Source organism: Desmodus rotundus, chromosome 1 (genome assembly GCF_022682495.2).
Source record: "Desmodus rotundus isolate HL8 chromosome 1, HLdesRot8A.1, whole genome shotgun sequence".
NCBI lineage: Eukaryota > Metazoa > Chordata > Mammalia > Chiroptera > Phyllostomidae > Desmodus > Desmodus rotundus.
Window position 1 is genome coordinate 33,290,264 of NC_071387.1, and position 71,552 is coordinate 33,361,815.

The window sequence follows — 71,552 nt, forward strand, 5'->3', positions numbered from 1 at the left end:
TAATACAACTATACAAACTAACACTTCTCTATAAATTAAGTTTTTTGTCCGACTGCCAGTTAAATACAGAATTTTAACTTCTGAGCTTAACAAGGAAGGGTCATACACCAAAGTAATACATATAACCTAGCAGTTCAGTCTATGCTATTCCATGTACATAGCTGAAATTAATTACAAAGTATGGCCTAACGAATGCTAGGGGGAAAATTTTTCTTAAATAGTTTTTACAGGTATTAAACTTATCTTGCACACTTAAGTCATCATACATACAGGGCAAAGTCAGAGCTTTTATATTTTGAGTTTATTCTTCATTTAACTTTTAAAACACTACTATAGTTGAATATTAAAACAGAAACAATAGCAAGTAGTGAGCGTATTATGATTACAGTCCTTCACTCACTCACTACTGTGTATGAAATGCCAGCAGTGAGCGCCATTCCCTGGCCGCACTAAGAGGTCTGACACTGAACACCGCCCCTGGGATGGTGTTCGTCATCCTCATATGCTTCTCCATTGTAATGGCGCCGTCTTTCTTGATTTGGATCAAAGTCCACCAGTTCTACCTGGTCCATTTCATCAGTCTCTTCTACTTCCTTCCTTTCAGGTAGGAGTTTTTCCAGCAAAGAGAGTTTATCAGGAGAGAGAAAGCCATTCTCAGGAAAGTTTACCTATTGAAAGAAATTTCTACTTTAAGTTCAATTTGATTTACTTTGTGATTAGCTCCTTAAATTACCGTCAACCCATTTCCCCCAGAAAAACACATGTAACCACACAACTTTTCAGTGAATTTGCCAATCTCCGAACACATGTTCTAAAAGGCACAGCATCTAGTGCTCTGAACTATTTTCAGTTTAAGACATATGGCACAAGTTAAGCCTTTTAAAAAAATAATGATCCCAGTAAAACTGTTCTGTAATAATCATTGTTCTATTCAGCAAATATATTATACAAGAATCCTTCCTAAAATATCTTTTATGAACCACCCTATTATTAAACCAAGCACTATAGTATTCTGCCAAAAATTCACAACAGTTATCCTAAGTCCTTTCACTGAAACTTTAAGATCCCAGTCACAGCCCTGGCTGGTGTGGCTCAGTAGATTGAGAGCTGGTCTGCAAACCAAATGGTCATCCATCCAATTCCCAGTCAGGGCATATACCTAGGTTGTGGGCCAGGTCCCCAATAAGGGGCGCATGAGAAGCAACCACACGCTGATGTTTCTCTCCCTATCTTCCCCTTTTTCTAAAAATAAAAACAAAATCTTGCCCTGGCTGGTGTAGCTCACTGGATTGAGCACTGGCCTGTGAACCAAAGGATTGATGGTTAAATTCCTAGTCAGGGCACATGCCTGGATTGCGGGCCAGGTCTCCAGTATGGGGCACACGAGGCAACCACACATTAATGTTTCCCTCTCTTCCTCCCTCCCTTCCCCTCTGTAAAAAAAATAATAAAAAATAAAAACAAAATCTTAAAAAATTCCACTTACAGCCTTATCATTAATAAAATACCTACTTGCCACACACTGTCCGCCCACTAACCAATCTTTAAACAGCCAAATAATGAGGTAAACCAAACCCAACCCCAACTTGTTAACAATGACCAACACAACAGTAGTAGTATTAGATCAATGTTATTTCTTCCTGGGCAAGTGAGAAGATAAATTTGAAGTTTCTTTCCATTGAGAAAATGTGAATGTTATCAGATTTTAGTAAGTAATCACTTACATATTCCTAGAATATGTTACAGCTTACCTTAAATTCGATGATTAGGCGACCCTTTTCATATGGTCTACGATAAATTGGCATGCCTTCATTTAGCACACACTTGATATCTCCATGCTTGACAATCTGGCCTAAAAACATTGAAGCCAAGTTCTTCCTTAAATACAGCCACATTTTAATGAGTAGGGAAAACAAAGAACAGAGGAACGTCCTAGCTCATTGACAGCAGGTAAAGTTATGAACCAATATTTTACTTTTCATTTATGGATTTTCCAGGGGCTTCCAAAAAAGAGCCAAGACCATACAATTTTAACTCAGCTCATAAGGAGGACATATAACTGAGCAAGTAAAATATGTTTCCTTAGTGTCTATACTAGCTATGTGCAGAGAATGAAAAGAAATTACCAAATAGAAAGAGAAGCTCATCTACTGTTACTATACCTGGATGAGAGGTGATGACTATGGTTCGGTTGTCAAGAGTAGCTATTGGCTTTTGGAAGCCACACAATGCTTCAACCAGTTGTATGTCCATACACATGAAAAGGTCTTCTCCTCGCCTGTATTAACATAAATATAGCTCATACTTAGATCTTTCAAATCACCAATGATTGTAAGTACCACAGTAGGCAAGTATTTTCTTAACAGCAGCAAGGTTATCTTTCACAAAGATGTCCTTTCTTCTCCATTCTAAAAACAGCTGAGAACTGGGAACAGCAAATATACGGAATCTGCCAGCCCCATTTCCTGGACAAGGCTTCAGAATCCTTCCACACACTCTAGGCAGCATGTACCATCTCTGACTTATTTCATTACCTAATTTTAAATTTAGTTTCTCAAAGAAGAAGAAAGTCTCACAAGAGTGAGGCTGAAAGAAAGCAAACATATATTAGGAAAAAGACATTACAGTGTAAGTTGGGACGGACCTCAGCTGGGTACTGGATTGTGGGGCCCCCCCTATGAAATTTACTGATGCACATAAATTAAGTAACAGTGCCTGGCACATTATAAACACAATCTTTTATATTTAATAACAGGCCATATCATCCCCCTCAGACTTTCTTCCTTTTCCAATCCACATTATGAAAACATCAGGCAGTATACCCTCTAGAAAACCTGAAGATTTATCTCAAACGACAGCATTAAAATCCTGGCCTTGATAGTATTTTCCATTGTTGGCACAGTTGTGGAATGTTCTTTTATAATTAATTTAACACCAGTTCCTTCAGCCCTGACCCATGTGGCTCAGTTGGTTGGACATTGTCCTGCAAAGTGAAAGGTTGCTGATTCAATTCCTGGTCAGGGAACATGCCTGAGTTGTGGGTTCAATCCCCAGTTGGGGTGCATATGAAAAGCAACAATGTTTCTCTCCCTCTCTTTCTCCCTCCTTTCCCTCTAAAAAATCTTAAAAAAAAAAAAAAATAAAATAAAAATCACAGCAATAGACCCGAATTTACAGTTTTTAATAGAGATGGTTGTAGACACTTACTTACAATTAAAAGCAACCTATCGTGAACTAAGGATTGAAATAGGTGAAATTTTCAGGGCAAAATTTTGTCTAAGGAGGTGTCCCCTAATCCATCTGTTTATTATATTCATTTAAATCATCATCTAATTGAAATATATACCTTTTAAATTCCAGACTAGGTAACAACTTACCTAAATTTAGGCAAAAAGCTAATATCTGATTTTTTTAGTGTCTTTAAAAAACGGAAATACTAATGATTAACAACCTGTTAGAGAAGACATTACCCATAGCCCCCAAACTCTCCCAATATATTTTTCCAGGGTATTTCTAAGAAATATGTCCTCAGAGTAATGAAAAGCTCACTTAAATTTTTTAAAAAATATTCCAACTATGAAAGACATCCGTTTGAGTAGATGGTTAAAGTTCTTACCGAGTGAAAACAGTATGGTCCTTCTGATCTAAAACAATGATAATATCTCCTGGCTCTAGTCCTGGTTCTTGGTCTCCTTCACCATGGAATGTTATCTTCTGGCCATCTTTCATGCCTAAAAACAAAAGGTTAATTTTATACTCTTTTTTAACATCCAACTAAGATCAGATTCTCAATCTATGAAGAAATACAGATGCATATTTGTGTGTGCATAAAAAAGAAAGTTCGTTCAAGTTTTTGTGGATGATAAAGTATATAGAGATGACTAAGAATGCCCATCATTTGATCAGTCCAATTTCTTACTGAAGAAAGCTATCACAGTGGAGAACACAAACTCTAGAGCCAACAGATAAGGCCCCAGGCCTCAAGACTCAGAGCTATTTACTACCAGCTGGATTACCCCAGGGAAGCAAGTTGCATAACTTTCTTAACCATCAACTGTCCCACAGAGACCTACCTCATCAGGCCTATTGTGAGGATGAAATAAAAAGGTCTATGCTGGCAACAAATCAATGACCGGCCAACACTATAACCATGAATGTTAACTATTTTAATTTCATGGAACGCATATCAAATTATTTCTATTAACACTAATAGAAACATAAATCAAAACTGTCTTCTATTGTATTAGCAGTATTTACATATAGGAAATCTATATCTACAACCTAAGGAACTGAAAAATCCGTATCATTTTGTTGAAGAAATGATTCAGTTTAGCACTCTTAAAAAAGTATAAACATGAGACACTCCCTCCAGTCTATGTGGTTAGTCAAAAGTACAAGTATTTCCAACAAAAACTTAAACCCCAAGATCCATCAGTATTACACACTGGTAAAACTAACATACCCTGGTTTTAATCATTGTGAGGTAATGCAACTGTCTCGTTACACTAGTGTAACAAACTCAGCCATGTTTTCCTGGTTGTCTCATTACTGTAAAGAGCACGGGTACAGGCAAAATGAATGCCCTCCCTTAAGAACATATATTGGTAGTAGGGGGTGCAGGGGTGCCATGCACTGTACTGGAGGGAAAAAAAACCGAACTACAAAATGCAGGCCAAGTAAGGGGGGAAATGTGAAGGAGGGTAGTCTCATGAATCACAGGGGAAACTACTATTTCAGGTCTTAAGTAATGTAGTTGTATGCATTAATGAGATGATGTTCATAACAATAGTTCTAAATCAGTATATACAGTATAATACTAGTTGCAAAGTCTCAAGATTACCACATTTATTATTTCAGAATAGCAAAAACAGATTTTAATTTACTCTGGAGTTATAAACATTTCTATGATTTCTACAACAAATGTGTATTGCTGTAATACATTTAAAAATATTTTTATAAATTCTGAAATTAAGGAATTGGCTAAATAAAAAAATATAGTTAGTTACATGTTATAACCTAAAGCCCAAGCATCAGAAACCAACAGACCGGTTTACATAGTGTATAAAAAACATTTTAAAAAGCAGTATTCTTAATATTAAGTTCTCATAAATCAATTAAAAAAATAAGACATTTCATTAGTTTGGGAAATTTTCAAGGAAATACTAGTTTTAGTGAGGACCCCTCCAATCCTTGGAAGTATGCTATCACTTAACCTAGCAGTTCCTGAGGAACTTAATGTGTGCAAAAGCTAATTAATTACAATTTAAAATGAGGTAGAACCAGTAATTTATCACACTATTCAATCATTTACTGGTGTCTGTTGTATTACCTGAGGAGATTCCTAATGTACTCCCTACAATGTGCAAAAATGTCTGCATGGAAAAACATTCTTTACTATGTAGCTAAGCTATGTCTGGGTGGGTGACAAGATCATACATATAACCCTACTGAGAATCATTTTTAACTATGAAATGTAAATATTCTTGCCACAGCATTAAAGAATTAAGAAATGGCTAGAACTCACCTTTGTCAATGTGAACTTCTAGAATCTTCTTCTCTCGAACTATCTTCCTTCCATTGCAGCTTTTGCACCTATCTTTAGGACTGATCCGTTCGCCGTGGCCCTGGCACTCCATGCACACAGACTGAATTTGCTGAACCATTCCAGGTCCGATCTGATGAATTCGTATTTGCATCCCAGTGCCTCGGCAATTGGGACAGCACTCTACTGCTCCTTTCTTACCACCTCGGCCTAAATAGTTTAGAAAGAAATTAAATTCTGTTTAAACTCAGCGTTTGACATGGTAATGAACGTTTAGTAAGAGAGTTCCTAAACACTTCACTTTTAACATTTGCAAGGTGTGATGGAGTGCTGCCTTAAGAACCTACAATTCAGCCTTTCTATTTGATTACGGACAGCTGCAGTCAGCTTCAGTTGTCTATAAACACGTAAACACTGACTGCTGTTTTCCCAAGGAGCCATTTTGGAATTGTGAATTTTCAATGTGCTCCCAAATGACAATTCATAGAACGTACTTTATCTGTGAGATAAGAATGTTTTAATCTAAAAAAAGAGGACATTGTTTAAATCATACTACAGATTATGAAGCCACTGGAATGATTACGTTTTAGAGATAATAAGTACTCTTTGAACAATGTTGAGAAAAAAGGACACTAACTTAGAGTGATCACAACTACATTTAAAATATATGTATACACATATATATGTAAAAGTGCTGACATTTTGCTAATATTTCTCTAGATTGTAGGTTTATATAGTTTTCTTTTCATTTGCACTCTCCAATCTGTAGAGTGCAACAGCATATTTTTGTCAGTTTATCTCCAGAAAGGCTTCAGTTATACTTAAGATGTTAAAAGACCATACCTTCACATTTGTCACAAATCACATTCTTTTGCAGAGCTAGTTTTCTTGTCGCACCATTATATAAATCTTCTAAGGTTACCGAGAGCTGATGCACAACATTTTTACCTAGAATAAAATATTGCTCATTAAAAATCTGAGATGGTGCATCTTATTTGTATTCAATGCACCATAAAAATGGTAAAGAATAATGAAAGGTGAGGCTCATAGGGTATATCTGTTGACTTATATGCATAGAATGTTGGCCACATTATCCACACATGATCCTCAAACTGTAATGTAATTTCAGATAAGGAAAATTGGGTGAGATTAAATAATGTGCCTGAGAATGTAGTTGTAGCCATCTTACAGATTATGGCAATAAAAACATTAACTACAGAATCATTTGGGAGAACCAATGTCATTTAAATAAAGGCACATTTCACAATAATTACTCCAAATTGCACTTCTGTCCTCCTATGTTCTTTGAGACTTTCACTTACTAGGATATTGAGCAACATGGCGCGTTACTTCATCCCCAAACTCTTTAGCACACTAAGTTCCATGCTACAACCACCACGACTGACCAGGGAAGCTGATGCATTTATTCAGTCTCCATAAAGTATCAATTCCTATTTCTCCCAGAAGTAGGAATAGCACATTCACTGCTTGGCCAGCACTAGTTTAAAGAGTGATTTCTGCTCTGGCTGGTGTGGCTCAGTGGACTGAGTGTCACCCTGCGAACCAAAGGGTCGCTTGCTTGTTCAATTCCCAGTCAGGGCAACTGCCTGTGTTGCGGGCCAGGTCCTCAGTAGGGGGCGTGGGAGAGGTATCCACGCACTGATGTTTCTTCCCCTCTTTCTCCTTTCCCTCTCTCTAGAAATAAATAAAATCTTAAAAAAAAAAAGTTTTGTATCTATGCTATTCAACACAGTAGCCACTAGTCACATGCGGCTTTTGAGCACATCAGTGTGGCTATGGAAGACCAAAAACTGAATTTTTGTCTGATCAATCTAAACTTATTGTGGCCACTGGCTACCAAGGAGTGCCATATCTCATTTCAGAACTGGAAGTGGAAGGTGGAGATCCTATGAGGACACCAGCCAATGGTTAATAAGTCCCTAGCCAGTGATTCTTCCACAAGGACTTTACTCACCACAAAACAGTACTGCCTTATGCCTACGTGAAAAGAAGTTCTCAAACTCTTATCTGCACAACCTGCCTATTATGTACATTTCTAGTTTCCAATGAAGTGTGAAGTACCATTAACTGTATTCTTCTGCTCCTAGCTCCATCTTTGGATTCTGTAATATATAGTCCCACATAGTTGGCTCCAGCATGCTGAAAGCTGCCCTTCTTACTTTAGCTTTGTGGATTTGAGAGTATAAAGAGAAAAGCTTAAGTTTGATTAAGGAAGTATACTCTGGAAGTATCACACAGACCCTTCGTTGATCTAAACACACAGAGGAGTTTGCCAGTCAATTCAGTATTAAAAAGATAATTCAAACAAACAAAACAAAACACCGCTACTTTGCTCTGGGACAAACCATCCTAAGTGACAGACTTTGATTGTGAATTGTTTTAAGACAATAAATACATACCCCCTTTCAAGAAAAACTGAGTGAACAATTTCCAGTCTTTCTGAATTTTAAATAGCTCAAAGTGAAATTTAATGGCTTCCCTATTCCTTCCAAAATGGGTTCTAACCATTAGCCCTTATTTGTGGAAACTGTAGTGGGAACAAAGTGAGATCAACTCTGACCCTAACACTGTTTTCCTATGATGAGTATCTCTACAGTCAGGAATTGAATTTCTGATAAAGGCGAAGGGCACATATCTTCATATAATAAAAATGAAACAATGTTAAACAGATGGCAGGCTATTTGGAGGTAGTGAACCTGCTTTCCAATCCCAACTACTAATGCCTTGCTATATGACCTCTAACTTTAACTCTCTTTCAACTGAGTACCTCCCGCTGGGTTGGGGATGTAGCGTAAGATCTGTAAAAAGGCTTTGAAAATTTGGTCCCTATACTTTGTTCCTTTAACTAATGCTTGACAACCTTATTGAAGTTTGTGTCCTGCAATGCTAGTCACTTGTTAGCACTCGAATGGTCTAGATAATTTTAGTTACATCAAATCTCATTTAAAAAAACTATACCATAATCAAAATGGCAGTTCACAGTTTGCAACATTATACCAACATGTAAACCAACATTTAAAATAGGTGAATTCTCAAAAATTTGCTTTGACCAACAGGCTACTTTGAATTGCTGCATGGGAACTAGATTATATTTCTTACCTCTCCTTTCCCTCTGCATCCTTCCTCCTCCTCCAAAAAACATATCAAAGATGTCCATGGGGGAGCCAAAACCACCACCTGCTCCACCTTCTTTAATTGCCTGTTCTCCTCCTTTATCATATAATTCCCTTTTCTTTGCATCAGAGAGCACTTCATAAGCTTGAGAAATCTGTTTAAACTGTTTGAGAAAAGAATCAATCTCACTTTGAAAGAAATGTTACAAAGCATAACCACTACATATGGCATACTAAATTTCACGTTGTAATGGAATTACCACACCCCTGGCAGACAACTATTCAAGCTATGTTTACGAGTGTAAATATACAACTTGCCTTCTCTCCTTCATTTGGATTCTTATCAGGGTGGTACTTCAAGGCCAGCTTCCTGTAAGCCTTTTTCAATTCTTCCTGGGTGGCATTGGGTTTGACCCCCAAAACATCATAGTAAGTGGTTTCTTTCACCATTTTTGACAGCCTGAAATTAAAAAAAAAATTCAATTTTAACCAACTTTTAATTAGTAGTTGTAATTAGTTAAATCAAATTTAAAATAGAAAAATCTCCTCTTTGCCAAATCTGGTTGTAAGACCCCAACTTCCCAGAATTTCACAGATGAAGTAGCAATTCCTGAGATAATCCAGCCGTCAGTTTTAACCGACTAAATACAAGCTAATAATTATCAGGGGATAATTCAAAAGCTTCCTTCTTACAGCAGCTGGTTCCCAGTCTCCCACACGAAAGCCTCCATACTAACACCACTATTATCTTAATTCTTCCGGTTTCCCTTCTCTATCAGAGACAGAAGGAAGCAAAAGGAGCACAAACAGATTCAGTCCACTGCTTATTCCATTATCATCGTCTTTGGTAAATCCCGTAACTCATCATACACTCCCCAGGAAAAAATACATCTGGGTACAAAGCGGGGGGGGGGGGGGCGGCAAGGAGTGGTTTATGAAACTGACAATCCTAAGTATGTTTCTCAATCACAGGACTCATAGCGCCTCCACAAAGACCGCAGAACCCCTCAAGCCAGCGTTAGCTTACACGACGTTAAGTTTTCCCCCTGCACTAGGAGCTGATCGTTAAAATTTTCTTCCTTTCCCCCTCTCACCACCGAGCGAAAGGGTAGGAGAAGCTCAGCTAGCAACAAAGAGAGACGCGAGAAGCGAAACCACAGCCTCCACCCGGCTCCTCCCGCAGCCCCTCGCCCTAGGCTTCTTTTGCGCTTGCGCGCGGGGTCGCCCACCCCAAGGGAGCGCGAGGGGAGGGGGCGCGCGAGGAGGAAAAGCTTTAGGCAGCAAGTCCTTGGAGACCTCAGGCTGGAGAATAAGGGAAGCTATTTGAAAGATCTCGGGCCTACTCACTACGTGCCGGAGATGGCTTGCCAGGGTACCACGCCAGCCCTCCAAAAAGAGAATCGTGGATCCCAGAACCGATCTCTCTCCCGCCCACGCGGAGCCAACCGCCTTCCCAACGCGGCTCCAACCAGCTTCATGGCGCCGTTAATGGCGCCGGCCTTGGGTCCGCGGGAAGCACGAGGGCTGAAACTCACCGGTGAGCGGGCCGAGGCAGGTGTGGAGGAGCGGAAAAGAGCGCGTTACTGCGCGCAGCCCCGAAAGCCGCCGCTCCTCCGCTTCTCACGGAGTGTTCTGGAAAGTTCCGCCCGGCGCGCCGCAGCCGTCGTCTTTTGTATCCGAGCCCAGACGCGTCACCCACAGGAAGTCCCGCCCTTCCCGCCGCTGCCACCGCCCCCGGTTACCCAGGCAACAGCGCGGGGGTGCTCGAGCTGAACTGGGCTTTGCGGAGAGGCCTAGTGGGGGTGGGTCTAAGCTTGGGTTTGTGGCGCTCCTGGAACTTTCTGGAGCCCATACTTCCACAGAGTATGAGGCGAGAGCCGGGATTGCACAGGGCCGTTGCAATTCAGAGCGTACTCGGAATTTTCAAATCAGTGGGGCGGCCGACGAGGCCTGCGAGGGCGCGGTGGCGCGGGACCGCGGGCTGGTGCTTTGTGCCGAACGAGTATTTCGCAGAACAAAGCTCTGCAGCACCTCCGCCCTGCTGGCTCTTCGTTTGCCTCTTTCGGCTTCTCTTACCAGCTTAGTTCTTTAGTCCTGAGGTTCTGGGAACCCACTGAGCAAGAAATGCCGAGCAAGATGGATCTGGGCACCAGAACAGTCTTATACAGGCCTTAGATCTTGCTCCTTTTCACACGCAGTCCCTGACCTCGTAATTCAAACTGCGAAATTGGAAGAGCTCTGCAAGTCCGCACTCCTATACACAAGTTATCTATCTTGGGCCTTGCCGGCTCCTACACGCTAGGCTCAGGGCAGCACTAAACAGGGAAACGTTTGCAATCCCTTTGTGCACACTGAGGGCGATGAACTCTCTCCTGGCCCGGCGTTCACCTGGCTTGGCTAGCCGGTGACGCGGAATAACACCAAGAGTGACTGACAGATTGTTTTATTTGATTTTCTAAGTTCCACCTGTCTAAACTTGGATCTACCGTCTGCAAAGTGAGTCTCTGGGATTTCAAATGCTGGGAGGGGGGGGCATGTTGGAAAAAGAGGTCTGTTTTCCTTATTCATTAACAAAAAATTTAGGAGCACCATCTAGCTCCAAGGAAGCGGAAACTGGAAAGTTGAAAAAATTCGGTTCGCATCGCTTAGACTTTAGTAGGGACTCAAACGAGTCAAAGAACTAGTAAGTGAGCCAAACGGTCAACAGGGGAGAAGCTCCTATATTATTAATCTGAATGGAACAGGGAAAGCTTCCCTGGGAAAGTGGCAGTTGAGCTGAGTTTTCAAAAAGGGAGAAGAGTTTTGGCAGCAAAGGACAAAGCACAAGGGAAGGCTACGGTGTGGGATAATGCAGCGTTCTTAGCAAGTTGCAAGTAATTGGATATAGCCAGACCTAAGGGAGCTGGAGTGGCAGGAGTTAAAGCTTCAGAGCTGTTGGGTTACACCTCTTGTTTATATCTTGCTAAACGAAGGAATCTGAACTTTACCCTGGAGGCATCCCCATGTGTATCTCTCCAGCCTTATCTCTTTTATTTAAATTGTGTACACCAGTGACCTGGAACTATTTGGAGTTTCTCAAATGCACTTTTTCACCTTTCTGTGCTTTTGCTCTGGCTGATGAACACCTCATTTTCCCAATCTTAGATGTTACCTTCTCAAACAGTACCTCTGCTATAGACTGTTTTTCTACCCGTCAGCAGTTACTGAAACTCTAATACTGCCAGGAAGGGCACTGGCTCTCGATAATATAAAAGTTATGTAAGTCATGGTCCCTGTCCTCAAGGAGTTCGCCACACAAAGAAGGAGGAGTTGTGTGATAAACGCCAATAAACAAAGAATGTATTGGGGTGCTTAGTAGGGAAACCTTGCACCATTTAAGTAAATATCCCAGGATGACAGACCAGCAATTGTGAAAACATGAACAATTAAGAGATGAGCAAGCACACAATAACTAAATTAATACCGTTCGTGTGTTACGTAGGCATTGTCGTTCTAAAGTTCCTACTTTGCTGTAACAAACTCTCATCTGTGAATCTAACACTGGTTCAACATGTGAGATAAGCATCAGTACAGCAACACAGTTCAACCAGGAGTCTCCACAGTATGTATTACCAATTGATAACAGACATAAAGATTGCTTCTAGAGACGGCCAACATAAGGCTATAAAATATCATTTTGAAAATACTTTTAAAATTTGCAAGCTATGTGAGCTTAATTTTTTTTATTAAGATTAAAAATAAGGGGCATATAAGTTGAGAAAAAAAAGGAAAACTATGTATTTGTTTGCTTGTATGTGCATAGGATATTTCAGGATTCCCCAAAACTTGTAATATTGTTGCCTGTGGGGAGAGCTGGGTGTGGGGGAGAGGCAGATGGGAGGGAGACATTTCACTAAGTACCCTTTTGTAACTGGAATATTTAACCCATCTGAGTGTAGTACTTATTTAAAAATTTAAAAACATTATTACATATGTTCTGTTTGATATTGTTTTCCTTCATGAAAATTCATCTCGATGCTGAAAGTATGTTCTGATGAGTATTCTGGCTTTTCACTAATAGAAGTTAACACTTAAGAAGCATTCTTATTTACATAAAGTAGAACAAGATTAACAATAATTAAGTATATGATTTTTGGTAAAGAAATGGGATTATATTAAATATGTTTTTCGCCCCTTACCCTTTTTATTTAATTTATTGTCGTGTTCGGATAATAAACCTACCGTATTTTAAATGACTTTGTGGTATGTAGGATGCAGGCATTATAATTTAACCATTGTCCTATTGATGAACATTTTTGTGATTGCCAGTGTTTTACAAACAATGTTAAATAATGAATATTGTTTATTGTTGAGAAATTCTCAAATACAGGTTCAGGCACTCATGCAAGTTTTTCTGTAAGTGAACATCTAGAATTAAACTTGTTGGGCTCCGTGAATGCAGTTTTAAAATTGTGACAGCCCTCTCTGTTGTGGCTCAGTGGATTGAGTGCCGGCCCACCAACCAAAGGGTCGCTGGTTTGATTCCCAGTCAGGGCACATGCCTGGGTGCGGGTCTCGTCTCCTGTTGGGGGCGTGCAAGAGGCAACTGCACGTGGATGTTTCTCTCTCTTTCTTTCTCTCTATCCCTTCCCCTCTCTCTGGAAATGGATAAATAAAATCTTTAAAAAATATAAAATTAAAATTGTGATAAATAATTTTTCATACCAGTTTGTATTGCCACCAACACTGTGTGAGTGGGCCTTGCCAATATGGGGAATTCTTTTTTTCTTTTTAGCCTTTGCTAACTATATGTTATCGTTTTAATTTGAGTTTCTTTCAGAGTGTGGTGGTTAAGCATCCTCTATCAGGGGTGTCCAACCTTTTGGTGTCTCTGGGCCACATTGGAAGAAGTAGAGTTGTCTTGGGCCACAGATTAAATACACAAACACTAACAAAAACAAGAAAAATCATGTTTCAAGTAAATTCACAATTTTGTGTTGGGCCGCATTCATAGCCATCCGGGACCGCATGCGGCCTGCAGGTTGGACACCCCTGTATCTAAATAGTATTTATCAGCTCTTCTACAGTAGTGGTCCTTCTTGTTAACTTGACCATTTTTCTATGGTGTAACTCCACTATTTTAATGTGGTATAATAGCACTTTTATATTAGAGATAGTGTGTGTGCATGTGTGTATATATGTGCAATATAAAGGTTTTAATTTTTATGTAGTTAACTTTTTAAACGTTTTTAAGTTGATTTTTAGAGAGAGGAAGTGGAGGGGGGGAAGAGAGAGAGAGAAAGAAAGAGAAACATCGACTTATTGTTCCACTTAGTTGTGATTCATTAGTTGGTTCTTGCATGTGCCCTGACTAGGGATAGAACTCACAACCTCACCTTATTGGGACAGTGCTCTAATCAACTGAACTACCTGGCCAGGGCTAAATAAGTTATGACTCTTTCTTTTTGGCTTTTGCATTTCTTTTCTCCCCCCCCTTCTCCTTTATTTGTTTTACTAGAAAGGCTTCACCAATTTATTATACAGTCTGCCAGATCTTTTCTGGTACTTTTTATGATTCCAATTTTTACATTAAAATTATTATTTTTAAGTGTGTTTTATTGATTATGCTATTATAGTTATCCCATTTTTTTTCTCCCCTTTATTCCCTTCTGCCCTGTACCCCCCTCCTACCAGCATTCCCCCACTGTAGTTCATGTCCATGGGTCATACATGTAAGTTCTTTGGCTTCTCCATTTTCTATACTATTCTTAACCTCCCCCTGTCTATTTTGTATCTACCATTTATGCTTCTCATTCTCTGTACCCCTCCCCCATCTCCCTCCCCCTCCCTGCTGAAAACCCTCCATGTGATCTCTATTTCTGTGATTCTGTTCCTGTTCTAGTTGTTGGCTTACCTTTTTTGTGTGTTTGTTTCTTTTTTAGGTTCAGTTGTTGATAGTTGTGAGTTTGTTGTCATTTTACTGTTCACATTTTTGATCATCTTCTTTTTCTTAGATAAGTCCCTTTAACATTTCATATAATAAGGGCTTGGTGATGGTGAACTCCTTTAACTTGACCTTATCTGGGAAGCACTTTATCTGCCCTTCTAAATGACAGCTTTGCTGGATAGAGCACTCTTGGATTTAGGTCCTTGCCTTTCATGACTTGGAATACTTTTTTCCAGCCCCTTCTTGCCTTCAAGGTCTCTTTTGAGAAATCAGCTGACAGTCTTATGGGAACTCCTTTGTAGGTAACTGTGTCCTTTTCTCTTGCTGCTTCTAAGATTCTCTCCTTATCTTTCATCTTGGGAAATGTAATTATGATGTGCCTTTGTGTGTGCTTTCTTGAGTCCAACTTGTTTGGGACTTTCTGAGCTTCCTGGACTTTCTGGAAGTCTTCTTTCCTTTGCCAGATTGGGGAAGTTCTCCTTCATTATTTGTTCAAATAAGTTTTCAACTTCTTGCTTTTCCTCTTCTCCTTCTGGCACCCCTATGATTTGGATGTTGGAATATTTAAATTTGTCTGGGAGGTTCCTCAGCCTCTCCTCATTTTTTAAAATTCTTATTTTTTCATTCTGTTCTGGTTGAATGTTTATTTCCTCCTTCTGCTCCAAATCATTGATTTGAGTTCCAGTTTGCTTCCCGTCACTGTTGGTTCCCTGTATATTTTGCTTTATTTCACTTTGCAGAGACTTCACTTTTTCTTCTATTTCACAACCATACTCAACCATTTCTGTGAGCATGCTGATTACCAGTGTTTTGAACTCTTCATCAGATAGGTTGTCTATCTCTTTATTACTTAGTTCTATTTTTGGAGCATTGATCTGTTCTTTCATTTGGGCCATATTTCTTTGTCTTGGTGCACCTGTTATGTTGTAAGGGGTGGAGCCTTAGGTATTTGCCAGGGCCAGGCAACCCATGTCCCTGTGTTGTGGTGCTGTATGAGGAGGAGGGGTCTGAGAGGAGACAGTGCCACTTGCTCGGCTCCTACCCTGATTTCAGTCACTTCCTCTGCTACCCACAAGCAACTTGGGCCCTTCTGGGGCTGATTCCTGGGTGGGTGGGTTTGTGTATATTCTAGGACCCTGTGGGTCTTTCCAACAACCTCTCCTGTGAGGCTGGGAGTTTCTCCCCATGCTGCAACACCCTCAGATTTTTACAGCCAGAGGTTTTGAGGCTTTATTTCCCCACGCTGGAACCCTGGGTTGTGTGGTCTGTCTTGCTCCCCAGTTGTTTCTCCCAGTTTATCCACCTGCAAATGTGGGATGGCCCGCTCCCCCAACTACTGCCTCTCCTATTTGGTCCGCCAGCTGGGCCTTGCCCCTTGTCCTCTCCACCCTGGCTGCTCGTCTCCACCCCTCCTACCAGTCTGGATGAATGTTTTTTCTTTAATTCCTTAGTTGTTGGACTTCCATACAATTTGATTTTCATTCGGTTCTGGTTGATTTTGTTTTTAAATTTGTTTTTGTCCTTCTTTTGGTTGTGGGAGGAGGCAAAGTGTATCTACCTATGCCTCCATCTTGGCCTCTATCAGTTCTACATGAAAATTTTTTATACATCTGAAATTTATTTTGGTGTAAGGGCTAAGGATTTTTTTAAAAAAAATATTTATTTGTTTTTAGAGAGAGGGGAAGAGAAGGAGAAAGAGAGGGAGAGATACATCATCGATGGTTGCCTCTTGCATGCCCCCAGTGAGGGACCTGGCCTGAAACCCAGGCATATGCCCTGACCAGGAATTGAACTGGGGACCTTTCTGTTTGGGGGAGGATACCCAGCCCACTGAGCCACACCAGTCAGGGATGGGTTGAAGATTATTTTTAAGTAACTGAGCTTTATTTTTGTCCAAATGGCAAGCTAGTTTTTCTAACATTATTTTAGCACTTTATTTTTTTCTGACTAATATGAAATGCCACTTTTATTGTGTACTAAATTTCCATTAAAATACATTTTAATGTCTGGGAGTTCCTCTCATTACTTCTCCTTTTTACAGTTTTCCTTGCATTTTCTAGTATGTTTATTTTTCCAGATGAATGTAGGAATATCTGTGGCAAATTCCTTCCAATCTCACTGGCATTTTGATTGTGATTACAGTGCTCTTATATATCAGTTTTGGGACAATTAAAATATTTATGATGTTGAATCTTCCTGCCCATGAACAAGGTTTACAGTGCATATATTCACTTTCTTTATTGTTTATACTTACCTGTTGTTTTTTTAACTGGGTCCTGATTATTTCTTTTTAAGTATGTTACTAGACTTTGTCCTTTTTTTGCTTTCGTGAATGGCCTCTTTTCTTACCATTGTATTTTATTTCAGTGGTGTCTTGGTTAACTCTCAGTAACCATGTGACCAGGTCACAGACGTCCATGCAGGTAGACGGAGATGGCTGGAGCTATGGTGGAGCCAAGTTGTAAGGGCTTGAGCATTATGTTATTAGTTTGAATTTTATTTTGAAAGCTCTTAAGAGATATGAGAAAGTTTATATAATCTCTAACAGCTGACTTTTTTTTTTTTTTTTGAGCACCTATCAGGCACTGTGCTAAACTCTTTACAAATGTCATATTTGAATCCTCATGGCAACTCCATTTTCTGGATGATTTGGTCATATTTACATTTCATTTATTTATTTTTAGAGAAAGGGGAAGAAAGGGAGAAAGAGAGGGAGAGAAACATCAGTGTGAAAGAGAAACATAGATCAGTTGCCTTTTGTATGTGCCCCAACCGGGGACTGAACCCACAACCAATCGAAACCCTGAATGGGAATCGATTGAACCAGTCACCTTTCATTTTGCAGACGATGCCCAACCAACCGACCCACACTGATCAGCATCATATTACATTTTAGAACAATCATTTGGGTGCTAATGTGAAGGATGGATTCTTAGAAATCTTTTATGAAGAGAGATGAGATTAATAAGTGACAAGCCGTAAACAGTAGAAATGGAAAGGGAGGGAAATATCAGAACAAAGGTGAAATCTGCAGGTCGTGGTGCCTGGATCCAGAGGTGAGGGAGGAGTCATGGCTGACATCCTGTTTTTGGCGTGAGCAGTGGGATGGTTAGGTACGCCCTTCCTGAGCTGAGGGGCCTGGAAAGAGGAGGAAGAGCAGGCTGTGTTGGGGGCAGAAATGGGGAAGGGGGCAAGATGACTCTAGTTTTAGATGTGTAGAATTACTGCTATCCTTTTTTCTTTTCTAAAAAAAATTTTATTGTACTTTTTCCATTACCATTTAGCCCCTTTATATGTCCTTTTTTCTTTAATTTAAAAAGAAGACAAGTATTTTATTGGAAAACACAAAATGGGAAGAATATCATAGCCAACATGCTATTTTTATGCTTCTATAAATTAATTGAAATTCCTTGCAGCATTTAGACTTTAATTGACTGTGGGGCCTAGTAGGACTGTAAATCTTTTCTTTTTCTTGTTTTGTTTTTTTTTAAGGTCACCAATTTTTTTCTGGTTTTCCAGTGTGACTACATACAGTTTCAATCTTTATGAGCTATTCTCCCTTCCAACTTCCAAGTGTTATTTTTTACATAAGCTTTTAATTTTAGAGTAGTTTTAGATTTACAGAAATGTTGTGAAGAAGGTGCAGATATTCTTGTATATCTGGCACCCAGTTTTCCATATTATCAACATCTTACAGTAAAATGGTGCAGTTGTCACAACTAATGAACCAATCTTGATACATTATTACTGTTTTTTTAGACTTTATTTATTTGTAGAGGTGGGGGACAGGAGGAAGAAAAAGAGGGAGGGAAACATCGACGTGAAAGAGAAATATCTATGGGTTACCTCTCACATGTCCCCAGCGGGGACCTGACCCACAACCCCAGGCATGTGCCCTGACTGGAAATCGAACCGGTGACCCTTTGGTTCAAAGGCTGGTACTCAATCCACTGAGCTCCACCAGCCAATGCTGGGTATTGCATTACTTTTAGTTGTCATACCTCCTTAGGCTCCCCTTGACTGTAACAGTTTCCTAGATTTGCCTTATTTTTAATGACCTTGACAGTTTTAAGGAATACTGGCCAATTATTTGGTAGATTACCCTTCAATTTGGGTTGTTTAAAGTTTCTCTCATGGTTTGAGTGGGTTTATGGATTTTAAAGAGGAAGACCACACAGATTAAGTGCTAATTTTATCATATGACATCATTCTTGATGTGGACCTTGATCACCTGGCTGAAGTAGTGTTTCTCAGTTTTCTCCTTTGTGAAGTCATTCCTCTCCTCTACCCCTTTTCCATACCCTTTAGTAGGAAGTCTTATTCATCCTGGTATTATTGGCGTGAAGGCATGGTCTGGCAGAGAGTAGTATTAGCTGAACTGAGCTGGGTTCTTATTATTTTGTGAGTCTCTCAGAAGTTCCGCCAGATAATTTTATCTACTTTATCAACAGGAAAATAAAAATTAGAGAATTCGAGTAACGTGCCCAAAATAAAACAGTTCATGGTCAAATTGGAATTTGAATCCAGTCTCTTTGAATGCAAAGCCTGTGGCCTTTGCCCATACCAACTGGCTTTACAGAGGGTTGTATTTACTTTGGCCATCTTCCCTAAGTACTGGTAATGCAAAAGTGTCTACAGATACTGTGGTTAGATCCTTTGTTAAGTGGAAATTTAATTCCTCTTTTCAATTTAAAGTTATACTTTAGAACTCTCAGCCTCTAATTGGGCAGATCTCTGTGCTCAGTATTGCTTGATCCAATTTTAATTCCCTGTAGACTTGTGAAGGATGGGTTACAGCAGGGCCTTACTGGCAAAATGGTACCAGTTAGGGTGTTATCGCAGAAGTATAGGACTGGCTATGTAGTTCGTGAGACAGTGCAAAATGAAAACGTAGTGCCCCTTGTTCAAAAATTAAGAATTCCAAGACAATGACAGCAGAGCACTGAACTAAACATGGGGACCTTCTAAGCATGAGACCCAGTGTGACTGTACAGGTAAGATGTCCATGAAATTGGCCCTTCAGCAGTTAAAGTAGTAGGTAAACAGGGCCAATATTAAAGCAGTGGAAGTGAGAATGGAGAATAGAGAGTGGTAACACAATATGTTAAAGAGGTAAATCTACAGGCGTTGATTGATTAGTTGTGATGGGTGAGTGGGCAAATAAAATACAGAATGTAAATTTCCTGATAGGGTGATGCCTGCCATTCACTGACACGGGAAACACAAGAGAACCAGATTGTCCTTGAAGGGAGAATGATGAGTTCAGTTTTAAACATATTAACATCCAAGTGTAGACATTCAGCTAGCACTTGGATATATAAGTATCCATAGAAAAGGAGCTGGGGTACACACTCCAGAATGATAGTACTGCTTGCTTATTCTGAGGTTGAGGACCAGGATGAAGGGGGGTGATTGGTTGGGGACTTTAACCTTTTAAAGAAAGTATTCATGTATTCCTTGTATAGTTGAGAAATAACCTTTTTATTAATGAAAATCAAGTCACAGAGTATTATTGTATTTGTAAGAGAGAGGCAATCTGAAAGTAAAAGTTTCAAAAGTTTAGAGTAAAAAGACAGGCATTTATGATAGAAAGAGATTTGCAACTACATATTTTCTGTTGCCAGTACCACATTACATGCGTGTACTGGCAAAAGCCTCAAAATAGGCTTTTAGTTTACTGTTCTTTAACTTTTTTGAGCACCTACAATCATTTGTTTGTTCTACAGGTTATATAACTTTTGACAGTTTTTAAAAAGATTTTGTTTATTCATTTATTTACTTTAGAGAGAGGGGAAGGAAGGGAGAAAGAAAGGGAGAGAAACATCAGCGTGCTGATCCTCTTGCAAGAGAGCCCCCAACAGGGAACCTGGCCCACAGTCCAGACATGTGCCCTGACTGGGAATCAAACTGATGACCTGTCAGTTTGCAGGAGGATGCCCAAGGTACTGAGCCACATCAGTTTGGGCTACAGGGTGTATAACTTTAAGCACTTACCTTAAATTTTAGTTTTACTTTGTATCTCTATGTTTTCTGATAACTGACATGTCAGCATTTCCATATTTTTGTTGTATATTTATTTTATAATGCTCCTTTCTTTCTATTACCTGTGTATTTTTTCTTGAGGGAGGTGATGGGGAAAGCCTGAAGGTAGAAGTCAGAAGGTCAGGGAGGTTCTGCCTCTGTCTCTTGTTGGCTGCGTGATCTTGGGAAAATTACCCAGCTTCTCTGAGTATGGTTTCCTTATTGGTAAAATGGAGATGAAATTAACCTTATTAGAGATGTGAAAATTAAATGGGACTATATGGGAAAGTTCTTTGTAAACTCTAAATTTGATAAATTCATACCCTTTAGTTCTGCACTGAGTGCCCTTCTTAGTGAGCTTCCCACTTCCTTCCCAGATTCATCTCCAAAAGCCTGCTGTTTCAAACTCATTTCCTCACCGTCCGCAGAACATGCCTTATATTTTTCTGCCTCGCTCTGATTCCTTTATTTAATCAACAAGTGTTAGCACCTCACCTCCCTCAAGTCTTTGTTTAAATGTCATCTTCTCAGTGAGGTCTACAATGTCTACCCTATTCCGAGCTGCAATCTTCTGCTCCCCAACACTCCTAATCCCCCTTAGCTTGCTCTATTTTATTTCCATCACACTTATGACACAACACAATATTTACCTGTCATCTCTTCTCCCCACACCCCCTTCCCCCTAGAATTTAAGTGTTGTTTGGGCAGGGATCTTTGCTTTGTTTTATGATGTATCCCAGACATCTAGAACACTGTCTGTTACAGAGTAGGTACTAGGTATTGATTGAACAAGTGAATGGGTATTCATTGTGCCAGACTTTTTAGCCAGGCTCTGGGTACATAATTGTGAAAAAGAAGAACTGGCTTTTGCCCTCATGGAGCATCCGGCCTAGCATTATAGTCTGGTGGTTTTTCTGCCCAACTGAACTGCCCTCCTCTGGGAAATGTCTGAGTGACTAATGGTGAATTCAGAGTAGCCTTTCCTCTTAGCACAGAGCAATTTTTCAGGTAGTTTTCCTTTTAAGTTTAAAAAAATTGTAATACAAGGGCAGGGGCAGAGTAATGCATTCTATTTAGTTACTCTCCGTTAAAAGTCAACAATTTCCCCTATTGCAAAGACAAGTATTCCCTTTAAAGTGCCAGGCCTTGCAGATAACTGAAAGAGGTCATGGGGGTATATCTGGTTTATTTTCTTTCTATTTCTCTCCTCTCTCCCTCCCTCCCCCCATCTCCCCCCCTTCCTTCCCTCCCTCCCTCTCTCTATTTTTTCTTTCACTTGAAGGAAGATGGTTGTAATTTTTCATATTATCAAAGAATGAGAGGATGTGCAGTAAACATGTTTCTTCCTGTCTTTTTGTAATATTTTGGAATGCTTCATCCATGAGATCCTGACCATTTCTTGAGGTCTTCTATATGCAGTTTGTTAATCAGAGTTTTTATTGCTAGAATTTTTTCTTAAGAAAAGAGAAAACAAAAGGAGCTTAAATTGAGTGTATTTAAAAATAATCTGCTGATCCAGCACACTTAACACAGTGTGTCAGCGACTATTCCTTCTCTCACCCTGTTCTCACAGGCAACCGCATGATCAGGGAAACTCCAAGGCTGGGGATACACCTGCAAGATGGAATGAAGAATTAGGGAAGAACACTGCTGCGCAGGTATGCAACTGAACTAAATGATTTTTAATATTCCTCCCAAATCTGAGACTCTTGATCTACATAAGTCATGTTTGTTTTCATTTATTTGAATAATCCAGTTGATAATGTTTTGTTATCATGGTTTGATAATGATATATGAGGTCTGCCTGGAAAAAGTCCAGCCATTGTTAATATAATGAGAATGGTTTATGTGACATTAATGTAACCTGGCAGCCAAGGAGAGAAGACTCGAATATACATGCATGAACAATGACAACTTCACTGTAGTAGACAGTGGGGGTGGTAGATGCCTTTGTGTGAGCATGTGGACTGTGTGGCCATTGCGTGCGAGATGACTGACTGAGTAGAGCAACGAATCTGCATCAAATTTTGTGTTAAGCTTGAACATTCCTCTGTGGAAACTATTTAGATGGTTCAGAAGATCACAGCTATGGGCAACTGGTGATTGGCAGCTTCATCCTGACAGTGTGCCCACACATATCACATCTCATGCAGAGTTTTTTGGTGAAACCTCAAATCACCCAGGTGACTCAGCCCCCTTACAGCCTAGATTTGGCACCTGTGACTTCTGGCTTTTCCCAAAATTAAAATCACCTTTGAAAAGGAAGAGATTTCATACCATTGATGACACTCAGGAAAATACAACAGGGCAGCTGATGGAAACTGGGAGAACTGTGTGAGGTCCCAAGGTACCTACTTTGAAGGTGACTGAGGTGTCATTGTCCTTTATGTACAGTGCTTCTTGTATCTTGTATCTTCTTCAATAACTGTCTCTATTTTTCACAGTACATGGTTGGATAACTTCTGGATAGACCTTGTACATCATTATTTTCTAGATAATTATTTTAATTATTTTTTACCTTGCTTTGCTATCAAATATCTTCTAACTTAAATTTGATATTCCATCTGAATTTTCTTTTCTGAACACAAATGCTGATGTAGATATGAATTGCTCTGCCCATGATCTTTTTGTCAGAAAAAAAAATTGATAAAGGAAACTTTCGTGGCAGTAGCCTCAATTTGTTGTAAACAATTTCTATGGTGTCCCATAAGCCCATGCAATGACATAAAAATGTACTCTGCAAGGTCATTTTCAGCATCTTCTTGTACTTGTTAACAACTTAATTTTGTGTAACAGTTGCTACATTGTGAATAAACTCTAAAACATCCTCAATAAACAAAGAACAAAAGAAAAACTCAACTCAAGCAGTGACCTGTATGCAAGGTCTCCTCTAATGTTGACTGATTTATAAACCCTCTAGTGCGCCCACATCACCTGGTGGACACATCCCTGTCATAGCGTTTGTGTAACTATGTGTACGTACGTACATTATAAATATTGATGGTCATACCTTCTCCCAGAAAGGGTTCATAGCCATTTCCAAAGATAGAAGAAAAACCCCCAAAACAAAAATCACACATACACACAATGCAAGATGCCATAAGTTAAAGGGGCAGAGAATGAAGAAATGGAGCCAGAGACACAGCTAAATATGAGCATCGGAATGGCCTTCACAATTGCTGCAGCTGGGCCATGAATTTGTCCCTAATCTGACAGCCTCATCGGTCCCACAGTTCATGATATTCATAGATAAAAAACAAACCCGTTACTCTAGAGAAGTAAAACTATTCCCAGAACTGAGGTCAGATTGGACCGTCTCCCGGGGATGCTCATAAAGAGAACAGCATGTTATCATATGAGCAGCAGTGTCCTTGACAGCATTCCTGACAGGGTGGGCACTTCACAAGGATGCCTCTTATAGCCCGATGGCAACACACCAGAAAGCAAGTCCACGAGCGGTAGCAGCACTTTTGAGGTGGAGCGCCGTCTTGGTGATCCTGGCTCCACAGTGCTTCACCTCCTGCACCTACCACAGTTACTGGCATATAGCAGGTGTCAAGAAGTAGTTTTTGAGTGAATATCAAATGGAGAAGTCCAGTTCAAAGACTCCCTGTAGAAAGGTCCCCCGATTACCAAGACCTAACACCCTGCTCCCCAACTCTGCAGTCCTTTTGTAGCTATCAAGCAATACAGTTATGAAATATTTCTTCTACTGTTGGGTTAAATTGCCATTTCAGTATTTTAATATTAAATTTCTCATGTCTCCAAATATGGGAGTGAGACTAGGGGAATTTGTATGTGCATGCTCACACTTGGTGGTGGTGGAGGTGTTAGGTTAGGAAAGTACTGTACTCATCAAATTGGGAGGCCAGTTTGCAGGTCACCCTGGGAGTACTGTTGGCTTAGATACAAACTCCCACATCTGGCTGTCCTTCACAGCAGAGGCAGGGTTGGTCATGGTGCTACAGTGGGCCTTTTGCCATGAGTCTGTGCAATGGGAAGACTCAGTCACAAGGCACAGTAGCACCAGCATTAAAAGAGACTCAGTGCTGAGCTAGCAGCTATCGATTCAGGGTTCTCGACAGTCCTGCAGGGGAACTGGGGTGAGTTGAGCTCACAGGTTAGGGTTTAGTCATTTTAGCTGCAGAGTTAGAGGCCGGGGGATAGGGCTTGGCATAAGGGTCTTTCTTCCTGGTGGGTGTCATCACCTCTCAGTTCTGACTGTTATCTTCCTGTTGTTATTGATATTGTAGAGGTATTTCAGAGCAGGAACTTGGTCCCTATGTGCAGCTTTCTACTTGCATAGGCACAGCGATGTCTGCATTGTGATGAAGATGCTCATCTCCTGGTGTGTAACTTTACCTTGTTCACACTTCAACAGCAATGGCACTGCCAGAGCTAGGACAGGAAACTGGGAGAAGGTGTATAGTGGTTAATAATGTGGGCTTTTGCCCTGGCTGGTGTGGCTCAGTGGATTGAGTGCCGGCCTGGAAGCCAGGGAATCTCCTGTTCTGTTCCCAATCAAGGCACATGTCTAGGTTATGGGCCAGGTGCCCTGTGGAGGACGTGTGAAAGGTAACTAGTTGATGTATCTTTCACACATTGATATTTCTCTCTCCCTCTTTCTCCCTCTCTTCCCATCTCTTGAAAAATAAATAAATAAAATCTTTATATATATATAAAAAAGGATATGGGTTTTGATGGAGCCCTGCACAGGTCCCAACCTGTCCGGGGCTTGGGGTTGCTTTCTGCCTCATAAAGCAGAGGGGTTGCCTTCTGGGAAGACAGGGTCCTCTTCTCTGAAAAACCCTCCTGCATAGTTGGCTTTGGCATCTTTCAGGAATAGGAGGGTGAGGATCGAGAACTCATGAATTTGGTTTTTATTTGACGTAGGGGGAGAAGACAGTGGTTATAACCAGAAAATTCAGTATGAGTTACCTATAGAACTCATCACTATTAATCCAGCCTGGGCTCCATGACAGTTGTAGAGGTGGATTCCTTAATAATAAAATAGTAATAGTGCAGTTAAAAAAAAGGAATATGGATCCTGGAAACTGACTCCCTGGGTTTAAGTCCTGGCCCTGCAACAAGCAAGTCACTTACCCTTTCTGTGCCTCAGTTTCCTCATCTGTAAAAAGGGATAATAGCCCTGGCTGGTGTGGCTCAGTGCATTGAGTGCTGGCCTGTGAACCAAAGGGTTGCTGTTCAATTCCCAGTCAGGGCACATGCCTGGGTTGCAGGCCAGGTCCCTAGTTGGGGGTGTGTGAGAGGCAACCACACACTGATGTTTCTCTCCATTTCTTTTTCCCTCCTATCCCCTCTATAAAAATAAATAAATAAAATTTAAAATAAATAAATAAAAATAAAGTCCCAGCTCCTGTCATTAGAATCTGTTCTGATGATCCAGCGTGGTTGATATGGTTAGTATCCCTCTCATTAATTGATAAATTAATTACACAAGTATATAAGTCAGCTGTCTTATTAGGGAAGTTGACCTTTGGCCCAAAGTTCAGACATTTCAGTGTTAAGAATGCCTTTAAAAAAAAAAAATAGAAAAGAGAGTGTTCTGCTTATCTAATGCTTTGTGACAAACTACCCCCAGAGTTGGTGGCTTAAAGTAACAACAGTCATTTATTTGCTCAAAATTCTGCAGTTAGTGCAAGGCCTATCAGGAATAGCTCATCTTTGTTCTGTGTGGTGGTTGCTGGCATGTCTTGACTAGGGCCAGAGAATCCTTCCAAGCTGGATCACTCACATGCTCTCTGTTGGCTGGGAGCTCAGCTGGGGATGTTGGCCAGGACCTGGTTCTCTTCACGCGGCTGAGTTGGGCTTCTGCCAACATTGCAGCTGGGTTCTGAAGAGGATCACCCCAAGGGGACAGGCCACAATGTGTAAGTACCTATTAAAGGTCTGCTCACATCATACTTGTTAAGACAAAACCAGTCAGTCTCTTGGCCAAGGCCAGAGTCACTGTGGGAGGGGACTACACAAGAGTGGGAATTCTGAGGTGAGAATTGATAGGTTTTAGTGAATAGACTACCACAGAGAGAAAGGCCAAATCTACATTTCCTTTTTTTTAAAAGGATTAATTTATTCATTATTATATATTCTAACAATCTGTTTATTATTTATATTTTTCCCTCTACAGAACCACCCCCATGCTGAGGTTATTTGGAGTGGGTCGCAACCTGGGGCCTGGAGTCTGCAATCTGAGGCACCCTTCTCTCTCATTTTGTGGCTTAGGTTTGGGAATAGTCCAGGCAGAACTGGTGTGTGCTTTCAGATACTTCAGAAGGGGGACCTAGGCACACCTATAAAGGAGGTCACACCTAGGAGGGTTGACTGGTAGGCTGGAAGACAAATTATCCGGATAAGGGCACTTCTATCTCAATAGAGGCCTAGCAGCTGGCTGGGAGTGTTTGTAAGGGTCGAGAGGAGCCATTTGATGGAAGTGTTATTTGCAGGTTGAAGAGAGAAATGAAGGGAGTTCACCTACATTTAGCCATCTGCAGGTTCAGTAGTGGCTGCTATACCTCTTTGCTGCCTCAAGGGGAAGGTGACATAGGCATCAAAACTGGAGGTATGCAGTGATTAGGCCCATCACCCCTGTGGTGATTTTGGAGTGGTTTCCTCTCTCAAGGAGAACAACAATGGAGATGATCAGTAAGGATGGCTGCTATGAGGGTTTGGAAGAAGTCACTCCAAGGCCAGTTGGTGATCTCATTAAAAAGAAAAAAAGATTTTATTTTATTTTCACAGCAAGCACAAGGGAGGGAGAAAGAGAGGGAGAGGAACATCGACATGGGACAGAAACATAGATCAGTTGCTTTTCATATGCACCCCAACCAGGGACCAAATCCGCAGCCCAGGCATGTGTCTGGTCGGGATTTGAACTGGTAACCTTTCAATTTGCAGGTTGATACTCAACCCACCGAGCCACACCAGTCAGGGCCCACTTGATAATCTTTATCCTGGTATTCAGGTCACACATGTGGATGACAAAGAAGACAGCAGCAAGGATCATGCCAACCACTGACAGAGAAGTATGCTGATGTGGAGGCGATGAAATAGAGCAGAATCAACAGGCACGATATCTCAGGAAACAGCCGAATTCCCTGGGGGGGTGCCTGTGAAGTTGGTGCAGGCAGCCCAGCAGCGGGGAGTGAGGAACGCTTGAAATCCGCCATGGTGTGGGCCAGAGTGTCTAGGAGCATAGATCCTTACTTTCTAAATCCATATTTTCTAATTTTTTTCTTTTTTCTCCTCAATTGCATATGCCATATTCCCCATCTCTAAGATGTCAGGGGAAGTCACATAGATGGGAAGTGAGGTTTCTTCTGTATCAAAAGCCCTTTGGAGAATGGTTAAACACTTTTGTTACAGGCCATATAATTTAGAGTGTTACTCTTCTATGTAAGTGGACACTTTTCTCTGGCTGAAAGAACGTAAATGTAATTAACTGTTACTTTGACATACAGAGCTGGAGTTTTGCTAGTGAAAGAGTGACAAGGTAGGAGGGTCCCAGGGTTATCTGAATAGTGTAAAAGCATACACATGCACGTTTTTTGTCTGGTGGAGGCAAACCATGGAGCATCCAGTCTGAAGTATAATGAAAACGACAGTGGGAGACAGAACAGATTGGCAGGTTCAGGAGAGTAGAGTAGGTCAAAGGTAAGTCTGTGCAAGGTAAACGTATGCTGGAGCTGTGCTCACCAGACTGAAAATTCCATACAGGGAGGGGCTGTGTCTGGCTTGTGGACTTCAACACCTAACTCACTGTCTAATGGAGAGGAGGCACTCTCAAGTGGTTGTTGAATGGATACAGACATTAAGATATGAAGAAATTGCAGTGTTCTCTCTCTTTAAATAAATAAATAGAATGACTTTTGAAAATGTTACTTTGGTTGGAGGTGGCAGGGCTTAAAAAAAAGGTCACTCCTTTGATTAAAATCCTTTGATGTTTTCCCACCTCACGCTCAAAAAAAGGCCTTCAACAATATGCAAAATGTCCGCATCACTTTTTAAATGTACAGAATTAAATATCCCACTTGTTAATTTATAATCCTTAATAGAACCAGTCATTTTCCCCAGCAGCAGACACTGAGGCAAAGATTTGAGCACGAGTCATTTGTTTAGGGGATGATCCCAAGAAGCGCCAGTCAGGCGAGGATAAGTGAGCCAGGGGTGGGAAGGAAGCCAGTGCACGTGACCGCTCTGGGCAACTGGGGCTGGCTTGCTGGAGACCATCTGGGAGACAGTGTAGTACATGTTTCAAAGCTGTTCCACCCCAGGGATGAGGAAACAAGCTTACCCATTTACTTGTTCATAACATTTCATGACTGCCCCCCCGGGGGCGTAAAGTCCCTCCCTTCTGGCTTGTATGCAGTCAGAGAAGGCTCTTGGGGCTAGAGGAAGGCTATACAGACTTGCAGGTACTTACAGTGAAGTTTTTGGATACATGAAACATGCAACTAAATTTATAGCTCATTAGGTTTTGGTCCTAACCCCAAAGCCTAATTATTATTTGGCATCTGACCTCAGTCTGCCTACAGAGAAGAATATGTCTTGCACTGTCTCTTTGAAACTGCCTCCAAAATATCTTCCGAATCAGTCTGTCTCTTGTCCAGCCTCCTTCGAACTACATCAGTAAATGCTTAACTGCTCTCAGTCTTTCTGTTCTTGCCCTCCCCCAAATCCCTTCTTTCTCACAGAGCCACAGTTATCTTCATAACATGAAAATTGAATAATGTGTTCTTGGCTAACTCTTCAGGGCTTTTTCATTGAATGTAGCATAGCATGAACCCACGTAAGATTTCAGAGTGGTTTAATACCTGAGCCTTGCTCAGATCTCACCGTTTTCTTTGACTCTGTACTCTTCAGCTCTAACTTCTCAGACCAACTGAAAGGATATGTTAGAGCCCTGCTGTAGAGCTTTTATACATGCCCTTTCCGCAGCCTAGATTATCGACCTGGGATGTTCTTCCACTAAGTGTTCACTTTGTTTCCTTTGCATCTTTCTGCACTCAGTTTATTTTCCTTTCCTCAGATAGGTCTTGCCAACACCCCTCTCCACTCCCTCCCACGCTTTCCCCCCAAACAAAATTAAAAACAAATTTCCTAGCTATACTCTATCCCAGAACTCTATACTTTTGCTTCAGAGTAAATCTGTGGAACAGACCACTGCCGCCTCCCCAGGTTGGTACTCTGGCTCCAATTGCCTTTTCTTTAGACCACAAGTCTCAAAGTTCAAAGAAAGGAAGGGCCTTAAGGGAGCCAGGCAGGTTATATAAATGAGTGGGTGGAGACAGCAGCAAATAAGAGAGCACCTAGCAACCATTCACAATTCCAGCTATTCGTCACCAGAATTTGCTGAATTGATTGATTGGTTTTCCCCTAGAGACCAAGAATCCTAATTTTCATGAGAGAACTTCTAATTTTTAACTGTTGGAATAAAAAAAAAAATTACCCCCCCCCCCCCAGCAGAATAGCCAAAACTATCTTGAAAAAGGGAGAAGTGGGAGGTCTCATCCTTCCTGATTTCAAAAGTTACCGCAGAGCTACAGTAATCAAATCAGGGTGGTCCTGGCATAAAGTCAGACACAATGAGCAATGTAATAGAACAAAGAGCCCAGGAATAAACTCTTACATATAGTCAGATGATTTTCAACAAGGATTCCAAGAGAAGAAAAAAACCCAAAAGACCTGAGTCAGCCAACAAAACAGGTTTATCATGGTGCACAGTTTGAAGCTTTTGTCCTCCATCAGTGTAGCGTTTCTCAAGTTTCCATCTCAAACTTGAGCGTCATCAGGATAATCTGGTGGGCTTAAAACAGGTGGCTGGGATCCACCCCCGGATTTCTGAATCAGTGAGGTGGGGGTGCAGCCCGAGAATTTGCATTCCTAGCAAGTTCCCAGGTGTTGTGAGGCTACCGCTACAGATCCAACATGGGTCTACATTAGGTAATACTGCAGACTACTCTCTTCATTTCTGTTACCTGTTTGTGATAAATCTTTGGTTTTGGAGTCTGTGAAAGTCTAGTGTCCGCCATGCCTTTAGCGATGCATTGTGCCATGTCCCCCTGCTTCTCTGGCCAATAGTATGCTGTACCAGGGGTGTCTGACCTTTTGGTGTCTCTGGGGCACACTAGAAGAAGAAAATTTGTCTCGGGCCACAAACTGAATATACAAACAGTAATGAAAACTGATGAGCAAAAAGGTTTTAAGTAAATTTATGATTTTGTGTTGGGCTGCAGTCATAGCCATCCTGGGTGGCATGTGGCCCACTGGCTGCGGGTTGGACACCCCTGTGTGTACACAAAGAGCTAGACCTAATAGGCTGGGCATGGAAACTGTGTCCAGTTTTGCACAATATATGGTGACTAATCCAATTAGAATAATTCCATCCAATTTTGAGTGCAAGACACGGGAAGGCAGGTCAGGTAGAAGCAGAGGCTAAAAGAAGCTTAATTCTGATGGAACAACGAAACTGGTAAGTCCCCAGAGTTGCCTCTTTTTATCTCGAGCAGTATGAACCACATTGCACCACCATGAGGCCTGTGTGGCTGCTGAGGTGCTTCCTGTGCTTCCCCACTTCCTGGTGTGACGCTAATGTAAACTTGCATTTCTCTGCTAACAGACAAGTCTCGCTTCCGTGTCTTCTGGAAGATCCTCCCACCCTCTGTTCTGATAGCTCTGGTAGCTTCATAACACTGAGTTTCTACTTTTCTATGGAAGGAAACAATATTCCACTTCGATCAAGAAATGGGACTCCTTAAGGATTAGTTTCAATTGAGTTTAAGAAAAATTATGAACTGTGCCTTCATCCATGAGAGGAATTTCTCCATCTGCCAAAATGCCTTCTAGTGATTGCAATACATAACTCTGAGGGAACATCCTGGGATTGCTACAGAAATCTGGAAACAGCTCATCCCAGCATCTAGCTTGTCTCTTCCTTGATTGCCCCTGAGCCAGTTCATTTATGGACAGCATTAAAAAAAGTCCTAGCAGGTTTCCTTACCTCTAGCCTAGCCAGTCCTTTCTCCCCTGAAAAAGGAGAAAGCAGACTGTAGTTTTGCAAGGGGGCAGGGAAAAATGCTACAAACAGGTACTGGCTACGGTGGAATACTGGGTCTTACTACAGGTAGTGAGTTCCTTACCAGGGGAGTGTCAAGAGGCCGCACTGCTGCCTAGAAATGGCCACACAGGGGTAGCTGCCCCAGGTCTCCCCGAACTCGAGGCTGAGAAGCAGTGACGGGCGCACCCCTCGGGTAGACAGAGGCTGAGATAACTCGCTGGAACCACACTGGGCCACGTCCCGAGAAGGGACCGACCGGGGTGGGCGTTTACGATCCGGCCATTGGGCGAGACACTGAGCCAGTCCTATGACAGGCACTGGTGACGCGACGGTTCTCGCCAGATTGGTGACGTCATTCCACAGCGCCGGAAGTGGCGCGGCGCGGAGGCGTAACGTGCACGAAGTTGTCCACTCGTTGAGGTAAGGCAGTTCGGGCCTACCTCCGGTGCTGGCCGTGTGGAAGTAGTGGTCGTGGGCCTGAGGCCGGGGGCGCCCCCGCCTGTGAGCGCCGTGCCTTGAGTAACGCTCTCACGGCTGCTTCCCCGGCAGGCGCTGCTCCGGCCTCGGGCTGCAAGGCTCTCGGCAGCCCACCTTCCCACAGCTCCCGAGGGCTGTGTTTTGGCGGCGCTCACGTTGGGTCCCCTGTGACCCCGACACCAGTACCTAGCTTGGTCGCGACGCCAGTAGAGGAAAAGTTAGAGAGTGGGCACTGTCCAACCCATGGAGGCGGCTCAGCCTGCCAGGAAGGACATTGTTTCTTTGAGAAACGCTCCCTGAAAGGAACTTGAGGGCCCTTCACAGCGTCCTCAACAGGCCTTATAGGAAGGCCCGAAGAAGCAAGCCTGTTCTCCCGCAGACCAGTGATACAAAACAGGGATCTAATTTCCACTTGGAACTAATGTGGCCCAGGTTTGCAGCCCTCTGGGAATTTGACTTATGTTGGGGATCGTTAGGACACTAGGGACAGGACAGTGCAAATGGGGAGACAATTCGGGTTTGTACCTTTTCACCGTAGTTGCACTGTCTGCTGTGGGATGGTCTTTAGCTCCTGCTCGCGTCCTGCCTTTACTGTTAACAAGAGTGCTAAGAGTTTGGAATGCCTACTTTTTGCCAGACTGATCTTTACATACGTCCTCATTTAGCCCTTGTAGTGTAGAGAATTATTAATATTGTTTTCCAGATGAAGAAGGAAAGGCTTAGGTTAAATAACTGGCCTCAGGTTACACAGTGAGTAGGTGGCGGAGCCACAATTTGAACTCAAGTATTTGGACTTCAGAGCCCTGGACGTTATCCACTATTCTATATTGATTTTATTCAGCTGTTCCTCAAGCTCTGGTACACTTCACTTTGTTGTTATCTACTATTTTATGGGGAAAATTGAAGGCATCAGATGTGCTTTTCCTCAAATTTCTGCCTTCTCTTTCCCTTTAACAAAGCCACGTAGGTTTACACCCACCTTTACCTTAAGATAAGCTGTATCCCCTGATCAAAGCAAATCTCCATCTGTGTTTCTGACCTTTGTTTTATACTCTCACCCATGACACTTTGTTTTCATTTGTCTTTTCTGCCCGTGTCCCAGTAATGTATAAACAAGGTCAGATTTCTCATTTTCCTGGCCATCCCTCACTCCCACTCCCACCCGTAAGCCAGAAAGAAATGAGAAAGTTCTTCGTGATCATCTTCCATCAGCTGCCATCCAGTAACTCTTCCCCTTCTTATCCAAGCTGTTTTAAAGCGTGTTCTAAATTCTGTCTCCATTTGTTCACCTCCCATTCCCTTCTGCAGTCTAGCTTTTAGACCTGCTATTCCCCTGAAATTTTACTCTAAGGTAACCAGTGATTAATTCTCAAACCAGATAGACATTTAAAAATCATTACTGGATCCCTTTGCCACTTTTGAAGCTTTGATGCCTCTCACTTCCTTCTCCTTTCCAGGATAATGCACTCAGCTGATTTGTTCAGTGGGCATTTATTGTAATACAGATGAATAAGACAAAGTGCCTTTCCTTAAGAAGCTTATATTTTAGCTGTTTCTCTAGGTTCCTCTCACACCAGTCATTTCTCCTGCGGTTAGTCTTTATCCTCTCCTAAAATATTGGGTGTTTCCAATGCTTGTGGCTTTGGCCCACTGTTCTTTTCATTCTGTACACACTGTTGAGTGAGCACATCACCTGCCTTGGTTTTAACTCCCTACATGCTCTCAAATAGGAATTGTCATCTAAGACCCCTTTTCTGAGTTTCACCCGCACCTCTGACTACCCTGCCGGACGGCTCTGTAAGTCCCACAGGCAGTTCAAATTCAAAGGCCTAAAACTGAACTTAGTATATTCCCTGAACTTATTCTATCCCATTCATTACTAAATCCAGATGATTTCACTCCTAAATATTTCTCAAATCTGTGCTCTCTACGTTGTCTCTACTGTTATCCTACTTTAGGCTCATCATCTCTTATCTGGAACCTGGTGGGCTTCTAACTGGTTTCCCTGCCTCTAGTTCTGTTCCCCACATATCTGTTCTCCAGACTACCTACCTCTTCCCCTAAAAGATCTTCGAAAACACCTGTGTCAGTCCTGCTTAATAATCTTTAAAGAGCTCTCTGTTCTTTATGTGATCTTTTCTCTCATTCATTCAGCAAATATTTATTGTTTACTGAATTGCAAAATCCATTGGAACTTCTAAAATTTGAGCTACTCAGCCACTCACCCAGGGCTCTGCTTCATTTGGACCTTTTTACATCTCCAGCCTCTTTTCTGCCTCATACTTTAGATTGCAGCAACATTGAACTGCTTCTTCATATGTACAGGGCTGTTTCTTTGTGTACTTGCCTTTGCTGTTCCCTTTTATTGGAATCTTCTCCCTGATTTCTTTGTCCACTTTCTGCTTTTTACCTAATTAAGCTGTGCCCTCATCCTAATTAACCTGGTTTATATTCAATATATAGGACTCATTTTTAGGCCCACCTCTTATAGGAAATTTTTCTGGACACCTCCTTTCTCCAACTCTGGGTTGGGTATTCCACCTTTGTGCTCCCGTAAAACCCTTTTTGATGGCAAGTATGATGTATTACACTTGTATCATACAATGCAAATAAGATGTATTATGTTTTTATTCCTAGCACCAGAATGGCACAAGGAACATAGTGTGCATGAAATAATTTTCTTTTATCCTTACCTGAGGATATGTTCATTGATTTGAGAGAGAGAGGAAGGGAGAGAGAAACATCGATCAGTTTCCTCCCATATGCACCCTGACTGGGAATCCAACCCACAGCCTAGGTATGTGCCCTGACTGGGGATTGAACCCGTATGGGACAATACTCCAATGAACTGAGCCACCCAGCCAGGGCACACGCATGCTGTAACTTTGACAGAATCATCAAATAAGTGAAGACAAAAGGTACCGGTATATGGTACAGTGATTAAGAACCTGTTCTTTGGCATTATTTCAAATCCTAGCTCTGGCACACATTGGCTGTGTGACTTGAACACATTACTTATCCTCTCTAAGCCTTAAATTTTTTCTTCCTTAGAATGAGAGTTGTTGTGAAGATTAAATGAGATGATGTAAGTAAGACATTTAGCAAGTGCCTACATATAATACACACTTGATAAAGGTATGCTGAACACCAGGGGGTACTGAAGTAAAAGGCCAGGCCTAATGCAGGGCAGAGATCTCCAGAGAGCCTTCTTCTGAGTGTTCTGGTCATGGATGCAGTATTCAAGGAGATTTTATTCTCATCTGGAGAGTAGAGAATTGTGAAGGTAAATGGACCACACCCAATAACAAGATGTAGCGAAGAGAAGACAGCTCGGTGAAAGCCTCAGGGAGGAGGTGGGACTTGAAAGTTGTGAAGGACTTAGGTGTCTAGGAGTAAAGAAAGAGTATAAACCAATAATACCAGGAGATAATTAAGAATTATTTATTTGGGAGACATATTTGTCTGGGGGTTGGGAAGAGAGAGGATAGGTAAATGGGACTAGTCCGCTGAAAAGAAGTGGGAGGGGAAATAATAACCACTATCGGGTTAGAATATGAGGGTATTAACTTCAAGCCTGAGGGATTTGGGATTGATCAGGGCTGGGCAAGTTTCCTGGGCTGTGCTGGACATTATGGTAGCCATCAACCACATATAACTAGCTATTTAAGTTTAAAAGGGATCTAAGATACTCAGTTCCTCTGTTGTGCTGGCTACATTTCAGATTGTCACCTGGTGGATACGTTATTAGATGGCGCAGGTTTAGAATACCTTCATCATTGCAGAAAATTCTACTGGACAGCACTGTTCCAGGTTATCAGATTGCTGCCCTTGGCCTATCAGATCACCTGGGTTCCTTAAGAAATAATCAGAATTTCTTTCTGACCAGTCCCACAACTCTGGAATGGAAAGTATGGAGCTGAAAAAGAGAATCAGGACTTATCCACATAGATGGGAGGATGGGATTGCCCAAAGAGAGGAGCAAAGTACCCCACATAAGAGGGGGTGCCAGAGAAGGGAAAAGAGAAAGAAGGGAAGAGAACCTGGATAGGTCATCTGGTCATTCACTTGCAAGTATTGTATTCTTGCTATATGTCAGTGTTGTATTAAGTGCTGAGGTATATTGGTAAACAAATGGACTTCTGCTGTTGTAGAGCTTGCAGTTTATGGAGTTTTATTGGATGGACTATATTGAAGATTCAGGAACACCGTCCTTAAGCGCTCCCCATATTCTAAAATGTTTCATTCCTAGAAGTTAGAACTAGAGTCTGAAACAGGCCAAGATGTTATTTAAGGTTAGTTGCATAAGTATTGTGTAGTCACTGTTTCACCTTCTCAGGGAGTGCTAAGTTGGAACGTCATAACTTCAGAACTTTGAGGGGAATGAAGCATGTGAGTATGTGTTTATGCAGGGCAGGAGGGGTAGTTCTTGTTATCCTGCAACAAGCAGCCATGCTCTCAGCTATTCATTGGATTCTTTCCTGACCCTGCTGTCAAACTGCTCTCTTCAGGATTCTTTTATTGTTACAGGGAGTGGTCAGTCATCATCACATGGCTTCTCTCCCTGCCTAGTGAAAATACACTTCTCAGTGCATTACCTGCTCGTTCATCAGTTTCTAGCAAGAACAAACAGACGCCCTTCTGAACACATAGCATTTAAAAGTGGGACCTGCCTGTAGCACCATCATCATTTGAAGCTCTAGATTAAGATTTTGGATTTATAGCTGACTCTTCATGCTTTGGCATCAGCTCCTTCACAAAGACTGCTAAACTGCCTTTTGGACTTTACTCTGGGTCACACATTAACAGTCTCCTGACCAATTTTCTAAAAAAGATTCTATTTATTTATTGTACAGAGAAGGGAAGGAAGAACAAAAGAGAGAGAAACATCAATGTGCAAGAGATACATTGATTGGTTGCCTCTTGTACTTCCACAACGGGGGACCTGGCCTGTAACCCAGGCATGTGTCCTGACTAGGAATCAAACCAGCAACTTATTGGTTCATAGGCCGGTGCTCAATCCACTGAGCTACAAAAGCCAGGGCCTAATTTTTGACCCTAGATTTCTCCACTCCAGCCTGCCTACACACAGCTGTTGTTTCACCTTAGTGTGTAGCTCAGAACCTGGCAATTGTCTCATTGATTGTCAGATCTCAACTTTTCAGCTTAGTGTTCTTTCAACCCCTCTGTCTTTTTTTGTTACCCTTTGGGGCAGCTCCTCTGGCTCAGCCAGCTAAGGTCTGCTTTCCACCCCTTACCAATAGCTTCTCATTGCTGAAATCTGTGCTGTCACATGTAATTTTAAAAATGGGATGTCCCCGCCCACTCCTTTTCTTCCATCAGCTCCTGGCCTTTTCAACTGGGAGGTTTCAGAAACCGTTCCTGACTGATCCAATTTCTGTGACTTGGCACCCCTGAGCACTCATATGTTCACTCTGCCTTGCATTATCCTGTCTTTGCAGATGGGAGTGAAACTCTGATTTTTAAAATATGGTTTCTTCTCCCTACCCCTTGGACACAAAGCTTGTGCAGAGGGCCCGATAGATGTTGCCTCTCTTACAGGGGATATTTCTTAAAGAGACAGTGTTAGAGGTTTGAGCATTGGTAAGTTTAGGGAGTCTAGAGAGGCATCCCAAGATCTAGTCCTGTTCCTGCACATAATTCCCTGCTCTGCCTCCCCCTCATATATTTGGTCCATTCCTCTCCCTGAGCTTCATACCCATATATGCAACTTGACCCTTAGATCTTTCATAGGCAACTTAAACTAACTGTGTTTTAATCTGAAATCATCCCTTCTTCACCTACCATTTCCCCCAAATTATGTCTCTTTGTTTATTCTTTTTGGTTAATGAGTATTTCCAAATTACTCCTTTGTCATTCCCCAAATGCAGTTAGTAATTAAGTCTACCTTCATGATTTCTTCAGGCTCTTCCTCTCCATCCCCTTTGTTCTGCCTTTGTTCAGGCAGAATTTCTTGTCTTTCTCTTATGCTGACTCTCTACATGGTGTTAATGGTGGTTTTTCAAAAGAGCACCGCAACTCCACTGTTGTGCAGGTGTGTATTGCACACAGGTGCTGCATTCATACTTGAAATTGTAGGTTTGTGTATTTCTTATGAAAGTCTTCTGCAGATGGCAGCAAAATGTTTCATTCCCCCCCCCCCCCCCCGCCTTGGCAGCTTTCTCTAATCTTTTTTTTTTTGATATATTTATTGATTATGCTATTACAGTTGTCCCATTTCCGCCCCTTCACTCAACTCCATCCTGCCCACCCTCTCCCTCCCACATTCCCCCACTATAGTTCATGTCCATGGGTCATACTTATAAGTTCTTTGGCTTCTACATTTCCTACACTATTACCCTCCCCCTGTCTATTTTCCACCTATCATTTATGCTATTTATTCTCTGTACCTTTCCCCCCTCTCTCCCCCTCCCAATCCCCTATTGATAATCCTCCATGTGATCTCCATTTCTGTGGTTCTGTTTCTGTTCTAGTTGTTTGCTTAGTTTTCTTTTGTTTTGGTTTTAGGTGTGTTTGTTAATAACTGTGAGTTTGCTGTCATTTTTACTGTTCATATTTTTTATCTTCTTTTTCTTAGATAAGTCCCTTTAACATTTCATATAATAAGGGCTTGGTGATGATGAACTCCTTTAACTTGACCTTATCTGAGAAGCACTTTATCTGCCCTTTCATTCTAAATGATAGCTTTGCTGGATACAGTAATCTTGGATGTAGGCCCTTGCCTTTCATGACTTGGAATACTTCTTGCCAGCCCCTTCTTGCCTGTAAGGTCTCTTTTGAGAAATCAGCTGACAGTCTTATGGGAAGTCCTTTGTAGGTAACTGTGTCCTTTTCTCTTGCTGCTTCTAAGATTCTCTCCTTTTGTTTCATCTTGGGTAATGTAATTATGATGTGCTTAGTGTGTTCCTCCTTGGGTCCAGCTTCTTTGGGACTCTCTGAACTTCCTGGACTTCCTGGAAGTCTATTTCCTTTGCCAGACTGGAGAAGTTCTCCTTCATTATTTGTTCAAATAAGTTTTCAATTTTTTGTTCTTCCTCTTCTCCTTCTGGCACCCCTATACTTTGGGTGTTGGAACATTTAAAGATGTCCTGGAGGTTCCTAAGCCTCTCCTCATTTTTCCGAGTTCTTGTTCCTTCATTCTTTTCTGGTTGGATGTTTCTTTCTTCCTTCTGGGCCACACCATTGATTTGAGTCCCAGTTTCCTTTGCATCACTATTGGTTCCCTATACATTTTCCTTTGTTTCTCTTAGCATAGGCTTCATTTTCTCATCTAGTTTTCAAACAAATTCAACCAATTCTGTGAGCGTCTTAATAACCAGTATTTTGAACTGTGCATCTGATAGGTTGGCTATCTCTTCCTCGCTTAGTTGTATTTTTTCTGGAGCTTTGAAGTATTCTGTCATTTGGGCCATTTTTTTTTTTTTTTTTTTTTTTGTCTTGGCGCGTCTGTTACTTAAAGGGGTGGAGCCGGGGTAACGCTGGGCTGAGCTGTGACGCTGTACGTGGGGGAGGGGCCAAGAGGGAGCAATGGCGCCTGCTCCATTCTCCACTGGATTTCAGTCACTCCGTCTGCTACCCACAATCAAATTGGGCCCCTCTGGTGCTGGTTCCCAAGTGGGTGGGCTCGTGCACACTCTAGGCCCCTGTGGGTCTCTCCAACGACCTCTCCTGTGAGGCTGGGAGTCTCTCCTGCTGCCGCCCCAACCCCCACGGGCTTTTTCAATCAGAGGTTTGAGGCTTTATTTCCCCGAGCTGGAGCCCTGGGCTGCACTGTCTGCTTCGCTCCCCGCCGTTCGTCCCGGTTTATCTGTGCGTGAGTGTGGGGCCGCGGGGTGCTACCCACCGCTCTACCTGCCCCTTTCTCTGCCACTCTGAGTCCGGCCCTCTCGGTTTATCTGTGCGCGAATGTGGGGCTGCAGGGTCTGCTAGTGGTCAGACTGCCTGCCCCTTTCGTCCCACACTCCGTCAGTCTCAGTCCCACCACGGCCACGCAAGTCCTCTCCGCCCCGGTGCCCGTCTCCGCCCCTCCTACCGGTGTCAGTTCTGGTTGTGCGAGGAGTACAGTGTGTCTACCTACGCCGCCATCTTGGTTCTCCAAAAATGTTTCGTTTTAACATCAGTATGTGATGATAGCTAAGGAAGGGAAATCTTGTAATACACACAAAATGCCTGTGGACTGAAGAACATCTTCTGTTCTTATGTCTTAGTTTTCTGCCAGGCAAAGTCCATTTTGTCCTTAAAAAAAACCCAGCCCTACCATAAATATTTCTTACTAGCTAAGACTTTTTTTATACTTTCTGTAAGAGTCAGTCATTCCTTTGGCCAGCCTAATGCCATTTTTGGTTACTTCCTTCTTAGAATGCTTATCACATTATATTTTAAGAATTGGTACATGAGTCTACCTGTCCCATTGTACACCAGGCCCCACAAGGATAAGGACAGTGTTTAATCATTCTTTGACCCTCAGCATGTAACCTAATGTCCACATAGTATATCGATAAGTACAACGCATATTTGATTGCTTGGCATGATTCAGGCACAGAGGTGAATACTTTACTCACATTATGTTATTTAATCCTCATGAGTCCTTATGAGTCCTGTCATCACATTTTATAGGTGAGGAAACAGACTAGGGAGGTGAAGTTACTTGTCTACAGATGAGCAGCTTGTAAATGACATGTGGGGTATGCTGGGGCGTGGCTCTGGAGGACTTGGGCCAGTTTTCCCAGCAATTCTCTTCTGTTTCGTCTCTCAGAGTAATGATGCGGGTGTGCTGGTTGGTGAGACAGGACCACCAGCAAGAGCGGATCAAACTTCCACATTTGGAAGCAGTCACCATTGGGCGTAGCCCGGAGACCAAGATCACTGATAAGAAATGTTCTCGACAGCAAGGTAACTGGTCTCAAGAATGTGGAGAGTATCCGGAGTGGTTCCTTAGAGTAGTAATAACCAAAGGCGCACATTTTCTGGATGCTCCTGATAGAAAACCTTTTGTCTGCTATAAACAGAACTCAGGAACTGAGCTCTTTTAGCCAACACCAGGGCCCCATTCACTCCTGATTCCACCCTCTGAGAACAGTTACTATTCAGTTTTGAGAACAGGCAGGTCCTTGCTGTTGCTATGGTGGGACTGATCCTGTACCCTGCTTTGCCCAGGGAGCATCTGCGTTGGGCATTGAGACTGTTAAATTCTGGGATATTCAGGCTGAAACCATGTCTGAGAAGTGATGGGATGGTTCCATCCTTTACATATTGCCTCATACAGAGGGCGGCATCTTATTAAGACTATGGCATTTAGCTCTTGAAATGTCATCACTGAGATGACATTTTAATGAAATGAAAATCCTTAGGAAAATGCCTTACCATATGCCTCCGTTTTTTGCTTGTAAACTTCTGGACATGCTTACTGCTCCCAGGCCTCCCACCTGCGGTGTGATCCCGGTAGCAGGGTTTCCCAAGGCTTGGAGTCTGCAGCACTGATCATTGGTTCTGCCACATGAGTTGATCTAAGTGCGGGGAAAGAAAAGTCATGCTTCACCTTTCTAGGCCCAAGATACAGAAGCGGACACTGCTTCTTGCTCTGTCCCCCTTCTCACAGTGTCAGCCTATCCTCTGCCTGTCCTCCCTGGAGAGCAGCTATGGCGTCTCTTCTTTGCTCCCTGTCTCACTCCAGAAACTTTGTTCACTTCTCTGAACATGAGTGTTTAATGTTACTTCTTCTCACACATGCTCAGACTGTTCTGTTTGAATATTCCGCTTCCTAGAGTATTCTCTCCACTCCTCCAACCCAAGGCCAGCTGAACTTCTGTTTTCTGGGAATGTATCATTTGCCCCTTTATCTGTTAAAGGCATCTGATAGTTTTATATGATAGTGGAAGCCTGATTTAATCCTGAGCCAAGAGCTTGTGCGAGAAGTGGATCCCCTTCCCTGACTGCAGAGTGTTTGATCCCAGGTGGGCCAAGGACTCTGGAATAGGGAGACTTGTGGGATTCAGTGAAGCTGCCTCATAGGGATACTAGTAGGTAAGGTAGTGTGTATACTGTTGGACATTTTTTTGGAGGATTTGGAGCCCCAGCCACCTGTATGACAGGCAGTTTTGCTCATGGGCTTTTGAGGAGTTCCCTGTCAAGTTGCCTCCTAGAGTGAGGCTTCAATCTCTTGTAGAGACAATAGGAATAAGTGCCTGGTTCTTCATGGCTTTTGGGTTTAACTTCTTTCAATCTCTTTCAGTACAGTTGAAAGCAGAGTGTAACAAAGGATACGTCAGGGTAAAGCAGGTATGTCTTTATGTAACTTGGATTTCCATTTTGTACATGATGATTTTCTCATGCTGTTGACTTTAGAGTGTCTGTGTCAGCCCATAACTCTTCTGTGCCATGTGTGGGAGTGATGGAGTACTGTAAGTGATCATTAAGCACAGTGCCTGGCACATAGTATGTGGTTAACATAGCAGTGGCTATATTCATAATGGTGTTATTGTTATTATTATAATTATTTTCTTATTATTTCCTAGGTAGGGGTCAATCCTACCAGCATTGACTCAGTCATAATTGGGAAGGACCAAGAGGTGAAGCTGCAGCCTGGCCAGGTTCTCCACATGGTGAATGAACTTTATCCATATATTGTAGAGTTTGAGGAGGAGGCAAAGAGCCCTGGCCTCGAGACACACAGGAAGAGAAAGAGATCAGGCAGCAGTGATTCTGTAGAAAGGGATGCTGCCCAGGAAGCTGAGCCCAGTACAGGACTGCAGCGTGGGAGTGATTCTAGCCAATGCTTTGTGCCCCCAAACAAGGGAACAGATGCATCTACTAAAAAGGTGAGGATAGCGTGCCTGATAGATGAAGAGATTAAATGAGATATAATGACTGCTTAATTGTTTTGTACACTATAAAGCCCAAGCACATGTGAGGGGTTATTTATGAACCATGGCAAAGGTTATTAACCATGATGGAAGAGTCACTTGTTGGTGTCACCAGTCAGTTGGTACTTTTCTCTTGAATTCCTTAGGTAAGCCACTTGAAGGTAGGGTGATAATGACATTGTACTTAACAATGAGCTACTAAAATGGGTCAGTCATTTGTAAATCTAGAAGGTTAGCATTGGAACACTTCATAGATCATGTGATTCACATCCTGATGTCAAAGTGGAAACCTAATCTGGCTTAGATGGATTGGGAGAGGACGTGCAGCTCTGAACATAGGAAGAAAATGAGGATGACTTATGGTTATAAAGGCAAAAAATTGAGATAAAGGGGATACAGTTTAATTCTTAAAAATTAACCTTATTTAAGCCCTGGCTGGGTAGCTCAGTTGATTAGAAGCAGAGACCCTTTGGTTCATAGGCTGGCATTCAATCCACTGAGCCACACCAGCCAGGGCTAAAATCAATTCTTAAAAATTTCACCTTATGTCCAAGTTTGGTTGGACTTTGCTGACATACAGTGTTAACTAATGCCATATTTAACTACTGGCATTTGAGATTTATATTGCCCTTTTTTGTTTTAGGGGTCATTGGGCCACTGGAGTCAAGGCTTGAAGATTTCTATGCAGGACCCCAAAATGCAGGTCAGAATAAAATTTTGACATTGAAATACATTTCATGTTTTAATTGACCAGAGCCCTAGGCATTGTGGCTCAGTCGATTGAGCTCTGACCTGGGAACCAAAGGGTCATTGGTTTGATTCCCAATCAGGGCACATGCTTGGATTGCCAGCCAGGTCCCCAGTAGGGGGCGCACAAGAGGCAACCACACATTGATGTTTCTCTCCCTCTCTTTCTCCCTACCCCTCTGTCTAAAAATAAATACAAAAATAAAAAATAAACTTAAAAAAAAATTGACCATTCTGTAGAGGTCATAACTACAAATGAAATCAAAGGAGATCAGTCATTCTGAATGAGATTTTTAAAAAAGATTTTACTTATTTAGAGCGGAAGGGAGGGAGAAAGAGAGGGAAAGAAACATTAGTATGCAAGAGATAACATCAATTTGTTGCCTCTTGCACTCCCTCTAGTGGGGACCTGGCTGACAACCCAGGCATGAGCCCTGACTGGGAATCGAACTGGTGACTTTTGGTTCTCAGGCTTGTGCTCAATCCACCCAGCCACACCAGCCAGGGCCAAATGAGATTTGTTTTATTGGGCTATTTTGTGAGGACAACTGGCTTTTCCCATTGTCAGTTAAGTGAGCACCTGGAATTCTTTGGAGAGAAGCTACGTTCTTCAAATGAATATCCCCTCTGCCTTGTTCCTCCTAAACTTCTGGATACTATTAATAGGAGATGAGTTAACCTATGTGGTTTCTTTCAAGAGTGTTAGATAATGTATTGTGACTGTACTTACAGGCTGCTCTGGGATTAATAGTTTGGCATCACCCTGGGAGGGGTCTTCGAATTCTTCTTAAATTACATCCTGGGGTGACAAGGAGCCAGATCTGATGGGGCTTCTTGGAACGCATGTGCAGATGTCATGTGGTCTGCTGTGGCAGAGAGCAGAAGGGAGCATTTGAATTGATGCCTGCAGGGATTTCATGTAAGATCCTTAGGAACTACTTTGTACTGTGCATATTCTGTGTATTCTGTGTACCGCAGCGATTAAAATACGCATTAGAGTCCACTAGATCTGGGTTGCAATCCTAGATTTCCTACTTAGTAACTGACTTTGCACAAGACACTCAACTTATCTGAGTCTCTGTGCTTTCGTCTGTCAAAATTGGGATACTAAAGCCTTTTGTAGATGATTGTGGTGGGGATTAAGTGAGTTAATAAATATGACATCACTTGGCACACAGAAGATGCATGGAAGACATCTGTTCCCTTTTCCTGTGCCCCTCTGCCAGGTTTACAAAGATGAGCAGGTGGTGGTGATTAAGGATAAATACCCCAAGGCTCGTCACCACTGGCTGGTCTTACCATGGGCCTCCATTTCCAGTCTGAAGGCTGTTACCAGGGAACACCTTGAGCTCCTCAAACACATGCATGCTGTGGGGGAAAAGTTGATTGCAGATGTGGCTGAGTCGAGCAAACTCCGCTTTCGATTGGGCTACCACGCCATTCCTAGCATGAGGTAAGCCTTGTGGGTAGTGCTGGTATGTCCAGATTTTGTCTAGGTGGGCAAACGGATTCATGCTGAGTCTGCTGGGTGTGCCGATAGCCACGACGCCTGGACTGCATAGCCCTTTCCTGTAGTAACCATGGTATCCATGCCTTCTTCATATAATGAATGCTGTTGTGCAAGGAAAATGCTAAAAGCAATAGCTGTGGCAGGTGTGGGTGGGAAACAAAATGAGCAGTAAGTAAAGTTGCCACTTACATATCCTTTTATGATCACTCTTTATGATATAATTTTGAATAAATGTTATAGAAAGGAAAAGGTAACAAATAACTTTTTTATTGTAAAAGTAGTGCATTTTCAATGTAGAAAATCGAAAACAGAAAAGCATGAAACAGAACAAAAATCTTCCATAACATCACCACAATTAAACTCCAGACTAGACCTTATTCAAATTTCACCCATTTTCCTTATAATCTTTTTCTACTCCAGGATCCTATCCAGGATCCTGCATTGCATTTATTTATTATCTCTCCTTAGTCTCCCTTAATCTGTGACAGTTCTTCCTTTCCTGGTTTTTATGACCGTGACACTTTTGATGAGCACTGGCTAGTTATTTTACAGGCTGTCTCTCAGTTTGGGTTTGTCTGATGTTTTTTCCTCTTAGATTGAGGTTATGCATTTTTCTTTCTTTTTTTTTTTTTTTTGCCAAAATACCACAGAAGTGATGTGTCCTTCTCAGTGCATCGTATCAAGGAGGGCAGGATGTCGATATGGTTTATAACTCATGATGTTAACCCTGGTCCCTTTATTAAGGTGATGTCTGCCAGGTTTCTCTACTCAAAGTTCCTATTTTTTACTTTATAATTGATGAATATCATGAATATTTTGAGACTGTGCTATTATCTTGTTCTTCCCCAAATTTTTGCCCAGTAATTTTAGCATCTTTATTGGTGGATCTTGCCTGCAATAGTTATTACTATGGAGTTTACCTAGTGGTGATTTTATGTTTTTCTCATTCCTTCTAATTTATCAATTAGAATTCTTCTATGTGGAAGAGCTATCTCCCTACCTCCCCACCCCCACCTGACCCTGATTATGCAGTTTTTAAATTTATTTTAATTTTAGACAGATGGGAAGGGAGGGAGAAAGAGAGGGCGAGAGAAACATCAATGTGTGGTTGCCTCTCATGCATCCCCTACTGGGGACCTGGCCCACAACACAGGCATGTGCCCTGACTGGGAATCAAACCAGTGACCCTTTGGTTAGCAGGCTGGTGCTTAATCCACTGAGACACATCACCCAGGGCCCGATTTTGTATTTATTCAATTATTTATCCGTAAGGACTCATGGATATTTATTTTATTTTATAGGTTTTAATTTGACCTATTATTATTTATTTTGTTGCTCAAATGGTTCCAGCTGTGGTCATTGGAAGCTCCTTTAGGTTGGCTCCTGCAGCACTTCGACATGCCCCCAACATTTTTTGAGCAATTCTGTATTTTCTGGAATAAGATATTCCAGTATCATCTTATATTTTTCCTGATCTAGCCCTGGAATGAACCACTTCTGTCAAGATCCCTAGTTCCTCTTATTGGAGATTGATATTTATAAACCAAGACTCAGGCACTGGGTTTCTGTAATGTTGATTGTAGGGTGTCCTTGCTCCTAGATTATTAAAGTATTATTGATTCTAAGAGTCAAAGCTATACAAAAAGGCATACTACTTGGTTTAACAAGTTGAAGAGAATTCTTAAGTCTCTTCCTCATACCTACTTTTCCCATAAGCCTCTCCATTTCTGTAGTGGCACTTCCTCAAACCCATATCCAATTCATTAGTAAGTCTTGTTGGTTCTGTACCAAAATGTATTAAAAATTGGATTGCTTCTTGTCATCTCAACTACTATAGTTCTAGTCTAAGACATCATTATTTCTGGCTTGAACTGCTAGGTCTCTCTGTATCCATCCTTACCTACTGTATAGTCTTTTTTTCACACAGCAGCCAGAGTCATCTTTTGAAAGTGTGGCTCGGATAGTAGCACTCCCCTGATTAAAATCCTTCAATGGCTCCCAGTGTACACAGAATATAGTGTAAACCCCTTGCCGATCTACCAGACCTTTATGATCTGTCTCCTACTTAATCTCTGCTCCATGGCTACAGTCTTTCTGGCCATATTACCTCTCTCTTCCTTGGCTACACTAAGCTCTTTTCTCAGCTCAGGGCCTTTGTGCTTGGCTCCCCTGTTCCCTGAAACGCTCTTTCCCCAGATTTTTACTTGCTTGACTACTTTCTCAGCTCAAATCATTGCCTGGGAGAGGCCTTCCCTGAACACATTAAGCTAGTTAAAGAGGCAACCTCAACCCCCTGGGCACTCTCTATTACATTTCCCTGTTTTCTTAGCAATGTTAATAATTTGAATTTTCCTTGTTTATTGGTTTACTTATATTTTATTTGTCTTCCCTTCATTAGAATATAATTTCTAGAAGGACAGACACCTTTTTTATTTTGTTCACTATTAAATTCCCAGTGCTAGAACAGAGCTTGGCCCTTCTAGGTACTTAATGAGCATTAAATAGTCTTAAGTGAATGAATGAATTGAATTAAATGGAAACGCTATTAATAGTTTACATACCCATACTTGTACTGTTTGTCCTTTTACTTTGATTGTCCTAGTCTTTAATGGATTTAATCATCAATTTTTTTCCCTCTCAACTAGCCATGTCCACCTTCATGTCATCAGCCAGGATTTTGATTCTCCTTGCCTTAAAAACAAAAAACATTGGAATTCTTTTAATACAGAATACTTCCTAGAATCACAAGGTAAACAGTATTCTTTGGTTTTTACATTTGTTTCATTTTCTCATGTTCTTATACTTGATTCATCTGTTTCCCTAAATAATTAGCAGGTCTCAAAACTCTCGTATAACTTTGTGTTCCCTATAAAGAGAGCCTCATTAAGGGAAACTGGATTATTTGGATTATAGTAGGGTTGTCACTTTGCTGTGAGCAGCCTTCTTGGGGGACCTAGAAAGCTGTTATGTCAGGGTCAAAAGGGTGTTTTATTATAATACCAGGGGACTTAAAAATTGTTCTCAGAGTTATTGGACTTCATAGATGTGAAAGCTCTAAATTGTTCTGTTTTCCTCTGCCATCCACTGGGCAAGAGCTTGGGGCTGCCTCGTACCAGGAGGGTTAATAAACAGGGGAAGGCTATGTATGCGAAGGAAGCATTTCCCAGTGTGTATTCTGTGGAACTTCAGTATGCTGGCAAGTTAACAATGACCGCAGCCATTGACCAAGGGCCAACCATGGTAAAGCACTGTGATAAGCCTTTGACATAGTAACATGGATTGTTTAGAGTGTATCTCAAAGGAAAGTAATCATCTCCAAAATAGGTTGACCAGATTTAGAATCTGATCAAGCCCATTTTCCCAGCAATGAGTCTTACCTCAAATTTCCTAGCTTTAGGGTACCTGTCATATTTTTATTTGGAGTCAGATTTTTTAAATTTTGTATTGGCTTTCCAGAGTAGCTGGGCTCTGACCTTTGTTCCTTGGTTGCAGCTGTGATCGAGATGGTACAAGAGACTGGCAGAGTAACTGTCCGAGATGGGATGCCTGAGCTCTTGAAGCTGCCCCTGCGTTGTCATGAGTGCCAGCAGCTGCTGCCTTCCATTCCTCAGCTGAAGGAGCATCTCAAGAAGCACTGGCCAGAGTGATTCTATGGAGCCTGAGCTTCTGCAGCAAGTATGACTGACTGAATGTGTAGAGCAAACTCCTGGTACCTGTTCTGGACTGCTTGTGAACTTTTACTTGTTACTTGAATTAAAAAATACAGGGTTTTTTTTTTTTTTTTTTAAACAAAGCTTGTACTATTCCTGAGTGGCTGCAAAGTGGGGTGACTCAAAATGGTTCAGGAATTAGGAATTTGGGTTTGTTATGAATGTGTTCTCTGGTTGGTGAGGGTGGCTGGGATAGGCCTGATCATCTCCAGGACCCATGTCAGCTCTGGCTAATATGAGCAAACTATGTTCAAACTGACCTAATGCAGGAATGGAAGCAGAGGGCAGACTATGTATTTCTTCTCCTTACAGTTATCCTTCCTCCCTGGAAGAGACATTCAGTAACCTTTCCTTAGAGCAGCCAGAGGGGTCCTTTGTTTATCCTGAAAGGCACCGTTTGGTTTTGTTCTCTGATCTTGTTTAATTAAAAACATTTTTTTAATTAAAATTTTTTTTTTCAATTACCGTTTACATTCAATATTACCTTATATTAGTTTCAGGTATATAATATAGTGGTTAGACAACCATGTACTTTACAAAGTGTTCCCTCTAGTATTTTCAGTATCCAGTTGGTACCATACATAGTTATTATATTATTGATTATATTTTCTATGCTATACTTGTTCTCTGATCTTACTCAATTCTGTAATATACTTTCTTTTTTCTTCTGTCATGGGGAGACTTAGTTTCTTTGGTTCCGTTCATGTTTTTCTATCCAAAACCATCCACCTACTCCCTTCCCAGAAAGTCTGTCTCATAAGTTCTCTCTCACCCTGAGCAAACAGGCTTGGTGAGAGGCTGGAGGGATGGGGCTTCCTTCTAATATCAGGGGTTCCTGGATGGTGAGGAAATACTCAGCCTTATGTTCATCACGGGTCAGCTGTCAAGTCTGCTTGCTCGCCTGCTTGGATCTGTTGTCTGAAAATAAAGTTCATTTGTTTGGGGCATCTCTCTCATGTAGTGAAAAACTGTTGGGAGTTTAGCTAACAGTCACAAAGTCATTTCTGGTACACGTAAAGGTAGTTGTTGAATGAAAAAGTTGCAGAGAACCCCACAGCTTCATTTTCCCCTCAGAATGATTTTGGACAGAACAGTTGGATCAAATCAGTTTTTGGAACTAAAGGTAAGGGGAAGTCTAAAGTGTTTTTGATTAAATTGTTTGATTAAATTTTGATTAAATTGGGGATGTGACTCTTTTTGTTCTTGAATTTACTGTATTTTGCTATGTATAATGCACACTTTTTTGCCCAAATTTTTGAGGGAAAAATAAGGATGCACATTATACATGGGTAGTACTAATTCTGTATCTATATTAATGTTTTAACTCTTATTTTTTTTAGATTTTATTTATTCATTTTTAGACAGAGGGGAAGAGGAGAAAGAGAGGGAGAGAAGTATCAGTGTGTGGTTGCCTCTTGAGCACCCTGTACTGGGGACCTGGCCTACAACCCAGGCATGTGCCCTGACTGGAATTGAACTGGTGACCTTTTGGTTCGCAGCCCACACTCAATCCACTGAGCTACACCAGTCAGGGCTGTTTTTAATTCTTTTATTTATGCTTACGCATTAAAAGTGTAACTCTAGAAAGCAATAATGATATCCATATCCACAATAATACCCTGGAATATGATAATCGGTTTTGTTGAATTTTATTATGAACTTGCAGTGAAAACAGTTTCAGCCAATGCTTCAACAAAATGAAACGAATAGTGAGTATTGTTATCCACAGAGTAAGATAGATGATGCCGATTTTTATCCACTTGATGAGATAGGTGATGCCAACTTTATTACCATAGGTTGAACAGCGCGACATTTCTCTTCATACACTTTAGTTGGGAAAAATTATTGGAAAATGTTGAAATGGTTTTCGTACACTGCAAGCTTTAAGCTAAAAGTTATTAAATATGCTAAAAATATGGCAACAGAACTGCTGAGAGACTCTCTGGACCTCCTCCCACAGAGGGTGTTAGCAGATTGTGGAGGCAACAGGAAGAAACACTTCTTCAGATACCAAGACAAAGAAGGCAATGCAAAGGAAACCTCCAAAGTGGCTGGAGGTGGAGCAGGAGGTGAAAACCTGGATTCTGGAGCAGCACCAAACTGGAGTCTCTGTTTAGTCCAATACAAGAAGAAGGTAAAAGGATTGCACTAGAAAAAAACATTGGTGATTTCTCAGGGTCACCTAAATGGTGCCTTAACTTTATGAATAGAGAAGGTTTGAGCATGAGGATATGAATGATACTTGCCCCCAAACTTCCAGCAGTCTATGAGAATCACGTTGTGAAATTTCATTCTTATGTTACCAATCTTTGAAAGACTTAGAACTTCGAGCTGTCCCAAATTGCCAATATGGATGGGGTGCCACTCACATTTGATATGCCATCCAACAGAACTGGACGTCAAAGGAGCAAAGACCGTGGCTATTAAATAACTAGTGGTCATAAGAAAACACATTTCACTTCTCTAGCCTGTTGTGCAGATGGGACAAAGCTACCACCTATGATCATCTTTAAAAGAAAAACATTTCCGAAAAAGATTCTAAGTGGAGTTATTGTCCATGTGCATGAAAAAGGATAGATGAATGAAGAAGGCATGAAAATCTGTTTTAACAAAGTCTGGTCACGAAGGCCTGGAGGATTTCTTTAAAAAAACAGTTTTGCTTGTTTTTGATCACTTCAAAGTCTGTGTTACACAAAGTGCAAAAGCAATCACAGCAGACTGGAAAACTTGACTTGCTATGATACCTGGTGGGATAACCAGCCAACTGCAACTTCTTTATGTGTCAGTAAACAAGCCCGTGAAGGCTCTAACGAAGAAAGAGTGGACGTCGTGGATGCAGTCAGCTGGTAATGATTTAACACCTACAGAAAGGATCAAGAAAGCATCCATTGCTCAGGTTTTGATTGGATTCTAAGATCATAGAATGGAGTCAAGGAAGTGGTTGTGAAATTGTTTTTTAAAAAATGTGACGTCAGCAATGCTGTGGATGGAACTGAGAACAGTGAAATTTACCGGAATGAGGAAAGTGACTCTTCAGAAGACACTGGTAATGTAGAAATTGAAGATGATACTTCTGATACTGACAGTGACAAAGAGTTCTTAGCCTTCTATGATGTGTAAATATTGTAAATTTGTTATTGGTACATAAGATTTCTTGAACCTTATATCTGTTCCTGTGTTTTGTAATTATTACATAAAATTTCTTGTATCATAATATAGTCTAAAATAAATGCTAAAATTCCTTTATAATACAAAAACCAAATACCTAAATATAAATAAATAAAAAATTGAGTTAAAAACTTAAAACGAAAAATTTTTTCCTGAAAGTTTGGGCCAAAAATGTGTGTGCACATTATACACAGCAAAATATGATGTTTTTTAAAAAAAGACCACCCTAAAAATAACTTCTTTCTGGAGAAAAATCTCAATCCATAGAGACCACATTTGACCTCACTTTCACAAGTAAATAAGATGCTACAGTGGTTTGTTGGTAAGCATGGGCATAGTCACAATTAGTAGTAATGAGTGATTATAGCAGCCAACACACATTCAATCCTGTGTGTCTGACATTATACTAAGCACTTCATTGAAATGATCTCATTTACTTTTCACCGTGTTACTCTATGGTGTAGGTACTATTGTTATGGCCCCTTAGGGAATGAGGATTTAATAATCTATAAAGGATCTTGGGCTTCAAAGTTGGTCTTGATTATGGTGCATCAAATTCATTTCCCTATTAGTTGAAGAGTATAAATGCAGTATTAATTTGGGGCCATAGAGCTGCAGCAGACTTGGGCCTGTGCTGACCAAAAGCTTTCCATGGTATTGTATTGATTTCTCTGACACCAGTCCCTTTTGTCCACCTGTCACTACCCAACATTTTCATCTCTGTCCTGTGTCCCTTCTGTAATAGGATGTAGTCCAGCAATGTAGTCCTTACCTCATTAGCCCACCTACCATAGCTCTTCCATTCTGGCTCTGCCCTGCCCAATCATCTGTGTTCTCTCCTGCAATGGTTGCCTACTTACCCTGTGGCCTATGGGGTTCTCCCCCAGCCCAGCTGCAGAGGGGAGGTACCTTCATAGTTTCTCCTTTGCTGTCATCAGGCACTAGGCACTGAAAGCCTTTTAAAAATCATGGGCTTATTGGTTAAGAACAGACCCTGGATTCAAATCTGGGTCCCAGTCCTGGCTCTAGTACTCAGCTGAGGGATCTTGTGCAAGTTACTTATTTTCTCTGAACCTCAGGGTTGTAAGGGATTAAATAAAATAGTTCATGTGAAAGCTTATCATAGTATCTGGCACAGAAGACTAAATAAATGGTGACTGGAAACCTCTGCTTTTATTTCATTGGGGATTGGGAAGGAGGGATTGGTTTAGTCCCCTCTCCACATCTGATGCCTTAGAGCCCCTAGAAACTGTTTCTAAAGGTATACTCCATGGACTCTTGACATCAGAATTGCTAGTTACCTTTTAAAAAGTGTTAACATCTGGGCTCTACTGCAGGACTACTGAGTCACAATCCCTGGGCCTAGGAATCTATTATCAAACATATTCAGGATGGTTTTTATTCATACTAAAGTTTGAGAACCACAATATAAATGAACCCTCGGCTTCAAAGCACCTTGTATTTCTGAAGCTTCCAGATTATGCTGTCCCCTGCCAGGATACATACACCATTTTCTGGTTGGCTTTCTGGGTCAGTTGTGGGTCTTTTCTCTGCAGTGTCAATGTTATTTCAGGATCCAGGGAGACCTTGGGCATTAGATGAGGGAGAGTGAACGTCAGCAGGGACCAGCTTGCCCTTTCTGCAAAGTTTAGGGTCGCCCTCTGGCCCAGGCTCTTAGGAGCCAGGCCTGGAGCTGAGCTGCCTCTCTTCAATGGTTCCTATCCCCTCTTCCTGCCCAGAGGCCAGTCCCAGAGACTTGGCCTGGGCTCAGAGCATATGTATTTTTCCTCTTCTGGGTCTGTCTCTGAGGTACCCAGGTATAAATCGTCTTTCAGGGACCAGACCATACTTGGGATGGCCATTAAGAGTTTCTGCAGGTTCAGGGGCATTTCCTGGAACCTGGCATCTGGCAATGTCACAAACACTGGATATGGCTAAATATTGGGGATTCAGGACTGACCTGTGTCAGAATTGGCCCTACTACCTCTCTCTGTCCCTTTAATCCCAACTTGGAGACTTCACAGAGCTCTTAAGATTCTTCCATAGATAAATTTTTAAAAATATGATGGAAGCTATGAAGTCTGCTCCCCAGAATAAGGTATACATACACACATTTTATATACTTTAATAGGGAGTTAATGAAGTCCCTGAAGTGCTTCCATAGACTCCCTAGGTGTCTGTGGACCTCTACTTAAGAACCTCGGCTCTGGAGACAAGGGTCATCACCGTGAGTCTAGGATTTCAGGAGGTGATGGTTACTATGTAGTACTGGGGGATAGACTTCATCTTCATGATGTTTCTGGGATGCTGTCCTTTGATCTCAGCGCTCCTACCTCAGCCCTTTGGTATGTGTACATCCTAGGGCCTCTGGCTAGAGATAGAATTCAGGCCCAGGAGCTGTTGGCTCCAGTTCAGCCACCACACTCAGGGAAATAGGGAAACCTCAGCAGATCTGAGGGGTTTGGGAACCCTGGCTAACAGACTCCTCATAGCTATCTAAAAGGCTTTAATCTGTATTACTAAAACAAATGCCTGGGAAAAATAGTACCAATCATCTGCACAAGTAGATGAGCTGCATCGTGACTGTATCCCAGGATTGGGGAGTGGCAATATTTCCTGGGTAGAGTATATTAAGACTACAAACTGTACTGAAGACCTTGGACAGCTTTTAGGTGCTTGTACTATTAGCTAAGGCAGAGATACTGAGGCACCAGAACATTTACAGAACATTTAACTTCAGATAAAATGCCCAGTGAATGTCTTCACAACAGGTGTTGCAAAAGCATTAATCAACAATGCTATCTCATTTAGCATATCGGTATTAAAATTAAAATGAATGGAGGTGTAGGTAAACACAACTTGCCTGCTCACACAACTATAGCAAAAATGACAACTAAAAGACAAAACAACTATCACTAAGAATCATCAGAAAATTGAATTGTATGGAATTCAATCAGTGACCCTTTGGCTCGCAGGCCAGCACTCAATCCATCCACTGAGCCACACCAGCCAGGGTGGCTTTGGGTTTTAGAATCTCCTAATGATTAGGGTTCTCATGCTTCTGATTCAGGAAGGCTCCAGTAGGTGAGCATTATCCAGGCAATTGTCAAATGACTCATATAATCAGTGACATTCTCAAATGCCTGAGAGTTCCCCTGTCACAGCTGATGTCTACTCAAACCTCAGTGAAGGGAATGGCCAAGGCAGGGAAGTGCGAAAGGAGTTTAGAAGTCCAGGTTTCTGGGCCACTCATTACTCAACTTTTTTGCCAGTTCTATTTTGCAAATTTATTTTGAGGCTGTTTTCACTCCCTCAATTTTTAGAAGGTAGCTGGGATGTGGAAATTTAAGGGCCTCACTTAGTAATTTAAACTAGGTCTTGCCCTTTAATGCAATCCTCTCCTTGACTCTTCTCAGATGCTCTGAGGCAATGACATCTTATTTAAGAAGGATTGGCATCACTGCTAAGTCCCACTCGCTTCTATGTCCTGCTTCTACCTTCATATATATCATCTAAAGGTAGAGTAGGAAGAAAAGAAAGAGGACTTAGGCTTATATTTGAGGCTCAGCTCTGTTCTAGGTAAGCTATATGACACTAGGGCCATTTAACGTCTCTGGTCTCATTTCCATCATCTGTCAAATGAGCCTAAAATATGTACCTCCTGGACTGAGGATTTAACAAGCATGAACTCAATGGGGCCGGGCATGTGTGTGGCCCAGCCCTCATCAATCCTAGTTTCTTCCGCCAAATGCTAACCCTAGTGAGAATTCTCTCAAGCAAGCCTCTTTTCCCTCCCAGCCTTGGTTTCTCATATTTAAAATTAGGGCCTTATGCTAGATTATCCTTAAAGCCCCTCCCTGTAAGATTTGAGGCTTCAAGCTTCAGCTGGTTGGCTCCTATTGCTCTGTCCTCAAGGTCTCCTTTTTTTTCCTAAGACCAAAATAGACAGATGTGTTTTCTAAAGCACAAGAGGTTCTTTGCATCCATGCCTTAATCCATGACGTAAATTTTAATATTAGTGTTCTATTGAGAAAAGTACACAAAACCACCCATGTATATACCCTCAGATGAACATAACAAGCAAGCATCCTCATACCGCCTGTTACCTTATAAAAAAGCTTCATTTCTTTGGAGTAATGTCTTGCCCATTCCAACAAGTATCTCAGTTAACTTAGTTCTTTCCCTCCACTCTCAAAATAAAATCAAACTCCTCTTGGGTCAGGGGCTAAGAGTCTCTGGAGAGTGAAGAGCACCATATTTTTCAAAGGGACGCCAGTGGCTTTGTGAGCTTGGTGATGGGTTTTGAGCTCAACCAGGGGAATGAAACACTTCATCATCCGAGCAAACTGTACATCCACCATGGACCATTTGGGGTTGTCTGTTTTGCTGGATGGATCATAATAGGGATAGCTTTTCTCAAACTGTGTGTGGTCTGGGAAACCTCCTTCACAATCTTCGTAAGTCCTGCAATGCCTGGCTCTTTGCTGTTGCTATGGTAGAAGGCTTCTTTCTCCAGCTTCATGGCTCTAAGGAAGTTCTGGGCCTCCTAGCTGCAAACACCATCCCAGAATGGTGTCTGCTTGGGCTGTGCTTTGAGATCCTCAGTGCTGAACTTCACATCTGTTCCATTCTCTAGTTGGTTTTCTGGTTCTAACTTCATCAGCTTAGATTCTTCCCACATTTTTAGGGGCTGACGTCTTCTGAGCGCTGGAGTCCTCCATTTTCACTGATACCTCACCTGGGTTCTTAGCCTTGGTACGCTTTCCAGCTGGTCCCTTCTCGTCTGGCCCAGCAGCCCAGGCCAGCCGCTTTCTGGGTCTCAGCATGGTCTCCCTGCACAGGCTTTAGAGCTGAAGATTCTGGAACCTACTGAGAGATACAAGAGGCAGTTCTGTAAGTGCCCCTGGAAATTGCTCTGCAGACATAACCCCAGCCCCTAAATTAAGTGTTTTTCTTTTGAAATAAACATATCCTCAAGATTTTATTGTCACATAATAAAACAAAATATAAAGCTTGGAACTGGATCCCTAGGCCCTTTCCCTTCTTATCTCCTCACAGATAAGATGCAATGCTTGTATCTCTTAATAACCAGCATTCTCTTAGAACTGCAGTTGTGCTTAACACATTCAAGCCTCGGCACAATCTTCTTTGTAGTTTTAGCCTTTTTGTGGAAAATTGGCTTGGTCTGCCCACCATAGCTACTCTGCTTCCTTTCATAACTCTGCTTTCCCTGTGTACACAGAGTCCTTGCTCTTCTTGTGTTGTGTTACTTTGAGGGGCTGATGCTTGCCACATTTCTTACAGAAAGTTTGGCAGGTTTGGGGAATGTTCGCCATGCTTGTGAGAGTGCTATCAGCGTGGAAAGCAAAGTAAGTTTTGAAAGAATTCTTCATCTGCACCACTTTATGCTGATTCCGAATCCATAGCATAGTCAAATCTAGGGGTTTCAATGATGTTATTTCTATCTCTTAGTTCTGCTTCCTGTGTTGATCTCTTGAGAGGGCAGTAAACATAGCCATGAGCCTGAGAGAGACAGAGAGACAGAGAGACAGAGAGAGCAACACTACCTTGTCCCGCCCCCGCCCCACCATTCTTATCAAAGCACAGAAAGGACACTGACTTCTCTGCTTAGGTTACACACCCATCTCTGGGCTAATCACTGTGTCTCTGAATGGGATGGCATCCTCTGGCTGTCATGAGTATCAGGACCATCTTGAGGTGGAGTGCCCTGGGACCGATGGCCTCTCTGGAATTACCTGGAGCAGAGAGTGGCAGTTTGCAAAACAATCGATGATTATCACTCATGTGGATTGCATACATCAGCCCAGCATGCTGGTAGCTCCCTTGGCCCATGCTGTTTTCATGGGATCTAAGACTAAAAAGGAAAAACAGTCCTTGACTTCTGGTAGCTACAAGTTGAAAAGTTGACATAACCCACTGCTTCCACCCCCAACCTGTACTGTTTGCCTTGATTGGAGGAAAAACTACTGATACTATATATTCAAATTGAATAATTGGTTACTGGCCAAGGACTTTTTGCAGAAACTTCTACAGAAACTATACGATGTACTTTTACAACTCTGGTTAGAGTTGCCAGGGTCCAGGGTCTCGCCATGTCCTGGCTCACCAGCCTGCCACCAGCCTTTGATGTTCTTTCCTTGGCTGCGTTCTGGAGATAGGAGTCCGAGGCCGGGGCAGGGGAAGGGGCTTTGAGGGATGCCTGAAAAGGCAGCTGAGGTTGGATTCTTATGTACTACTGATAGAATTTCCACTGTGGTAAGTATTCTTAGAGAATTGCCCAGTGACTAGGGAATGGAAACTTACTTTTGTTTTCAAGAACCTGTAAAGGGGGAAATGTTCATGACAGAGCAAGGGGAAGAGATAGGTCACATACTGAAATGTGATCCCTCCAGCTGGCCATGCATTAGGGAAGAGACCCAAGGTATCTCAGTTCCTCACCTGAGAAGCTGATGGCCCTTGTCCCCTTAAAGAGAATGAGCAATGAGTGCCCCCTGCAGGCGGAAGCTTTTAGGCTACTCTCACCTCCCCCTCACCCAGGCTGAGGCCCCTGTAGGGCACAGATACACAACCTTACAGGTTGGGGACCCTGTTTCTCACAAGACCTTGAGGTTCTCTAGAACAGATGCTGTTTATTTTGTTCTCCATCATGCACCCAATGAAATTCAGCATTCCTGGAATGTAATAGGATCCTAATAAAATTTTGTTGAGTGAATGAATGAAACCTTGTGTCATACTTTAAAAGCATGAAGAGCCCTGGCTGGTGTGGGTCAGTGGATTGAGTGTGGCCTGTGAACTGAACGGTCACGGGGTTTGATTCCCAGAGCACATGCTTGGGTTGCAGGCCAGGTCCCCGGTTGGGGGCATACAAGAGGCAACCAACTGGTCAATGTGAAGAAGGGTGCAGCCAAGAGGAGAGCCCCAAGAAGGGATTTGTAATGGGGTCCAGAACTCAAGGTATCCAGGAAATATTAGAAAAATATATATAGGATGTCCTCATCCCCACAGGCCTGGGCTGGGGGAGGAGACACATGGAACAGGGCCATTCAGAGCTGTTTTGGGTAGCAACAGCTTTGCAGCTGACCATCCTCCACCCCCACCATGGTCATTTAACATATCTATAACCTTTAACTGGTTTCATAGATATGTTAAATAGCTGTGCCCATGCTTTGAGCCAGGGGGATGGGAGCGAATTCCACCTAAGATGTAACTGGGAAGCAACTCCTCCTGGTTACAGGGCCTGCGTGAGAGCTTGGAGATGGTTGGCTCCATGCCATGGGGTCACACCTGCCCGGACTTACTATGGCAGCCCAGTAAAGCTGGAAGAATACTGGGATGCTGGCAGGTGTAACTGATTGTAGGAGGAGTCGGAAATGGGGTTGCAAAGGAAGATGGGCGCTGGGATTTAAACCTACGCGCGGCAGCCATAGAGAGGACCACGTAGTTCTGAAAGAGCAGAGGGGAGACCACGAGGTTTTGGGGAAGAAGGGAGAGGATCATGAAGCTTTGGCGAAGTGAATAGAGAGAGAGGACCATGTGGTTTTGGAGTGCTCCTTTTTGCCACGCGGCTTAGGCAGCAGGAGAGACTGCCTCGAAGAAAAGGGGAGAAAGGACTCCTGCTGGTGGGCCGTGAGAAGGTGCCACGTGGCTTTGGATTAACTGGAGATTGCAGCAGCCACACAGCTGATGGTGCCGGGAGCCTGAATCACGGACTTCTACTTCTTTTCCTGAGATACGGTACCCCGGACTGGGCAGAGGGAAAAGGAATGACTGTGTGCATCTGTGGGTATTCTAGAGGACTTTAGTATCTTATTGAAGACATTAAGTTATTACTCTAAGTCTGTGTAACTTTTAAATAAATAATTTATTTCCTTTTCACCAGTCTAAGGCATTGAGAGACTCTTTCCTCTGGCGGCGGGTATTTCGAACCTAGTAGGTGTGTGTGTGTATGTGGAAGGGGGAACCTCCAGAGGGAGAAAGGGGGCATCATTTCTGTAATAATTTATCGTGAACCACCCCCACCTGTTCTGTAACAAATGTATCTTTTGCACATTGATGTTTCTCTCCTTCTCTTTCTCCCTCCCTTCCCCTCTCTAAAAACAAACAAATATCTTTTTAAAAAAAAGATTTTATTTATTTATTTTTAGAAAGAAGGAAAGGAAGGGAGAAAGAGAGGGAGAGAAACATCAACGTATGGCTGCCTTTTCTGGGCCCCCTACGGGGGACCTGGCCTGCAACCCAGGCATGTGCCCTGACTGGGAATCGAACCAGTGACCTTTTGGTTCCCAGGCTGGCACTCAATCCACTGAGCAACACCAGCCAAGGCATAAGTAAATATCTTAAAAAAAATAAAAGCATAAAGAAAACATAACTCTGGTGCAGGTGGATTTAAATGTCAAATGTGTTGTCTGGTGAGGCTGCATCTGGCTTTTGGAAACATTTTGATAAACATCCTGCTACCATTGTTCACGGGCATAGTATCTCTTACACATCAGAATTAGTGGAACATAAACATGCTAATATTTTTTGCACATGATGCTGCAGATAATATTTTTCCACATAACGTTCCAGATTATCAGTCTTTGCTAACAAATCAGGTGATTAGGGATATGGGTTTTTTTCATATCTTTTCCATGATCTATTTTTCTGGTTTACTATCTTTGGCCACCAGATGGCAGCCTTTGAACGATAAATTCTTAATCTGTTTTTTCTTTTTTTTTTTTTTTTTTAGTAGTCCAAAGCTTTTTTGGAAAGAAGTTTTATATAACTCTTTTATGTTTCAGAATCAGTGTTTCAAAATAAAATATATAAGCTTTTAAAAATAAGTCTGATGTGTGTTTAACTGACCTCCTAATTAAGATAGAAATTTGAGAGAAAACCAGGGTGTAGGTAAGAAACAATTGATTAGGGGAGGTTGTTTGGCTTGGAGATTAAATAGACTCTAAAACTGGGGAGAGCCAGGGTTGAGGCCTGATGCTGGCATTTATCAGATGAAGGTCCTGAGGCGTGTCAAGTGTATGGTGGGCATTGAAAATAGCTCATTTCCTTATTTCTTAATTTGACCCCAAAGTTAGAAACCCTTATTCACACCACAAGTTTACCTAGGAGTTGCAGTGGGAGCAGACACGTCCCCCTTTCTCGGGGCTAATCCTTGAACAGTGGCACCTCTTTCTGATGTAAGAACCTAGCCTCGCTTCTGTTTCCAGCTCTTCTTAGACCTCTGTCTTCAAAGCAATGCTCCAAACACAAATAGTACGAGAATATTACAGCTGGAAAGAACTTTTCACACCAGGCTTCTGAGAATTTTGTGAAAGCTATATATAGACCCTCTCTCCGTAGATTTTCATAAAAATCAATTGTTCATGGATTTCCCGAGGCTGAGGTGCCCAACTGGAGCGGGCTTATATGAGTGTGTGTATATTCTTCAGGCTTCAATTATTTTGAACCATGTGGTAAGGGTTTTTTCCAAACCACACCTGAAAGGCACTCTACTATCAACGCAAGGGCATCTCATGCCCCTGGTGCTTTGCGGGCAGATGAATGTTTAATCTTTTGCCTAGAGAATCTGTGAAAGCTCTTTAATCTAGCAGCTTCTGCGGTCCCATTGAGTGGTTTGGGCCACAGAAATGGTTGTTCCAACACCAGTGACGGACGTGTCCTTAGTAAACACACCAGGAGTGCTTATGTTCCCAGATTCATTCTGGGAGAAAATACACTAAAATATTTATGGGTAGTCTTCTCTGGATGGTAGGAATATGGGTAATTCAAATTTTTTATAGTCTTGTGCAGATACCTAATTAGTTACAGTGAATATATATTTGGGACTGTGGAGAAAACTAAAGCCAAAAATGACCAATAATTTCAACAAGTCATATCAGTTCTCCAGGCCTCTAGAGATAGAGAGACATTCTGCAGAGACACATTCCAAGCGTTTACAGGTTCAGTTGGTCCTGAGGATGACACCAGTGAAAGTAACTCATGTCGTGGATCGATTTCCCTGTCACTAGATCTAGAAAAGTAGGTGTTCTATTTGCCGCCAACCTCAATCTCTATCTCTTTCATAGAGACATCAACTACGTTTTCTTCAAAATTGTTGTTCATAGCAACTTCCTACTTGTATTTGCAAATGTCTTTCAGCAGGCCCCGAGATCCCTTCACTTCTCTTGTGTTATGTTGCTGTGGCATGTTATAATAAGTTTTAATATTGAACCACCCTTGAGTTCTGGGAACGACCTTTCTGGGTTCCTGAGGGCTGCTCTTTCAATGCTGAGTTGAACTCTAGAAACATTTTTGATGGGATGGGGGAATGAAGTTTATAGATTAGTTCACGTGTGAGTGCTTTGTGGACTGGAACCCAGATTTCTGACATAAAGTATCAAGACAGCAGGGGGAGCAAATGGGACCTGAAATCAGGAGAGTGGGTAGGATTCGGTCTTGCTGGGTCAGTTCTCAGGATGTTCCTTGTGGTAGAGAATTCAAGTAATGGGAGAGGTGGAAAGAACAAAAAGAAGTCAGAGAAGCTAAACCAATCTACATAAAGAAGAGGGAGGGAGGAGAGAGATGAAAAGGATACATTAAGTGAACACCTGGGGAAGACTAGGAGATACTTGGGAAGTGGGAGCTTTGGAGTGGTCAGGAGAACTGGGGAAGGGAGGAGAGGCACTTGGAGAAGGGCTGCCCGCCCTCCTTAGGTGTGACCTGGATCTCAACTTTAATGGTTTTTGAGAGATGCAGGCAAAGATTACATACTTCATTTTTTTTGAAATTTTGATTTCTGTTGTTCTTATTCCATTTCTCATATATTGCATTTTGTGTTCTCCCTTTTTCTTGATCATATTTGCTAAATGTTGGCTTATATTATTAAGTGATATTTTTCAGAAAAACAGATTTTTGGATTTCAGTTACCTTCATGATTGCTTTATAATTCTTTTGATTTTGGCTTTATCTATTTTCTTTTGCTTTATTATTTTTTCTAATTTTTTTGAGTCAAATACTGAGTTAATACAGTTTCCTGTTAAAATATCTTTTCTTTTTGTTAACAATTACAATTTTAACATAATGAAAATATTTAAGACTGTGACTTGAACTACTGGGTTAGACCTGAGACTTAGGGAGATTGCCTTGGTTCTTGATAACAAGGAAATACTTACTCTGATTTCTACCAGAACCATCAGGCTTCCTTGTGTCCACAGAGAAGGCGTATGTTCAGGATGCTAAAGTGGAAGTGGTGTGTGTATCCCTTGGTTAAGGCTTTGTTCCTTATACATTTCATGAGTGTATGTATTCTCTTCCCTTTTTACAAAATAAATGCATACTTGTATTTGAATGCTCTCATCTTCTTACCTACACTATGGCAATAAGGCAATATGACCTAGGCAAAGATCTGTTATTAGTCTTTTATACTTTACTATGATTTTAAACCTCAATATTATTTCTTCCAGATATTTGTATGTCAATTCTATCAGTACAACAAAAAAACTTACCCCCAGTGAAAGGATTTTTCATTTAATGAAGTAGTAGTTACTTACCCCCTCCCCCCATAGGTCATGCTTTTAATGTTGTAAAGTCATTATCAAACCCAAGGTCACCTAGATTTTCTCCCATTTTATCTTCTAGGAGTTTTATTGCTTTGTATTTTACACTTAGGTCTATGATCCATTTTGATTTAATTTTTGGGAATGGTGTAAGGTCTGTGTCTAGATTCTTTTTTTTTTTTTGCATGTGAATGTTCAGTTAAAGGATTTTAAAGCATTACCCAATGGGGACATTTCAAAATATGAAGTAAGCCTCTCTTCCCTCTGCTCCCAATGTCTCACTTCCCTGATAATGAGAATCTATGATTAAAGAGAAAAATTTCAAAGGAAGATAACACAATTGCTAGCAGAAAGCCATGTACATTAGGGATACTAGAGTGTGAGACCTTCATTCCTTCTTCAGCCCTTTCCTTTTCCTCTAACAAGCTGGAGTGGAGGGGGTAGGGTTACGGGAACTGTTGCCTTCCCTGGACTGGATGTGCTGTTTCTAACTCTGGTGTACCCATCAGCAGAGGCCGCTCACCCCCTGCCTGTGCCTGTCTGCCAGTTCGCAGGTGCCATGGAATGCGGGCAGCGTTCAGAAAACCATGCATTTGCTTCTGTGTCTAGTCCTAAACTCACTTTAAGACTTGGGGGGAAATAAGCACGGGCAGCCACCATCACAGTGTTAGATGTGAAGAGTCAGTTGTTTGCAGAAGGCATGATTGAAATATCACAGTTTGGAAAGAACTTGTCCCAGTGTGTGATCTGCCCAGAGGCACTCTCCAAAACACCGCCAAATCCTCCAGGAATCTTTTCATCTTCTTGAAACTCTAGTGTACGTTTCCAGGAGCGAGGCTGGCCTGCTGAGCACAGTGTTCTGTGAAGGCACAGTTTGTTTTTCTGTTACTGGTGGTGGGAGGAACACCAGAGTGGTGTCTACTCTTTGAGAAAGAGTCAGGAACTAATTGGTGAAAGGCAGATGGGCACAGAGAGCATTAGGCCGCCCTCGTGTGTGAGCAGTGAGGGCAGGGGGTTGTTTGGAGACACGAGCAGCTCCCAAGCTAGGTTTGCCATGAGAAATAGAAACTGGTCTCTTCAGGATGAGATGTTTCCTCCCTGGCTGAGGCCTAGGAAATAGGGTCTGCTGGATATAGAGGCACCAAATCAACAGTACCAAGGTTTCCTTTGTGCCAGGCATCAACCCTGGCAGCCATGCCATAAGATAGGTGGCTTTAGTTTCACTTTGTAGGAGGGACTTATGGCTCAGAGTGGTTATGTCACAGACCAAGGTGAGGAGCTAGTGGTGGAGGATAGGGCACTAGGAGATAGATCTCCTCCCTCATCCCAGGTGTCTCCTTCTGTATCCACATGTGACATGTCCCTTAAACTGGTTACTGAGCCTTGAATTTGAGTCAAGGCTGTTAGAAGGCAACTTGAGAATGATCAGGTCTGGCTGAGCTGAAGGGATTAACTCTGAAGGCTGGGGTGTGTTATTTGGACCACCCTACTTCTACCCTCTGTCCCTTCCAGAAAAGCACCTATTGTTCCCAAATGATTTTCTTTTAACCGTGAGAACTGGGAAATTATAGCTCACAAATGACTTACTCCAGTAAAACTTCTGCTACCATTGAGAGGTGAGGTGGAAAGGGCAGGAGAGTGGACTGAGGAGGTTTGACTGTTTGGGTCCTCCCTGCTCCAGTGGGCTTTTCTGAGCCTCGGCTTTCTTTGCTGTTAAGTCAGGGGTTAAAACTGTAAGAAGTAAATAAGATAAAGTATCTAAAGTGCCCACTACAGCACCTGACCCAGTGGATTTTAATTCCCATGGAGATGGGGTGGAGGGCCTGCCTGGGAGAAGGTACTAGGCAGGTGTAGCCCACAACCTTCAGAAAGGGGAGGAGGTTTGTGGACCTGGGAGAGGGGGTAAGGGGCTGCAGTTCTAGCCAGCTGTGAAGCTCTTACCTGTCTCCTCCCTCCCCTCTCCTCCTGCAGGAGACGGTCTGAAGGCCAAGCAGGATCACTGCATTGAGTTGTTGGTGAGGGAACTGCGGGCGCCACCACTGGAATCCACCATGAGAGTTCCCGTAGGCTCTAAGTGTTCCTTGGCTTGTTGGTGGCTCTGGATGCTGCCACTCTGGGCTCAAGCTGAAGGAAGTGGGGAATGAGGGAGATGGTGACTCAGAGGGAGACCTGGGTCCTGTAATCCTGGGGCTAGAGGAAGGTAAGCCTCTGGTCCCCCCTCTACCAGTGCCCACAGAGTTACCCTTCAATGGTAGTGGGCTCTTCAGAACCTCACTGGGGCTGTGTGCAGGAAGTGGGGGACCCAAGCTGGAGCTAGGGGTCCTGGTGTGGGGACTTCCCTGGGTATGGGATCATGGGAGGCTCACGGAGGCTCTGGTCCCCCACAGAGGAGACGCTGCTCATCGCGGGACCAGGCCTGGCATGATCTGGACAGCAGAGACCACAGCAGCAGCCTACTGCTTTGCCTGGGCAAGGACATTGTGCTGGAGAACAAGGTGAATGCAGCTATCCTGGGGACTTGCTGGGGCTGTGCTTGAATGCCCAGAGGCTGGGCTGTGAGCAAAGGGACCCATTATTTCCTCAGGGCCCCAGTGCCCTCGGTCTGAAAGTGGATTTCAAGTGACTTCCTGGTGAAATATCTGCACCTGTTCTATCCCCAGCGACCAATCTTGATTTTTCCTAGTCTCTCATGTTAACCAACCCTAGACAATAGCCACACTAGAAACTTTGAAGTCACTGGGTCCAATCCCAGATTAACCACTTAGAAATGGTGCAACATCTGGCAAGTTGTTTAACTTTTCTGATCTTAGGATTTCTCACCAGTAAAACTGGGATGCTGTAACAGGTCACCTTGTAGGATTACTGTGAATGTTAAATGAAATAATGAGGGTAAAGCACTTGGTTGATGGTCACTAACAGTGATGATTATGGCAAATAAGTGTTTGAAAGAAACTTTCTGGAATTGGTTTGATCTATTTATTTGTCAGAATTCTTGGTTTCTTTTCTGATAAGGTCCTATACAGCAATGAACAGGCTTTAGAAAAGAATCATTTTGGTAGATACCAAATATGTCTTAGGACCAAGTAAGACATTCTTGGCAAAAAGTCATGTTGTTTTTAATTTAAAATCTTAGTTATTTATTTGAGAGAGAGAGAAAGAGAGAGAGAGAGGAGAGGGGAGGGGGGAGAGAGAGAGAGAGAGAGAGAGAGAGAGGGAGAGAAACATCAACTTGTTGTTCAGTTTTTTTTATGCATTCACTGGTTGCTTCTTAAATGTGCCATGACCAGAGATTGAACCTGCAACCTTGGTGTATCAGGATGATGCTCTAACCAAGCTACCTGGTCAGGAATAAAACAAGTCACTTTTAATTCAAAAGAATTTTCAGAAAGGAAATAATTTAGCCTCTCCTCCAAAGATAAGAGCTTGTAATGGTAGTTTCTATATAAATTAATAAACTATTATGTTTTTGAGGTGGAAAATAAAACGACAGGTGAAGACTTTAGGTGAATTTAACTTCCTAAATGTAGGGAGCAATAGCCAACTTCAAGATTAAACTCCTAGATTGGATTTCTGGTCAAGATGGAGGCATAAGTAAACATGGTTCACCTCCTCACACAACTACAGCAAAAATTACAACTAGACTACAAAACAAATATCACCCAGAATTGTTAGAAAATCGAGCTGTATGGAAGTCTGACAACCAAGGATTTAAAGAATCCACTTTCATCCACCTGGGTAGGAGGGACAGAGATGTGGAGACTTGGAATGGGCAGTCCCAAATCCAGATAGGTGGATAAAATTTGGGTGGGATACCTCAGAAGTGAGGGATCCCAGCCCTAGACCAGATCACCTAGCCCAGGGTTCCAGCACAGGGATGTAAGTCCCTATAACTTGTGGCTGTAATAATCAGTGGGGGTTGCAGTGGCGGAAGAAACTGTGTGATTCTCAGGAGACTCCTCTTAAAGGGCCTGCAATGGACTTAGAACTTATGCAGGCTCATCGCCTCTGGGATTCAGCACCAGGGCAACAGCTAGAAGAGTACCAGTTGGGATGAGAGGAGAAATTGAAATGTCTGGTAATAGGGTGAGTTCCAGGAGACAGATTCCTCCCAGACAAAACTCCAGAGGCCAGGCAGCAGATTATTGCCTCTCTGAGTGCTCCCCCACACAGAGCCACAGAGTGGGGACACAGGTTGCCCTGCCTTGGTGATTACCTAAGGCTCCGCCCCTTCCAGCTTACAGGTACACTTTTCTACAATTGGCCATGCTACTAAGACAGGGAGTCAAAGCAGCTCTACCTAATACACAGAAACAAATACAGAGAGGGGATGAAGAAATATGGCCCAAATGAAAGAATAGAACAAAACCCCAGAAAAAAACCTAAACAAAACAGAGATAACCAACCTATCAGATGCAGAGTTCAAAATACTGGTGATCAGGATGCTCAAGGAACTCACTGCATACTTCAACAGCATAAAAAAGACCCAGGCAGAAATGAAGGTTACACTAAGTGAAATAAAGAAAAATACACAGGGAACCAATAGTGGAAGGGATGAAACCAAGAATCAAATCAATGATTTGGAACATAAGGAAGAAAAAACAATCAATCAGAACAGCAAGAAGAAAAAAGAATTCAGAAAAATGAGGATAAGCTAAGGAGCCTCTGGGATATCTTCAAACATAAAAAACATCTGAATCATTAGGGTGCTGGAAGGAGAAGAAAAAGAGCAAGATATTGAAAACTTATTTGAATAAATAATGAAAGAAAACTTCACTAATTTAGTGAAGGAACTAGACATACAAATCCAGGAAGTGCAGACAGTCCCAAACAAGATGGACACAAAGAGGACCACACCAAGACACATCATAATTAAAATGCCAAGGTTGAAGATAAAGAGAGAATCTTAAAAGCAGCAAGAGAAAAGCAGAGAGTTACCTACAAAGGAGTTCCCATAAAACTGTCAGCTGAACAGTTTTATTTCTGAAAAGAAACTTTGCAGGCTAGAAGGGACTGGCAAGAAGTACTCCCAAGTGACGAAAAGCAAGGACCTACCACCTAGATTACTCTATCCAGCAAAGCTAGCATTTAGAATGGAAGGGCAGATAAAGTGCTTCCCAGACCAGGTAAAGCTATCACCAATTCATTATCACCATGCTCTTATTATATGAAATGTTAAAGCAACTTATTTAAGAAAAAGATCAAAACTATGAACATTAAAATGGCAATAAATTCACAACTATCAACAATTGAATCTAAAAAACTAAGCAAAAAGGCAGAACAGAAACAGAATCATAGATGTGGAGATCATTTGGAGGGTTATCAGTTGGGAGGGGGAAGAGGGAGAATGAGGGCAAAGTCCAGGGGGTAAGAAGTACAAATTGGACCCTGGCTGGTGTAGCTCAGTGGATTGAGCACAGGCCTGCAAACCAAAGCATCACTGATTTGATTCCCAGTCAGGGCACATGTTGCAGGCCAGGTCCCCAGTATGGGGTGTGCTAGAGGCAACCACACATTAATGTCTCACTCTCTTTCTCCCTCCCTTCCCCATCTCCCTAAAAATAAGTAAAAAAGATCTTAAAAAATAAAAGGAGTACAAATTGGTAGGTACAGAATAGACAGGGTGATGTTAAGAACAGTACAGGAAATGGAGTAGCCAAAGAACACATATGTGTGATCCATGGACATGAACTACGTGGGGGAAGATTGGTGGAGGTAATGGGGGGATACCTGGTGGAGGGAGTGAAAGAGGGAAATATTGGGACAACTGTAGTAATATAATCAATAAAATATATTTTTAAAAACAACAATGGTATATGGGAACATCTACAATAGTGTCAACAATACAAATAAAGAAAAAAGAAAAAAAACCAAAAGAAACAAACAAAAAATTAAACCACTTAGCAGAATAACTACAGTGCAGTTGAAGAACAGGTATGGCCCCTGTCATTCACTAAAGAAGTGACTAAAGACTTGTTATCTGTTATTTATGTTTGAGAACACATAGTTTGCTCTGTGATATAACAAAATCCACTTGACCCAATGGCTTAGACTGCACAGCTATGAGGCAATACCTGCTGTTTAGTGCTTAACACATATAAGGTACTCGGTGGATGTTAAGATTCATTTGTTTGTTTATGCAGCCAACATGTATTGAGTGCCTAATATGTGCCAAACATTGTTCTAGACGTTAGGAATAGAAACAACACATTTAAAATTTTTTATTTATTTTGTTTTGGGGTTTTTTTTGCACTGTAAAAGCAACATATGATTGTTGCAAAAAGTGAAACAATACAAATGTATCAAATTTTCTTTATGGTCAAATGTGGAATCAACTATTTTAATGTCCCATGGACATGAGTTTATGTGTTGTGTTGTTCAATTCCTATATGTCCTTAGGTGGTTTTGCCTCCTGGAGGTGTCCAAATTTGATATGCACTAAAAATCTCTCACTATAATTATTTTACTTATCTCACAGCCAATAAAAATTAAGATTAAAGAATCATACAACAATGAACTGAGATGTAAGAGCTAAAGTAATACTTTCGTTAAGCACCAAATGAATCAGAAAAACAAATAAATTCTGTCAATAGAACTGTCTATAGCTAAATACATTGTGGATTAAATTGCATTTTTTTTCCTTCAGAGAAATCCTTTTTCTGTTGATGTCAAATTAAATTCCTTAAGCACAAGAATTATTGAATACATATCAGATTATTTACCCCTTCCCTGTCTGCAAGTTGTAATTATTTCCCTTGGCTGGCTTTTAATGTTGGCTTTTGTATGGTTGAAAATAACTGTGCAATTAGGAAATTCTGTTAAAAAGAGAAAAATTATGTTTTTCTCTCAAGAAAGAGAAGCCATGTGAATACCATGATGAGAAACCAAAAAACAATTCAGAAACGTTTTTAATTATAATACAAAGTCCTATTAGGCTAGCCTACAAATGTGATAGTAAGCAATGAACTTGCCTGTATTGTTCATCTTTAAAGGTTGTTTGCTTTTCTTTTTGCTAACTCCCCTGTGAGTTTCACATAAAGGAGTAGATAATGTGCACAATGCAATTATGTCATGTGTATAGAGTAGCCCCATCCAGAGAGAAATGGGCCGCAGAAGAAGAGAGAATGCTCTGTTGACCACCTTGGCTCTTAGTCACGTTGGTTTAAAGCCTCGTGGGCTGTGTGAAGACAGAGCACATGGAAAACAGGACAAGACCCTGTGTGTGAAAACTATAATGATGGGCATTTGTAATCGTACACAATGTTTGCTTTCCACACAGCCACAACAAATGAGTTGGAATGTTAACCTGCACCTGGAAAAATGACTGGGGTTTAATCTTTTAAAAAATATATTTCATTGATTATACTACTACAGTTTCCCTCTTTGATCCCCTCCACCAGGTATCCCCTTATTCCCCCCAGCAATCTTACCCCGCTTAGTTCATGTCCGTGGATCACACATATACATTCTTTGGCTACTCCATTTCCTGTAGTGTTCTTAACATCACCCTGTCTTTTCTGTACCTACCAATTTGTACTTCTTACCCCCTGGACTTTGCCCTCATTCTCCCTCTTCCCCCTCCCAACTGATAACCCTCCAAATGATCTCCACATCTATGATTCTGTTTCTGTTCTGCCTTTTTGCTTAGTTTTTTAGATTCAATTGTTGATAGTTGTGAATTTATTGCCATTTTAATGTTCATAGTTTTGATCTTTTTCTTAAATAAGTTGCTTTAACATTTCATATAATAAGAGCATGGTGATAATGAACTGGTGATAGCTTTACCTGGTCTGGGAAGCACTTTATCTGCCCTT

General features: G+C 41.9%; 2 protein-coding genes and 2 pseudogenes across 8 annotated transcripts; 1 reads left to right on the forward strand and 3 right to left on the reverse strand.

The window, feature by feature from the left end:
* Nucleotides 1–282: 282 nt before the first annotated feature.
* DNAJA1 (DnaJ heat shock protein family (Hsp40) member A1) lies at nt 283–10,368 on the reverse strand. Its single transcript, XM_024560119.3, has 9 exons — nt 10,212–10,368; nt 8,995–9,136; nt 8,663–8,840; nt 6,386–6,490; nt 5,525–5,752; nt 3,617–3,731; nt 2,163–2,278; nt 1,752–1,852; nt 283–668 (listed from the first exon to the last, which is right to left on the reverse strand). The coding sequence occupies exons 2-9, from the start codon at nt 9,124–9,126 to the stop codon at nt 450–452; spliced, it is 1,194 nt and encodes a 397-aa protein (XP_024415887.1). The 5' UTR covers nt 9,127–9,136; nt 10,212–10,368; the 3' UTR covers nt 283–449.
* Nucleotides 10,369–10,468: 100 nt separating this feature from the next.
* Nucleotides 10,469–49,083, forward strand: APTX (aprataxin). 7 transcript variants are annotated; one of them, XM_053923337.2, is made up of 9 exons: nt 10,469–11,172; nt 22,197–22,281; nt 40,948–41,084; nt 42,424–42,470; nt 42,707–43,009; nt 43,698–43,757; nt 45,028–45,254; nt 47,957–48,060; nt 48,804–49,083. In XM_053923337.2, the coding sequence occupies exons 3-9, from the start codon at nt 40,952–40,954 to the stop codon at nt 48,956–48,958; spliced, it is 1,029 nt and encodes a 342-aa protein (XP_053779312.1). In that variant the 5' UTR covers nt 10,469–11,172; nt 22,197–22,281; nt 40,948–40,951; the 3' UTR covers nt 48,959–49,083. The 7 variants fall into 7 exon arrangements, with proteins under 7 accessions (XP_053779312.1, XP_053779316.1, XP_045051059.2 ...); XM_053923341.2 differs by lacking the exon at nt 10,469–11,172 and adding an exon at nt 20,415–20,544; XM_045195124.2 differs by lacking the exons at nt 10,469–11,172; nt 22,197–22,281 and adding an exon at nt 32,027–32,117.
* Nucleotides 49,084–56,386: 7,303 nt separating this feature from the next.
* On the reverse strand, nt 56,387–57,158 carry LOC128780739 (thymocyte nuclear protein 1 pseudogene; annotated as a pseudogene).
* On the reverse strand, nt 57,131–57,526 carry LOC128781413 (large ribosomal subunit protein eL42-like; annotated as a pseudogene).
* Nucleotides 57,527–71,552: the final 14,026 nt, after the last annotated feature.

Coding starts and splice junctions, on each gene's coding strand:
- DNAJA1 (XM_024560119.3), bottom strand. CDS start 9,126: ATGGTGAAAGAAACCACTTACTATGATGTTTTGGGGGTCAAACCCAAT. Junction 8,841..8,994: donor ATCCAAATGAAGGAGAGAAG/GCAAGTTGTATA, acceptor TTTCTCAAACAG/TTTAAACAGATTTCTCAAGC. Junction 5,753..6,385: donor GATTTGTGACAAATGTGAAG/GTATGGTCTTTT, acceptor TAAACTATTTAG/GCCGAGGTGGTAAGAAAGGA.
- APTX (XM_045195125.2), top strand. Junction 42,471..42,706: donor GATACGTCAGGGTAAAGCAG/GTATGTCTTTAT, acceptor ATTATTTCCTAG/GTAGGGGTCAATCCTACCAG. Junction 45,255..47,956: donor CACGCCATTCCTAGCATGAG/GTAAGCCTTGTG, acceptor CCTCTCAACTAG/CCATGTCCACCTTCATGTCA.